At 39.0% G+C, this 72,089-nt stretch overlaps 2 protein-coding genes and 2 long non-coding RNA genes across 10 annotated transcripts; 2 read left to right on the forward strand and 2 right to left on the reverse strand.

The window, feature by feature from the left end:
• Nucleotides 1-5,096: 5,096 nt before the first annotated feature.
• On the reverse strand, nt 5,097-9,770 carry LOC110910078. Of its 4 annotated transcripts, none has more exons than XR_002575834.2 (5): nt 9,508-9,770; nt 7,744-7,826; nt 6,070-6,175; nt 5,408-5,637; nt 5,097-5,308 (listed from the first exon to the last, which is right to left on the reverse strand). It is a non-coding gene; the product is annotated as an uncharacterized LOC110910078 (long non-coding RNA). The 4 variants fall into 4 exon arrangements; XR_002575833.2 differs by having other exon boundaries at nt 5,408-5,640; XR_002575831.2 differs by having other exon boundaries at nt 5,408-6,175.
• Nucleotides 9,771-13,072: 3,302 nt separating this feature from the next.
• LOC110913128 (serine/threonine/tyrosine-protein kinase HT1-like) lies at nt 13,073-14,242 on the forward strand. Its single transcript, XM_022157979.2, has 2 exons — nt 13,073-13,354; nt 14,000-14,242. Exons 1-2 carry the CDS (start codon nt 13,280-13,282, stop codon nt 14,213-14,215), a joined length of 291 nt encoding a protein of 96 aa, XP_022013671.1. The 5' UTR covers nt 13,073-13,279; the 3' UTR covers nt 14,216-14,242.
• A 27,354-nt stretch (nt 14,243-41,596) lies between these two features.
• Nucleotides 41,597-46,769, forward strand: LOC110910080 (L-aspartate oxidase, chloroplastic). Of its 3 annotated transcripts, none has more exons than XM_022154795.2 (9): nt 41,597-41,811; nt 42,468-42,596; nt 42,852-43,197; nt 43,852-44,094; nt 44,188-44,244; nt 44,332-44,412; nt 44,780-44,841; nt 44,909-45,339; nt 46,036-46,769. In XM_022154795.2, the coding sequence occupies exons 2-9, from the start codon at nt 42,481-42,483 to the stop codon at nt 46,614-46,616; spliced, it is 1,917 nt and encodes a 638-aa protein (XP_022010487.1). In that variant the 5' UTR covers nt 41,597-41,811; nt 42,468-42,480; the 3' UTR covers nt 46,617-46,769. The 3 variants fall into 3 exon arrangements, with proteins under 3 accessions (XP_022010487.1, XP_022010489.1, XP_035839854.1); XM_022154797.2 differs by having other exon boundaries at nt 41,603-41,811; nt 42,474-42,596; XM_035983961.1 differs by lacking the exon at nt 41,597-41,811 and adding an exon at nt 41,889-41,907 and having other exon boundaries at nt 42,474-42,596.
• Nucleotides 46,770-48,153: 1,384 nt separating this feature from the next.
• Nucleotides 48,154-51,257, reverse strand: LOC110910081. Of its 2 annotated transcripts, none has more exons than XR_002575838.2 (3): nt 50,700-51,257; nt 49,116-50,275; nt 48,154-48,529 (listed from the first exon to the last, which is right to left on the reverse strand). It is a non-coding gene; the product is annotated as an uncharacterized LOC110910081 (long non-coding RNA). The 2 variants fall into 2 exon arrangements; XR_004881155.1 differs by having other exon boundaries at nt 49,116-49,459; nt 50,700-51,228.
• Between the last annotated feature and the right edge of the window lie 20,832 nt (nt 51,258-72,089).

Here is a 72,089-nt window from a genome sequence, read left to right on the forward strand (position 1 = left end):
TCAGCTTCAGGAACTACATGACAAAGGATTCATTAGACCGAGTTTCTCACCTTGGGGAGCTCCGACGCTATTTGTCAAGAAAAAGGACGGAACCTTTCGGATGTGCATCGACTATAGAGGACTAAACCAACTAACTATCAAAGAAACGGAATTCTTTACCGAGGATCGACGACTTGTTCGATCAATTACAAGGTTCCAACTTTTATTCCAAGATTGATTTAAGATCTGGATATCATCGGCTGAGAGTTTAAGAGGAAAGCATTCCTAAAACTGCATTTAGGACTCGCTATGGGCATTACGAGTTACTTGTTATGCCATTCGGCTTAACAAACGCTCCCGCCGTGTTCATGGGTTTAATGAACCGAGTATGCAAACCATACCTCGATAAGTTCGTGAACGTATTTATTGTTGACATATTAATATATTCACGGACTAAGGAAGAACATGAACAACACCTGAGAACTATTCTGGAGCCACTTAAGAAAGAACAATTGTATGCCACGTTCTCGAAATGTGAATTTTGGATTTTCGAAGTACAATTTCTCGGTCACGTGGTGAACGAGAACGGAATACATGTTGACCCAGCTAAGATAGAAGCCATAAAGAACTGGAATGCCCTAAAGACTCCAATGGAAGTAAGACAATTTCTGGGTTTAGTGGGATACTATCGAAGATTCATCGAGAAATTTTTTTAACCTCACTCACTCAAAAGGATAAAAAGGTTCGATTGGGGTGAAAAACAAGAAATGGCTTTTCAAACACTCAAATATTGTAACAACTGTCACGAAAATCAATAATTAGGATGAAAATTAGGTAATAAGAAAACCCTAATTGAAACACCCAAGTGATTCCGCATAAACCCTAAAATTTTCATAACAATCGGAATCAGGATCAGGGCCCCTAAAACTCAGGGGGGGTAAACCCTAGTTGGTAATATCTTAACAGTTTTACGTGGGAGCTAAGTTTTCAGTCGAAACCAACTCACCCAAGCTACCTGTACACGAACACACCCTATGCTAGACTAGGGTCTCTCGCGCCACGCGACACGCGCAAGGAAATCCTTCGCGTGGCGCGAGGGAGCGCATTTTTCAGATATAAATAGGGGATGTTGGCACTTGAAGTTTGCTGTTAATTCGACGTTCAAACTCAATTTCTACGTTGAGTTATGACCGAAACAATACACAACACACACTAATCACGAAGTGCTGCCGCAATCAGGGTAATAACTCGATCGCTGTTACGATTCAACGTCCGATCGATTATAACTATCCAACGATTGTCCGAGTGCTGCTCAAATTGAGCTTGTACTTTGATTATTCGTCGTGATTTCGACTTGAATATTAGAGTGCTGTTCGAATTCGGACTATGCTCTGTTATTCGTTGTGAATCCGATTGAATTATCGAGTATTGCACTGATTAATCGTTGTGAGGGTTTAATCTCGTGAATTGACGTAACTGCTGTATTAGTTACTAACCTGCCTGTGTGTGCATTGTGTTAATTTAGGTTAATCGAGGCTAATCAGTAGGCTTATATCTTGCTCGTTAATCTGCAATGTGAGTCATTCTTCTTTTAAACTGTTTTCTCACAGTTTGTGAGTAAGTTTACAAAACTCCAAAGTTATTTTCAAAGGTTATAATTACAGGGATTAAGTCTATGTGATCACCAAATTACAGCCGGTATGTGGGGTTTTGTATACATTACTTATTTCCCGTCACACTTGGACAAACGGGTGGCCAAGGGGTGATCTGACCACAGTCACAGACACCATTGGACAAATGGGCTAGCCAATGGTTGGTCGAGTGACAAAACTGTGGGTAGTTGGTTTGATATCAGAAACATTGTAATTCCCCTTAATACTGTAATTTATAACTAACGGGTCGTTTTAGAAAACAGAATGATTCACTCAGTATTTCCCCGCTGACAAAACCTTTTCAAACATGTTTCAGGTGATCTGTGTGATCCAGGAAAAGTGCAGTAAAGCACTACAAGCTCAGAGAAGTGGCTCATTGTGAATAAATAAATAAAACATGTTTTGGCAAATAATGATTTCTGTGTGAAATCAACTGATTGTAAATTATGGGAATTTATCCCTAAAACTTTGTATAATATATTAAACGAGTAATATTTTACGGTGAAAAGATCCTGTAATAAAAGACTTCCGCTGCCGCATAAATCAGATACCACAGGTACCACTGGACTGCTCGCGGCTCCGGATTCCATCCAGGGTGGGTCGGGGGTCGCGACAGAAGGTGGTATCAGAGCTAATAATTAATAATTAATAATTAAATTGAGCCACTGATCGAGCCACTGATTTAAGCCTATTATGGAATTAAGTATTTGACAAAATACTTAATCCTACTAGTTATCATTCTGTGATTATTTGTTGTATTAACTGATTATTTGTTAGTTACAGTATGGGTAAACAAAAGCTGTCTGCTATCTATCACAAATTAGATATTGCATCTTCTTCTAAAAACCCAGTAAACCTAGAAGAAGGAATCTTTGTCCGCAAGGAAAACTATGAGAATCCTCTCTCCCCAGAGAAAAGGGATTCGATACTTAAAAAGAGTCAGGAGAAAAAGAAACCCCGAACCAAGAGAGTTAGGTTTAACCCAGATGTCCAAGAGTTGGGTAATAGCACACCTTGGGAAGATAAAATAGACAAAGAATGGGCAAATCTCTATATGCTAGCTACTGTAGCAGAAAATGCCAATCTCTAAATATCCGATAAGTTGGGTCTAGTAAGAGAAATCACAATCCAGTAAATAAATAAAATCCTAGTGTGTTTATTTCTGTTATCCTTTGTATAAATTGGTATGCAATAAAACTTCAGTGTTTGTTTGTTAAACTTTGTTCCAAAGTTTTAACATTACATTCTTGTATTTTGCATATATCTATACTATCTATAATATACATATCCAAAGGACTTCTTAAGGTCATTGAAATTTCCTTAAAACACCCCTAAAGCATGATGTACAAGTCTTTTAAGTACCACAAAACATCACTTTCCACTTATACCCTTTCACTAAAAAAACACACTAAAAACACGGGATACGTTTCACCATTTCAAAACATTTCAAAATCGCCTGCTTCCCTGCTCCTCTCTCTCTCTCTCTCTCTCTGGCGATTCCAGATCTGGATCTGGATCTAGGGTTTTCCTCTAAGGCGATTCAAGCTGCTAATCTTACATCTGGTACGCAATATCTTCTTCCTATCAACCCTAAACTTAATGGAGACGGTGGAAAGGGTGGTCGGATATGTTCGAGTTGGGCTTCCATGCCGTTCGGAACCAAAACACTCCGATTAGGTAACGGCTTCTCTACTACAAATTCCAACCTAGATCTGGCTTCTAACGTTTAACTTTTGGTGGTGATAGTATGAATATCACTTTTTTTGTATATTATGATCTTTAACTTTGATTATGCTTCTGATGATGATTCCTGATGATTGATGATATGGGATTTGTTGGTTTGTGATAATGATTGTCAGATGCGGTTTTGGTTTCCGTTTAACATTAGGAACGGTAAATTTTTGTGCTGAGGTTGATTTGTGTAGTTGACTAGGACTCGCCTCTTTTTGTATTTATTGGTTTAGACTACAAGAAGCATCATTTGGTTCGGTTACTGTTAATGTTCCTTGTTTTCTTGAAATGGGAATGTTTTGATTTAAATAAGTTTCTTTCTTTGCAGCTAGAAGTTTATTATCCAGACTCTTGACAATAATTGTGAACTTTAGAACAAGAAGATCAACAAAGGGGGATTTGTGTCTGTTTATGTTTTGTTTACCTGCTAATTGATTTCAAGTAAGTTAATTATCCTATATTAAACTTTGTGTTGGTGTAACTTTGTGTTTTACGATCACATAATGAACACTGTATTTGCTTTTGTGAACTTCAGAAACCTTGAGGTGGCATTACGGTTTCAAGATGCGTCTAATGGCAAATATTGGAACCTGTTTGAAAACTTTTGTGTCTTGTGTGTTTAGTTTTGTTTCTTGCTGATTAAGTTTCTGTATTTTTCTGTTCAATCAAGTTAAAATGGTTCTTCATTTTTTGTATCTATGAAAATGATTGTTGAAAGGTGTAATGTTGGAGTGACCTGGCCTATATTTATCAGACTCGTTCCACCTAATGAAAATCCCTAGATATAGGGATGTCCTCTAACTGTTTGATGACTTGTCTGAGTGGAATTGTGTTGTATTATATTAAGTTTTGTTTATTTTATTTTGATTAAATTCAAAGGTTGCAGCATGCTTAATAATCTTCATGAAAAAATTGCATATTATCTTAGCACTACATCATCTTTGACTTGTTAGCGGTTGTGGTTCTTTTGTTCCTTCAATATATTAATTTTTTTTGCTTTTATGTTTCAGGGTTACTTTACTGGTTTACCAGATTTCAGTTTTTTACAGTGCCCAGGTGACTATTTATGACGGTATTCCAGCTGAGAAGGTTTATAGCATCCTGCACATTTTTATATATATTTTTTGAAAAATTGCTGGCTGAGTGTATTTAGTTTTGGCTGTTATTGCAGCTTGCTAGCTGGTGTAAGCCCGATTCATTTTTCTCATGAAAATCGAGTTGATGGTAACATGCCTACAAGGTCTCCTAAATGTCTTTTGCAATTTCCAAATACTAAATGAAAACGTGCTCTGTCACTACAAGAAAATGATGCTAATGCAACCCTTATAAAATGTTGCATTAGGGGTTAAAAAGGTTGCATTAGGCCTAATGCAACCTTTTATCAAGGGCTGCATTAGATGAAGTTGCATTAGACCTAATGCAACCTTTTTGTTAGAAAATGCAACCTTTTTGTTAGAAAATGCAACCTTTTTTTAAAGAGTTGCATTTACTATTCAAATGCAACCTTTTCATAATGCAACCTTTTTTATATCCTAACGCAACTTTTTTTACTTTCAGTGCAACTTTTCTAGCACTCAAATGTAACCTTTGTTATCTCAAATGCAACTTTTGCCACCTCAAACGCAACCTTTTCTACACCAAAATGCAACCTTTGTTACACTCAAATGCAACCATTATTATATAAAGAGTAAAACAAATGCAACCTTGATTATAGTCAAAGGCAACTCTACAACATCATTGTTTGATGTACTAAAATTTTTATTAATATGGAATAGTATCTCAATTACACCAGCACAATAACATAAATGTAATCAATATCTTATGTTGTACTTTAACATATATTTCCAATTTCAAAATAACAAAGTAATCCAAGTAAAGTTGTTAATTCAATCTGATCATCTTCTCAAAACTCCACTTGTCATTCACATACCCCAAAGTAAAATGGCCTGCAACAGATATATGAATATAATTAATGGAATGAATAAGAAGCTAAATAGTGATGAAACCAATCAATTACAAAGATAATAAGTAATAAGTTAATTTACCATAAATTTATGGAGTATTGTCCCCCTTTCTTGTGCTTTTTAAAAGATGTGAAGCCTTGCTATGCTGATGTTCCCACATCGCCCATGCAGACCTCTAGTTTTATGGCTTATTTAATTCTTGTTCTAAATTTTTAGTAATTCTTTATGGTGATTTCTCTTAGATTTTGAATGATTTAGCACTTAGATTTTTGGGCGAGTTCTGACGCTGACGTTTTATCAAAAACCTGGCGCTGCTAAGATTTCACATTCACGTTACACTCTGATTCCCTAAATATGCTACTACGAAAAAAACTTAACTAAAAAAAGTTCAGAATATAAGGAATATAGTTAGCTGGGACGATAGGGATCTAAAGTATAAAATATGTTGTAGATTAGAGTTGACCCATTCCGACTTGTATCAATTGGTATCAAAACTGATTCTGACCCGAACCAAACTGAGCTTTTTATAAAAAAATGACATGTTCTGACACGAACCTATTATGACCCATCACTGCGCCCAACCTGACCCACCCATTCTGCCAGGTATATCTCACATATTTTTATGCTCAATAGAATTTGTATGCTTAATAACTTGAAGAATCAAACTTAAAAGGCTAAAACTAAAAAAACTAGTAGTTGGATGACCTGGTTACATATAAAAATATTAACAGCTAGCAACTTACAGATGTATACTAGATGTATATTAAGCAAAATTGATGAGTCCTTGCATAGCGATTTCTGCATCCTCTCTAAGATGTTTATTTGTACCAGATCCATGTCCAATCTGATCTATAATTAATCAAAAAATAGTTCCAATATTATAAATGTAAGATGATATATTCACAATCAGACACACCTAGAAAAGAAACAACCCATATTATCCCAATGTGAATCTTTGCACATTTGATGAACCGAACCACCACTCGGAAGAAAGCCTAAAGTAAATCCCAAAAGATAACAAACTGTATAATAAAATGAGTATAAAAATTCTTTAACGTGAATGATAAACAAGTGAAAAACTCTTACCAGAAGCTGCAATACGTAACAACTCTTTGTATCTGTAGAAACTAAAAGTTGGACGCCTTCTGAATTTCACTTTTTATTTTTTTTAAGTTCTGGATTTTTTTTCAGAAAGAGATTGCATCAATTTAGAACCTTTAAAATGGTACTAGCTAATTAAAATGCCAAAATAAATACTTTATTTCATCTTGAAGCCACATTTATTTATTGACGATGAAAAATAATTCAATTGGAAACTACGAACCAGCAGGAAGCAGGCCTGGAAACAATCCACCACAAATACAAATACAAAACACCAAACCATATACATACTTCGACACCACATACTATATTTTTTAAATAGAGAAGCTATCAAAAGGGTCAAGACCTACGGTACCACAAATACAAATACAAAACACCAAACCATATACCATATACATACTTCGACGCGAACCGTTTCGACCGTACCGTTTCAACACGTACCGTTTCGACCTATACCGTTTCGACCAGTACCGTTTTGAATCGAACCGTTTCGACGCGAACCGTTTAGACGCTTACCGTTTCGACGCGAACTGTTTCGAGGCGAACCGTTTCAACCCATACCAAAACCCGTATCATGTTCCAAGAAAATAAGTTCCTCTCGTCCATTTCAATTCATCAAACAACATTCGACGTCAATCATAATCCCACACTTGACATGCATCGACAACTAACATTCTATTCGTCAAATACACTTTCAGTTGACATTATAACCACATGACATTATAACCACATGTTTAAAAGTTGGCATTTTGTCAAACAAAGAAGGTATAAATTCTCTTAATCTATTAATTAGTTTTAACCCGATAAATTGCCCCTTGATGTACAATCACTTATTTTTTTTAAAAAAACATTTTTTAACCAACCCGACCCGACCCGACCCAAAACCCATACTGACCCGAACCCGTTTTGACCCGAACCTGTTTCGACCCGAACCAAAACAACCGTTTTTTTAATTGACTCGTTCCGACTGTGGCCACTAACCGCCATAAAACAACTATAGCACGTGAAGCTGTTTTGACCCAACCCGTTTTGACCCGAACCTAACTCATTTCACATTGTTTTTATAAAAGCTGCCCGTTTTGACCCGAACCTAATTTGACCCTTTACACAACCAAACAAAACCAAACCCAACCCAACCAGCCCGATACCATCAGTCATGATAATGACATTCTAAGACATTAAAAAAATGAATTTAAACCATCACATACACAACACACCACAGCCCAACCCAACCCGCCCACTTTGACTGTCTAGGATAGTTGTAGATTTAAGAATCACCTTTTAAGAAGGGGAATATGTAATTCTCATAAACATACCTGAGTAACTTTGAAGACCTCATCCAGTCATTCTATATTCACATGTCCCATGTACAAATAATCATACATATACATGTTGAAGGCTGCAAAAAAAAAAAAAAAAAAAAAAAGAACAGTCACACAAAGAAGTTTTATCCAACATAAAAAAAGTGAATGTGTATTGTATGCATGAAAACATGGAACCTTACTCCTTACCTTCATTATTTAAGTTGTGCAAAAAACAAAGTCAATAATAAGATAATTGCCACTGCTACGTGCGGCGTGCGTGAAGTGAAGCCGCGCAGCTGCGAGCGTGCAGCCGTTGTTGCGTGCGGTGAAGTCGCGCAGCCGCGGGCATGCAGTCGCTACGGCTGCTGCTCAAGGGATTAGTTCGGTTTGTTGGGATAATGATCTTTGATTATTATTTATCTGGTTCATAATAAGTACTTCATTTTCTCATCTAATTTTAATATACATGAAAGTAATAAATGTAATTTGATTAAAATATAATGATGAGCGGCTCGAAATGAGTTGAGCTTAAACAAGTCTGAGCCCACGCCTAAATAAAAGCTTATTTTGTAAAAAAGCCCGAGCTTCACTTATCGACCTTGAGCCTACTCATGAGCCTAAACGAGCTTAAAATTTATATATTTTGTTTTTAATATATAAAATATATATTCATATAATAGTAATTTTATGTATAGAATTATAACAAAATAACTAAATTATATGTATACACAAACACACACACACATTATAAAAATTAATGATAATCAATATAAATTAACTAATAAATATTAAACGAGTCGAGCTCGAGCTTTAGAACAATGCTCAAACTGAGCCGAGTTCGAGCTCTCATAAGTAAAGCGAGCTCGAGCTCATCTCGTTTGCACACATAGTCAAATACCTAGGGATAAGCAAACTAGAAAAAGATGTACAACACATTTAAAGTAATCGATAAAGGCATGAAACATATGCAAGTAATCCAAAATGGACCAGCTAGTTAAAAATATTACACCTGTAATTACTAAGGAAATGAAACTGCACAACTCTTTACATAAGGAGTGCAAGTCTTCAACCAAGTAAACAAACAATATGACATAAGAATCTAGAAACTATGTAGGAAGCCTAATAGTTGTAATGTACCATGTTTTTATTTTTGATTTTGTGTGTTTTTTTTATAAAAGTAGGCATAATGTATCACATATTTTTAGATAAGTTGCTATTACAATTTGCAGACAAAAAGAACGTAAATATTGTATAAATTGTAATGAAAGATAATAGTAAACAAGCAGCCAAAGCACAGAAGTTTCAAGATTCCAATCAATGAAAATTATTTGATCAACAAATATAAGTCAAAACAAATGAAATATTACAAGAACTTACCCCGTTCTTACTACAAATGATACACTACCAAATCATCAAATTCAATGTACCATCACAGAGATTCTCTGGCTTTGCTATAGAACCCTAGTTAACAAAATTTAAATCAAACCCAAGTCCCCAAACTGATCATTAATCACACACATGACTCACTTACAAAATTTAATCAACAAATCTATAATAGAATGCACCCATAATACAAAATTAGAATGTACTCAATGATGAGTGATATACCTTAAGTTGTATTACAAGGGTTTCTTCTGTAAAAGATATTAGAAATCCTCCTAACATAAGATATCCCCTCCAACACACATATGCCCCAAAAAAAATTCAAAATTCAATGTTTTAATTAAAACCCTAATTGTGATTGAAGCAAAACTGGTCGAAGAGAAACAAATATACCTTCCGGGGCTGAAGTGAAGCGAAGAAGAGTTGAGTGACAAGGTATGAGCGGCGATGAGAGATCATCTGGTGGTGCAGTTGTGGTTCATCGGTTACTCAGTTGCGATTCATTAGGGGCGTAGTAGTGGGAATCGATAAGAGGAGACGATCTAGCAGTTTCAGCGAAAGAATAGCGATTGGGGTGGGTAATGGGAGAGATGAATGTTCATTGTGAAATCTCATAGGGAAATCTAAACTTTTGGGGGAACTATTTAGATTTTGGGAGGGAGATTAAAATAATTATAAAATGTGATTGTATAATGATGATATATATTTAGGTTATAACTATCGAAAAAAATTAATAAATAATTTTTATATTCTTTATTTATATTCAATTGTATACTTTATTTATATTCAATTGTTCGATCACGATTAACATTTTTAACCAACTTAGACCATGGTCATGATAACTTGTAGGTCGCTCAGTGTGGGATAAAGCTCCTCGCCACATCACCCCAATGGCATCTCAAACCATCTCCTAGGTGTCATTGAAGGGCATCATTGTATGCTTCGCTAGCCCTTTAGCAGACGTGAGAAGAGACCCACTTGCATAACCAACAAAATTTCTTTTTTATTATTTTATTTTTTACATAGTTTAAGGTGGTTTTATCTCATACGCAACCTTTAGCACTAGAGTTGCATCTAAGCTTGGACAATGTAACTTTTCTAACAAAAGTTACAAACTCCAATAAAATATGCAACTTTTCAAGAAAAAGTTGTAATTTTAAGTAAAATTTGCAACTTTTGAGTCAAAAGGTTGCAATTTTGATCAAATTTTGCAACTTTTTATTAAAAAGGTTACATTAGATCTTTTAATGCAACCTTTACGTTGAATTATGTTGCATTAGAGTCTAATGCAACATTATTGAAAAGAGTTGCATCTAAAAAGTTGCATTAGGCTCATTTTCTAGTAGTGTGTGTTTCTTATAATGGTAACTTTTTTATTTATATATATGAACTATGTTTGATTATGATTACTCTTTTTATTCAGTTCATCAACATTAACTTTTATAGGCAAAAGATCAAATACAAATAATCTTAACATACTAAACATACAAATTGAAGGTTTTTTAGGTATATTTGTAGAGTAACTTTGATAGTTATTGATAATTACAAAAATGTCACCTTGTCTTTTTGAGTTTTCCTTCAATTTGTATGTTTAGTATGTTAAGATTATTTGTACAAGAACTTTACCCAACTTTTATATTATAATAAGCATGTAGTCTTCGAGTTTGGTGGTAAATAAATAAGTTTCTTTGACAATCAATTTGAGTTTAGAATCAAAAGATAAAAACGTGTCTACCCATTTACGCCACTCTTAATTTGTTAACCAGTTAATGGCTCTTCAAGCTTCAATGCTTTTAACAGCCTTTTGGAGATTAGCTTTACTTCCAGGAGGTAATAAATAGTAAAAATACGGTGAAGCAATCAAAATTATCCTTTTAGAACATGCATTTCTTTTTCTTTTTTTGCTTGAGAACATCCAATGGCAGCCATAGGTGGCCTGTTTCCGTTCTTAATTTTTGACTTCTTGTGGTGTGATTTGTTTTATAGTCGTCTTTACCTAGCGAAGCTGTGTATGATGTTGTTGCCCTGGGTCCTATGAGGGGGGTTTATAATTTCAATTTAAGTACATTGATTAGGTTATAGTTCTTTGAGGATTTTAGTTTCATACTAAGTCGTTGAAAGATCTTTTAGAAATCTAAGGAATTCTCTTTTAAAAGAATCTTCATGCTGTCAAATTTTTGCATTGGTGCTTTTATAAATCTAGAAGTATTAGAGCTTAATTATATAATCTTTATAAGCTGCGATATCATGTTTATTGCTACTTCATTTATGCTCTTTGGATTAGTTTTTTTTTTGGCTAATTTTGATTACCAAATTCTGTGGACTTCCTCAGGCTAAAGCAACTATTTTACATCTAACAGAAGAAAAAAGATCGGCTACTCGAGAGAAGCACTTCTTACAGGGATAACTGGTTTGTTTTCTAATGCATCTATTTATTTCATACGAAGTAAATTACTTATATTCCTCAAGAGTTTAAAAGTGTTATGTCTACCTCTACTTCAATTAAGTTGGTGTCCAAATAGGTTTAAGGCACAATGTTACCAACTGCACTCCTGGTTTGTCACAGTGATGTCATTGTCACATAATTGGTTTTACCTTTTTTACGTTGCATCTTTTGTTGGTTTACTTGCTTTCTGGATTAGTTAGAGGAAGATGAATGGCTGTGCTCAACTCGATGGAGTAGGTTTTAAGGATAATTTTTCTGACATATTAGAGTTCTTTAATCAAACTAACGCCTTATATGTTAAGAAATCGGAGATGAATAATCATCCCAAAGTTGTGTTTAAGTCTCGCTATCACAATAATGCTGGTACTGCTCATCTTATGCAGTTGACGGCATCCACTGATTTGGACGGTGCTCTGACAGGCTTATATGCACCTGGATGCACCACAATGGCGTTTGCCGTTTTTTAGCATGCTTCTTTCTTTATGGGTTGGTTACTCTGAAGTTAGACCTGATGTGGAGCGTCGATACCTGTATCAGAGTTGATGCTTGCAACAAGTGTTCACTTACGAGTAACTTCCGCGGCTACATCTTAAAGCCCTATTATAGCCTAGCTGTCTCTATAATGTTGTTCCTAAGCCTTTTATGTGGGTGATAGTTGCACTTGATTATGGCAGGCAACTTACCGGCTTATATTCGCTTATCCAACTCCCAACTTGATGCACAAGAACAACATTATAACGTGTTCTAATGCCGAGTATTTACAGCAAAACTCCACTATCAGATGTTTTGGCTAGATTCATTTGGGTTCTTTGATGCTTTCGTGGGTCATTGTAGAGTTTATTCATATTTACACATTATTCTATTGTAGTTTTGCACCTCCAAGCTGGATCCTGATTCAAAAACTGATACAAACCATTCCAAGAGCTGCTTGGGTGAAACTGGTTGCTATGTGAGAGGGCCGGCTCAACCAATTTGGTGGTCTAAAGTGAACTAACAACTTGAGGACTTTTTTTTCAAAAAACACACTATTTGAGAAAAACCCGCATTTACAGGTTTTAAAACGAACCACATTATTTTCTCTCTAATTTTCTGGTGTTTCGGAAGACGAAGACGAGCATCTGGCTCAATTCCTAGAATCCGAGGTTCTCTCAGAGGTCTCCGATGAGGTAAAACGTTTGTTTATCTAGATCCGATGTTATTGTTTCTGACTATGAATTTGTGTAATTCAGGAAGATGCGAAATCCGACGTGAGGCCCTAATTTTGAGATTTTTTTCCATTCGTTATCAGCAGCGGCAAACCACTTCGGTGCTGGGCCTTCCTTTTGCCAACACATAAGTTGTAGGTATATTTTATGTTGCTTTTTCCTTAACTGATATATCTATATCAATCCTCTGCACACTTTCAATCTTATATAATATAATAGATGTCTCCATTTTCACCTTCTATTTTCGTGCTGCTGTAAATCACATATGTTACTGCTATAGCTTCCTTTAATGTGATATTTCGCAAGGCGTTATTCACAGGGAACTGAAGCCTGAAAATATGCTAATAAGCGAGGATTTCCAGCTTAAAATTGCCGATTTTGGCATTGGTTGTGAGGAGGCGTATTGCGATTTTTTTGCAGATGATCCTGGAACTTACCGTTGGATGGCTCCCGAGATGATTAAACGGAAATCCTACGGTTGGAAAGTTGATGTGTACGGATTTGGGCTCATTTTATGGGAGATGGTGGCGGGACTATCCCATATAAAGATACGACTCCAATACAAGCTGCATTTGCCGTAGTCCATAAGGTATATCGTCTTCATTTGTCACCTATATACATTGGTGTGCTAAACGGGTCGTGGGTTGAACATGGCACGAACCCGAAACACTGCATGAACCTGAAAATTGTGTCTGGCAGGTGAACCTGAACACGGCACGAGTATTCTCAGGTTGACACAACCACGACCCGTTTAACCCGATTTTTTTATGTTTTGCATAATTGCTCTAAAATTACAATCTCTTATAATATTTAAATGTTGCCGCAAAATTGCCAACCTTCAGTTATGACATAAGAAACACTATTCAGAAAATATAAACGGGTTACAAGAGTCAACCCGTGAACCCGCAGGTCAACCAAACCCAGCCTGTTTATCTAAACGTGCTCGTGGCTTCGGCCGAAGCTGGCCCTAAAACATTTAGACTAAACCCAAACCTATGAATATCATATTAGGTTCGTGTGGTATTATAAATTTACCCCCCCCCCCCACACACACACACACCCCACCATCACCACCACCACCCAATGCACACGACACAACCTATTGTCCAGATTATTACAACTTCGAATTACAGAAGATCTAATAAGCATGATCTCCAGCGGTCTATTATAACTTAATTTTGACTTTTCATCATCATATATCAGCTCTTAAAATTTTTTACATTCGCGTTTTCAGAATCTACGACCGACTATTCCGAATAACTGTCCTCCAGCAATGAGAGCATTAATCGACCAATGTTGGTCATCACACCCCGAGAAAAGGCCCGAATTCTGGCAGGTGGCGAAGGTGTTAGAGGAGTTTGATACATTAGTCGCTCGCGAAGGAAATTTGGATCTTTTACAATACCCGACATGTTTAGATCATAGAAAGGGACTTCGTCATTGGATTTAAAAACTCGGCCCTCATCATCAACAACAATCCAACTCAGCCCATGCCTAAACTGAGGTTTTTGTGAAACTTTTTGCAATGTAACTAAACTGCGGATTTAGATTGGTGGTAAAATGTTTTATATATAACTTGCTGCTTGTTTGTTTGATTTGTTTCTTGAATTGCATGTGGCAAGTAAATTAAATAAATGATTGGATAAATTGAAAGTCAGTTGTCTAATTGTGATTCTATCAAAACGCGATAGCACAAACACATCTATAACGTCCAGTTCTTTTTTTTTTGGGGTGGGGGTGGGGTGGTGAATATCTGTTTCAGATGTGTAATATAAAGTTTATAATTTAAAAATATTGAGTTTATTAGCTTATTAGCATTTCAACTTCATGTCGGTTTTCATCAACTAACAGAAAAAACGAGTGCCAACATATCACAAATAAGAAAACCAACTTAAGTACTATACAATATATTATGGGATGACTGATAAACTAATGGTAAACTAACGGATTGGTTTGATTAGTTTCGAGCTTATGGTTGTGCTTTTGTTGGCTTGGCGCAGTTCGGTTTGTTTACATCCTTTTAAAACTCTTTAAATCGTTATGACCGGTTTTGAAGTAACTTAACCGAAAATTTAGATTTTAGTTATGACCCAACTAAACTAGACCTTCTCATGCACACCCTTAGAATTACTAACAAGTGTTGTGTTTCCCGTTGCATCGCGAATTTGGTTTTGGTTATGGCTCAAAACCGAACCGTCCCGTACATAGCCCTAAACACATCAATCTAAGTAATATGTTTCCCGCCGCATCGCGCGGGTAAACGACTAGTACTATGCAGCATGAATGAGATGTCGGAAGCATTCCAGAATCTCAACTTATATCCAGTGCCTATCGAAGTCTCTCACGACTTTACTGGTTACATTGCTGACATAGAAGAACCTGTGGAATTCAAAGCTCCACCGCTGGAAAAAGCCAAACCTAAAAAGAAAAGAAGATACGTAGGGTGGAGGAAAGTACGCCGTAGGAAACCAACCACTAGGAGACTTCCTAAAATAGAAAATCCTGTGAGCATGAACAAGGGAAAGGAAATAGAAACTGGAGAAAGTTCAAAGCCACCAGAAAAGGAAATAGGAATAGATCTTAAGCAAAAGGGAATAGATATAGGAGAAAGCTCTAAACAGTCTGAGGAAATCACATTCCAGGACGAAATAGACCGCCTACTGGATAATTGTGATGTTCTAGAGCCTATCAACGATAATCTCTTCTCTTATCCTGCTACAGCCCAATTCCCAATAAACCTAGGACCAGCTATTCCAGACCCACTAGTTCACACCAGACCATTAGGCCAAATGGAGGAATGGTGGACTAATGACTGGCAATTCCAACATATAGTTAATAGTCCCTATAGTTTTCTCCCACAGTTTGATCCAGAACCTATCCCTAATCCGCCAATGAGCTATGAAAATTTAGCTGAGTTACGTCAGTTTGGTGAAGAACTGATAGGCACCGGGAATAGGATCCGGGAAATGGGGGAGCAGATCTCTTGGAAGTACGACGAGAGGGAGCGTCGTTACTAAAACTGCCAGTGGACCAAAAGATAGGAAGGGCTGGAAAAAGTTTGTCTATATTATAACTAATATAGTAAAACTGATTCTGTAAAATGGGCAATAAAACCTTGTAAGATATGGTGTGTACGGAGGCATATACAATATACAATAACAAAATGAAAGTCGAGAAATCGACAATTTTGGTTATGTTTGTATGTTGTAGTAATTTATGTCTTCATCTGTGCTAAATTTGTTATTAATAAGTTAGACACTAATAAATTCCTACTAATTAACAGATGGAAAACGTTAACAATGAACCAATTAATGAAGCAAATCAATCTGAGCAAGAACAGGAAGATCAATATATAACCCGACAAGATATCGAGCACTTTATCGCCCAAGGGATAGCTCATGCTATTCCAGAAATTGTGGCTGCTGTTCAAAAACCTGCCAAACCACAATTAATTCCTAGTAAACGTATTCCAGAAGATAACGGCGGTAACAGCATAAATGGAGGCGGCAATCATGACGATCATGATCCGCAACAGGCCCCACTCCCTAAGAGAATAAAAGCTGCAACGCCTGGTTGCACTTACAAAGAGTTTCTTGCTTGCAAACCCACTGAATTTGCAGGTAATGAAGGGGCAACTGCAACACTGCGTTGGTTAGAGAAAACCAAAGCAGTAATTGCAATAAGCAAATGTGCCGAAGAGGATCAAGTGATGTATGCATCAAATCTGTTCAAAGAAGGAGCACTAGAATGGTGGAACACGGTCCTCCAGGCAAAAGGAAGAAGGATAGCCTATGCCATGAGTTGGGAAGAATTTAAGAGTCTTGTCGAAAGAAAATTCTGTCCCGAATACGAGAAGGAACAAATGGCAAACAAGTTCCTGAGTCATCGTATGTTAGGTGTAGACTGTCGAGGATATACTTCGACATTCTTTGAATACGCAAGGGTGGTGCCAACACTGGCTTCGCCAGAACCGGTACTCATTTCCCGTTACATCTGGGGGTTAATTAGTGAAATCCGAAACATCGTTAAAGCTGCGAGACCTCGTACCATTGACGATGGGATGAATTGGTACGCACAAGAGAGGAAGATCGTAAGAAGGAAATAGCTCAGAAGATTACCCAAGGATTTCGTATGGGTAATATCAAGAAAAGAGGAACAGGGCAATCCTCATCACCTCCTTTCTGCAGAAATTGCAAAAAGAAGCATTATGGACAATGCAATATAGTTTGCAATTTTTGCAAGGCAAAAGGACATCGTGAAGAAGACTGCAGGAAGAAAACAAGAATTTGTTATAACTGCAGAGAAAGGGGACATTTTCAATCCGAATGTCCTAAGCTAGCTAAACCAGTAGATAACAAAGCTAAACCCGCTGAAGGAGCAACCAAGAAAAATGCACGTGCATTCCAGCTGACCACTCAAGAGGCCGAACTCATTCCAGATGTGATAGCCGGTACGTTCCTAGTACATGACGTATTTGCAAAAGTATTATTTGACTCTGGTGCGAACCAAAGTTTTATTAATACTTCATTTTGTCAAGCTCTTAAGTTACCGTTAACCACTCTTAGGAAAATTTTCACAGTTGAAACCGCAGAATGAAATTTTGTGAACATAGATAAAATCTGGCAAGAAGGAAAAATAGAACTATTAGGCCATAAGTTTTCTGCAAATCTGTTACCAATGAATTTAGCCAGATTCGATGTAGTATTAGGAATGAATTGGTTAATAGCCAACCATGCACGAATCCTATGTGACAAAAATGCAGTAGAAATTCAAACCCCTTCAGGAGAGGTAATTGTAATTACTGGAGATAAACCTCGAAAGCCATTGAAATTCATATCAGTAATGAAATTGGCTAGTTATTCGAGAAAACAGGAAATGGTGTATATGATTTCCGTAATCATTAACACTAAAGATAAGGAACTTCAGGACATCCTCGTAGTCTCAGAATACCCAGACGTTTTTCCAGAAGAATTACCTGGATTACCACCTGATAGAGAAGTAGAGTTTAGAATTCATTTAATTCCAGGTACTGCACCAATAGCCAAAGCACCATATAGATTAGCACCTACCGAAATGCTAGAATTGAAAAAGCAATTAGATGAATTATTAAGCAAAGGATTCATACAACCGAGTTCATCCCCTTGGGGTGCACCAGTACTCTTTGTGAAAAAGAAAGATGGATCAATGAGAATGTGTATCGATTATAGGGAATTGAATAAGGTTACGATTAAGAATCGATACCCACTACCTAGGATTGATGATCTCTTTGATCAATTGCAAGGAGCTAGGTATTTCTCTAAGATAGATTTAAGATCTGGATATCATCAGTTGAAGGTACAAGAAGAAGACATACCTAAAACTGCCTTCAGAACTAGGTATGGTCATTATGAGTTTACAGTCATGCCCTTTGGATTAACGAATGCCCCAGCAGCATTCATGGACATGATGAATCGAATCTGTAAACCATACTTGGATAAATTTGTGATCGTTTTCATCGACGATATACTTATTTATTCCAAAAGCCAAAAAGAACATTGTGAACACTTACACGTTCTCTTAACTTTGTTAAGAAAAGAAAGGCTTTATGCCAAATTCTCGAAGTGTGAATTTTGGCTGCAAGAAGTACAATTCTTAGGTCATGTGGTAAATCATGAAGGTATCCATGTAGATCCTGCTAAGATAGAAGCAATTACAAAGTGGAAAGTCCCACAAACAGCTATGGAGATAAGAAGTTTTCTAGGCTTAGCTGGATACTATAGACGATTTATCAAAGCTTTTTCTAAAATAGCCGTACCATTAACTAAGTTAACTTGAAAAGCTGCTAAGTTTGAATGGGGACCTAGACAAGAAGAAGCCTTTAAGATTTTAAAGCATAGATTGACGAATGCACCAATTTTAGCTTTACCCGAAGGAACAGAAGACTTTGAAGTATATTGTGATGCTTCAAAATTAGGATACGGATGTGTGTTAATGCAACGCAAGAAGGTAATTGCGTATGCTTCTAGACAATTGAAAAAGCACGAAGAAAATTATACGACTCATGATCTAGAACTAGGAGCCATAATTTTTACCCTTAAGATATGGAGACATTATCTGTATGGAAGTAAGTTTACTATTTATACAGATCATAAGAGTTTAAGATATATATTTGGGCAAAAAGAGTTAAACATGAGGCAAAGAAGATGGATGGAGATGCTAAGCGATTACGACTGTGATATCCAATATCACGAAGGAAAGGCAAATGTAGTTGCAGATGCCTTAAGTCGTAAGTACCATGAGAAACAGAAACGATTCCGTGCTCTGAGGTTAAATCTACAAATAGATTTAATGGCACAAATCAAAGAAGTTCAGAAAACAGCAATCAAAGATGATGCTGAAGGAATGAAAGGTTACCTAAAAGAACTAGAACAAGGAAATGATGGAATTTGGAAATTCCATAAGAAACGAATTTGGGTACCTAAGCAAGGAGAATTAAGAAATAAAATTTTAGAAGAAGCTTATAAATCTAGGTATACCATGCACCCAGGAAACAATAAAATGTACCAAGATTTAAGGAATAATTTCTGGTGGATAGGAATGAAAAAGGATATAGCCGAATACGTATCCAAGTGTTTAACTTGTTCACAAGTTAAAGCTGAACACCAGAAACCTTCAGGACTACTACAACAGCTAGAAATGCCTGTATGGAAATGGGAACTTATAACAATGGACTTTGTTACAAAGTTACCCAAAACTAAAAGAGGTAATGATGCGATTTGGGTAATCGTAGACCGATTAACCAAGTCAGCTCATTTCCTACCAATGAAAGAAACCTTTAGCATGGAAAGGTTAGCACAACTGTACGTGGACGAAGTAGTATCCCTACATGGAGTCCCGCTCTCCATTGTATCGGATAGAGATAGTCGTTTTACTTCTCATTTCTGGACAAGTTTTCAGAAAGCAATGGGAACTCGACTAAATCTAAGTACTGCTTATCATCCACAAACAGACGGACAGAGTGAAAGAACGATACAAACTTTGGAAGGCATGCTCCGAGCATGTGTAATAGATTTTGGTGGAAACTGGGATAGCCACATACCTTTAATTGAATTCTCCTATAACAATAGTTATCATTCAAGCATCGAAGCTGCACCATTCGAAGCATTGTACGGACGTAAGTGCAGAACTCCAGTATGTTGGGCAGAAATCGGAGAAAGTCAATTATCAGGTCCTGAGATTGTACAAGAAACTACTGACAAGATAACTCAGATCAAGGAAAGACTGAAAACAGCTCGAGATCGTCAGAAAAGCTATGCAGACAATCGTCGCAAGCCTTTAGAATTTCAAGTCGGAGATAAAGTACTTTTAAAAGTTTCTCCTTGGAAAGGAGTAGTACGATTTGGTAAGAAAGGAAAGTTGAGTCCCAGATACGTAGGACCATTTCCAATAAGTCAACGAATAGGACCAGTTGCTTATCGTTTACAACTTACAGAAGAATTAGCTGGAGTACATGATGTATTTCATGTATCTAATCTCAAGAAATGTCAATCAGATGAGTCCCTGGTAGTACCTCTTCAAGATGTAGAGGTGAACGAAAAGTTGAAATTTATAGAGAAACCACTACAGATCGAAGATAGAAAAATCAAGTTTCTCAAACACAAACGACTGGTATTGGTCAAAGTCAAATGGAATTCAAGGAGAGGACCAGAATACACTTGGGAGCTGGAATCAGAAATGAAGCGCAAATATCCTCATTTATTCCAATAAATCTCGAGGACGAGATTTTTCTTAAGGTGGGGAGGATGTAACAACTGTCACGAAAATCAATAATTAGGATGAAAATTAGGTAATAAGAAAACCCTAATTGAAACACCCAAGTGATTCCGCATAAACCCTAAAATTTTCATAACAATCGGAATCAGGATCACGGCCCCTAAAACTCAGGGGGGGTAAACCCTAGTTGGTAATATCTTAACAGTTTTATATGGGAGCTAAGTTTTCAGTCGAAACCAACTCACCCAAGCTACCTGTACACGAACACACCCTATGCTAGACTAGGGTCTCTCGCGCCACGCGACACGCGCAAGGAAATCCTTCACGTGGCGCGAGGGAGCGCATTTTTCAGATATAAATAGGGGATGTTGGCACTTGAAGTTTGTTGTTAATTCGACGTTCAAACTCAATTTCTACGTTGAGTTATGACCGAAACAATACACAACACACACTAATCACGAAGTGCTGCCGCAATCAGGGTAATAACTCGATCGCTATTACGATTCAACGTCCGATCGATTATAACTATCCAACGATTGTCCGAGTGCTGCTCAAATTGAGCTTGTACTTTGATTATTCGTCGTGATTTCGACTTGAATATTAGAGTGCTGTTCGAATTCGGACTATGCTCTGTTATTCGTTGTGAATCCGATTGAATTATCGAGTATTGCACTGATTAATCGTTGTGATGGTTTAATCTCGTGAATTGACGTAACTGCTGTATTAGTTACTAACCTGCCTGTGTGTGCATTGTGTTAATTTAGGTTAATCGAGGCTAATCAGTAGGCTTATATCTTGCTCGTTAATCTGCAATGTGAGTCATTCTTCTTTTAAACTGTTTTCTCACAGTTTGTGAGTAAGTTTACAAAACTCCAAAGTTATTTTCAAAGGTTATAATTACAGGGATTAAGTCTATGTGATCACCAAATTACAGCCGGTATGTGGGGTTTTGTATACATTACTTATTTCCCGTTACACTTGGACAAACGGGTGGCCAAGGGGTGATCTGACCACAGTCACAGACACCATTGGACAAATGGGCTAGCCAATGGTTGGTCGAGTGACAAATACTGTGGGTAGTTGGTTTGATATCAGAAACATTGTAATTCCCCTTAATACTGTAATTTATAACTAACGGGTCGTTTTAGAAAACTGAATGATTCACTCAGTATTTCCCCGCTGACAAAACCTTTTCAAACATGTTTCAGGTGATCTGTGTGATCCAGGAAAAGTGCAGTAAAGCACTACAAGCTCAGAGAAGTGGCTCATTGTGAATAAATAAATAAAACATGTTTTGGCAAATAATGATTTCTGTGTGAAATCAACTGATTGTAAATTATGGGAATTTATCCCTAAAACTTTGTATAATATATTAAACGAGTAATATTTTACGGTGAAAAGATCCTGTAATAAAAGACTTCCGCTGCCGCATAAATCAGATACCACGGGTACCACTGGACTGCTCGCGGCTCCCGATTCCATCCAGGGTGGGTCGGGGGTCGCGACAAATATAAACTATGCCACGCGCCAATCTTATCGCTCCCTGACGGTACCGATGACTTTGTGGTGTATTGTCATGCATCGCATCAAGAAAAACTATACCACCCACGACTTAGCATTAGGCGCGGTGGTGTTTGCTTTAAAAATTTGGCGTCGTTACCTGTATGGTACTAAGTGTACCATATTTCTCGATCATAAAAGTCTTCAACATATATTGGATCAAAAGGAACTAAACATGCGTCAACGGCAATGGGTATAATTGTTGAACGACTATGATCGTGAAATCAAGTACCATCCGGGCAAAGCAAACATTGTAGCGGATGCTTTGAGCCGGAAGGAACGAGTCAAAACATTTCGGGTACGTGCTTTAGAGTTGACAATTCAAACGAGCTTTACCACTCGAGTGCACAATGCATAACAAGAAACTCTAGAGTCGGAAAACATTCAAGCAGAATCCTTGCGATGATTAGGGAAACAAATGGAAACAAATCAGGAAGACACCTATTATTTCATGGGAAGGATCTGGATTCCTGACTTTGGCGGTCTACGAGACTTAGTGTTGGATGAAACACACAAGTCAAGATATTCAATACATCCCGGATCCGATAAAATGTATCAAGACCTAAAAGAATATTACTGGTGGCCTAAACTCAAGGGAGATATTGCGACCTATGTTGGGAAATGCCTAACTTGTGCAAAGGTCAAGGCCGAATAACAGAAGCCATCTAGATTATTACAGCAACCCGAGATTCCCGTTTGGAAATGGGAACAGATAGCAATGGACTTCATTACAGGACTCCCACGGACCTCTCAAGGTCATGACATGATATGGGTTATTATTGATCGATTAACTGTCACGGACCTAGCCCCGGTTTGACCCGGTCAGGAGCCGCGGGACAGGAACCCGTGGTATTTAATTTAGGCGACAGCGGATTTACAGCGGAAGTCTAGCAGGATCGTTTAAAACATGAAAATGCCTAATTATTTTATTTCATAAGTTGGGACAAACCCCGTAATTTACAATAAGGATAATTTCACTGTGAAACCCCTGGTTTTTACAAAACATGTTTTATTTCTTTTACTGAGCCACTACTTCAAGCTTGATAGTGCTACGCGGCACTTTTCCTTGACTCACAGTAAGTCACCTGAAACATGTTTTGAAAAAATATTTTTGTCAGCGGGGAAATACTGAGTGAGTCACTCAAGTTGCACAAAACGACACATTAGTTATAATCCACAGTATTAAGAGCGATTACAATTGCCCCTATCTTATAATTATCTGGTCCAGTTGTCATTCGACCGGATCTATGACTGTGGTCATATCACTATTGGGTCCGTTCACCCAAAGGTGACGTATATCACTGAGTCACTCAAGTTGCACAAAACGACACATTAGTTATAATCCACAGTATTAAGAGCGATTACAATTGCCCCTATCTTATAATTATCTGGTCCAGTTGTCATTCGACCGGATCTATGACTGTGGTCATATCACTATTGGGTCCGTTCACCCAAAGGTGACGTATATCACTAATTAGGTCCGTTCACCTAAAAGTGACGTGTATCATGATTTAGGTACGCCCACCTAAATTGATAAAAACAACAGTAATGTGCACAATACCCCACTTACTGCCAGTAATTTAAGATTTTGCAAAGACTTAATCCCTGTAATTATAACTGGAAAGCAAATAGGATTTTGAAAGCAGTTTGGGAAAAAGAGAATGACTCACATTGCAGATTTATGCGGGCAGAGTTTTTAGCCTACTGATTAGCCTGATAACCTAATTTAAATAACAATGCACATGAACTAGGTCAGTAACTAATACAGCATTTACGATAACTCACGAGATTAAACCCTCACAGCGAATGACAAAGCGCGATACTTAAACATCCAGCGGATTCACAACGAATGACAGAGTATAGCCCGAGTTCAGGCTATACTCAAACATTCTGTCGGAATCATGATGAATGAGAAAGTATAAACTCAATTTGAGCGGCACTTAAACATCCGTTGGATAGTTTCAATCGACCGGACATTGAGGGGAAATACATGTTAAGCAAACGGTATGTTAGCTATGGGTTTAGATGATAACATGATCGGTGTACATTAGTAGGATGATGACATTAGTAACCATTAATCACTTAGTGACCAAGGTGCAAAAGGTGTAGATCTATTAAGCTTGAGACACGCTCCACTCCTAGTTGTTAACCGTGAAGTGCTTTTGTGATCCCCATGATGTCAAAGTTGTCTCGGTTTGGTTATTTACTTATGGTACCTAATGTCAGGGGGCTCGCTACCCGCTGATAGATCCTTAAACTCCATAAATGCTATTAACATACCGGGATTTCATTACAAGAATACAAAGATTTCATATGATAACAATAACTGCATGAACTCGCTCAACTTTTGTTGACTTTTTAAAACTACATGTATTTCAGGAAACAAGTTTTGAGCCGGTGATACACTACGGGAAACGGGAAAGTCAATGACAACGATAGCCGCTTTTGGAGGGTTTGTCTTTTATATCCCAACTTCGTATGGGTATATAGGGGACAAAACCTCACTATCTTTTATGTCAAAAACTCTCTTTTGTGTTGTGTAATATAACTATGTTTTGGTTAACGTTTGTGAACGTTGTGGAAACTAGAAAACTATGTTGGAAACTTGTAAACTTGGTTTTGAAAACAATATATCTATGGCATCGTTGTGGCTTATTTTGTTTACACAGTTGGATGCAATGATTACCTTTCTTACGTCACACACAATACGCTTCCGCTACTAGCAGGGTGTGACAAACGGTTAGCTGATCTGCACTCTTTAGTCGAGACGCAGGTTCGATTTTCGCTTGAGCCATTTTCGATGGATGTCTGGGTGAAGAGACGAATCGACGTTTTAATCCCGAGTTCGAATCTGACGGGGGCGTGGGTTTACAGATTTCATCCGGTTCTCGCGCATCAGGGGGGCAAGGTCTCATACCGGTCAAGGAGTTGACATTGGATATAACCCCAAGCAGGGTAAGTTTACACGTTAGATTCCTTGTCCTTCAAAAAAAATATTATGCCCTACGTAAAGTTACAAAGTAACCCTTTATTTTTAGGTAGACTTCTCATTTAAACCGTAAACTTCTTAAAAGAGTTTAAGCTTTTTTTTTCTCTAATTAGAATTTGACATGTGAGTTACTCGTACTTTTTTCGTTTTCTTTTTTTGTTTTTCTCTTATAGTTTTTAAAATTTGATGTTTTATAAAATAAAATTCTGAAGATACAGTTGCAAAATGCTCATATCTATCTACGATTAAGTGTAAATTTTATTAAACTGGGTTGTTCTTCATAATATACAAATACCGAAGCACAAACATACAAGTTATTAAAGTTGTTTTATAGTTTTGTTTTTTTACCATTTCTTTACCGCTTCAAGCTGCTTTAAGATTAATTATTTTTATCAAAATCTCCAAAAAAAATATATATATATATATATATATTTTCTTGTGTGGTAAATACTAGTATAGAATTTGTCAAGACTGAGGGTGTGTTTGGGATTGTTTTTTCAACCTGATTTTTTTATTACTGTGTTTTGAAATCGCACAAAATCTATTTTGAGTGTTTGGTAAAAAAATAATAAACACTGATTTTTTACGTTTTGTATAGATCAAAACGTGATAATCCAAAAGTAGGTCACACCTTACTGCAGAAAAACGTGATAATCCAAAAACTGATTTTTTTTGTCATTTCACTTATTTATTTTTTAAAATATATATATTTTCCAAACACTCAAATTATCTGATTATTGTGATATCAAACAAAATAATCAAATACACACTCTTCTAATGCAGCTCGCCAAGTTATTTATGTTTATGTGATGTAAAATTAAAGTGTATCAATGTATCAACTTGGCCTATATACTTCATTCCGTGAAGGGGCGGTTTGTAATGGATTTATCATGACCACACCTTTCCAAAAGTGCATTAGAATACTTTTTGAATAAATTTCCACCAATCATAGAACAACACTAGACTTCCTTGTTTTATAGTAAATTACACTTTATATCCTCTAAATTTATATTAGATTTCAGTTTTGGTCATTAAACCTTAACAATAACATAGAACATAATTTATATTAATATGTTTTACACATTTTGTCTTTTGGTTAGATTTGGAGGTTAAGTCTAATCACATGTCTTACAAATGAGGGCAATTCGATCCTTTTGTAATTTTAATAAAGAGCTAAAAAATTAAGTACTAATTAGTGTATGAACATACAACATATATGAGTTTTGGCTTGTAATATATTGTTTTTTTTTTCAATTTAACTTATATTTTAACAATCATAAAACTTGGTTATTATTTAGTGAAGTGAATTATTTTCCTTCATTATTACCTCCAACTTCAAGTTAAATGGGAAAAAATTAAGTACTAATTAGTGACTAAGATTCATATATATTTCATTTACCTCACTTGTTCTATACAAGTTAAACATTTATAAAACAAAGTTATGTATGATTGAACGAGCCCAATGTTCATGTGATTTGAACATAATTCGCTCCTAATTCGGTTTTCTTCTCTAGTTGTATTTTTGTGTGATACATGATATACATGTGAAAAATTATAAGAAATAACCGTATTATGTGTTACTTATGGCTCCATTGCATTTAGGCAGTGTTTGGTATGCAGGAATGAGAGTTGTAATGGAATGGATGATTACGAGGGAATAAAGAAAAGGGTGTTTGGTTGGTCAATGGAATGGAATCACCCATTCCAAAAGGCATTCCATTCCCTTAAAATCATTCCTTCCACCACCCGTGTTTTTTTTTTCCATTCCATCCCCTCTTGCACCATTCATCAACAAAACCACAACCCACCACCTTCGCCAAAACCCACCACCACCACCCACCACCATCGTCGACACCACCACCACCGTCACCACCAACCGCAGTCGCCGCCGCCACCTCTGCAGCCACCCACCACCAACAACCACCTTTCCGCCACCACCAGTCGTCGTGACCGCCGCACCGCCACTCTCCGCCACCACCACCACCCATCGCCGCCGCCGACACCCACCACCGCCACCTATAACCACCCACAATTACTACCACCGACCACCACCACCACTCACCACTTATTTTATTACTCTGTTTTTCTTGTCTACCGAACAATAAACAATAATAATTCATTCCATTCACACATGGTAACCAAACAAGACATGGAATAGTAATGATCCAGTGCATTCCCTCGTCCATTCCATTACCTCGTCCATTCTATTCTTTCGTCCATTCCATTACCCTATACCAAACAGACCCTAAGACCTAAAATGGAAAACAATGAAATAATGATATTTAAACTATACACGTATATAAAAGTAGTTGTTCATATTCATTGGATACCAGTTATATAATAGTGTTCAAAATAGCCCTTTAATTAAAATCCAGAGTAAACTTTCGTTTTGCTTTCTGTGGTTTGGTTACTTTAATGGTTTTGCCCTAAACCTTTGAAAATAGTCATTTTCCTCCAATAGTTTGCTATGGTTTTTTCATTTTGCTCCCCGCCTCTAACTCCATCCAAATTGTCTGTTTTTCCATTTTGCTCCCCGCAGGGAGCAAAATGGAAAAATCATAGCAAACTGTTGGGGCAAAATGGCTATTTTTAAAGGTTTTGGGCAAAACTGTTAAAATGACCAAACCACAGGGAGGAAAACGGAAGTTTACTCTAAAATCCAAGTTTTAAATTCATAGATTGTTCCTCTACCTTACAAGGACAGAATCAGTAAGAACGTGAGGGACCAAAAGTGATAGAAAATTTAATTCAGGGACCAGACTTTCTATCCTTTAGTTGCCATCTTGGAATGCTTGAATTTCCAACCACACCTTTTAGTGCATTTGTCACACAATTTGTATGTTTGACTTGATAAAGTTTTTGACAACGTTACGGATGCTTTCCAAAAAAGTGCAATACTTTTTGTGATGGTTTTTGACGTTATCAACCAAGTTGAAGATGAAAATCTATCCTCCTTTTATAAAAAATTTTTTAATCACGGTAACTATTTAACTATTGTTACTAACGTATAGGTTTACCATAAAAATGATAACAATATATTAAACCTACCAGCTCTACTACTTGCCTCATAAGCTCGAATGGTTAAAGCCTTAAAAGCATCTTATCTGCGAAGAAGATATGAGAGTTTTCCCTTACCCTTTTTAGCCTCTAACCAGCTGGCTTGAGCATGCGCCTATATATAGATGTCTTGGGCATCTCAAGTAACATTCCACACTCTTCCCATTTTCACTCATACTCACCAAACTCTCTATTCTTTATCCTCTCCGTGAACATCTAACTTATTCAAACCGCATAGTCCAAACGCAGGAGACTCCCTTTTGAGTTTAGACTAGTGGTTTGTTGTTTTGCAGAACCCTTGAAGCCTAGGAGACAGAACCTAAGAGACGTTTATACCATCCCTTATTGGTTATTTGTTTTTTCAACATTTGCCATTGCAATGACAAGTTTTATCAATTTGTACACTTAGATGGTGCTCTCCAACTAGAGATCAAGGTATATCAAGCTTAACCTTTTTGGTACCTTTGAAAGTGATGAGGAGGTTCTAACATAACGGGGTGGATATAGCATCTGATGTTTTGTAGCATCAATATTGTCTGCATTGTCTATAAAGAACTTAAGAATTTGTTTTTGGTTGTTCGGGTGGAGACTTTCCACGATATCACCCATCCTAGTACAACTTTCACTCGGGCACACTTAACTGTGAAGTTTCCTCTTATCCATAGCCAATGCGCCCAAAACGTGCTAGTGATATATGAGGTGGGACTTTATTAATGATACAGTGACTTTCATGTGGATAAAACAAAACCTAACGAATTGGATTTGCCAAAGGTGTCACAAACACCTATCTGGATACTACTCTCACCTAAGGACACTTAACTATAGAGTGCTTATTAGATCCGTAAACAATGCACCCAAACCCTGTTGGTGATATTCGGGGAGGGTCCTTATGCCTAGTATCTCTCCTATTAACAGAACAATTTGAATTTGACATATATGTTACAGTCGTGCCGACCGATTAGCATGAATAAACTTTTATATACTTTACGGAAAAGTCATTAAAAGTTGCTTAATATTTTCATAGTTGATGAAAGATTACATAAAATTGATCTTAAATACCCACAAAACAATCTTCAACTACATGAATTATATATACACACACATATAAATGGGCAACTTCCATGAGTAGTGTTACGGTGGCGCACACTTGACCAAATCTATTTCCTTTATCATTTAGTTTGATATATATTCGTTAACTTTTTCTAAAAACCTAAGTACTTAGTTATGATTAATTTTTTCCTCGGCATTCCAGTATGAATTTTGTAAAAAGTGAAGATGTATTCAACAAAAACTATTTATTTCGTATCGTAAAAAGGTTCCATTTCATCACAACGCAAAACATTAAAAAACCTAGTGTATGTTATAGAAACAAACAAAAAGCCAGTTAACCATTTATATCCATTCTTTATATCCACTTTTTGTCATGAGCATATGTCACACTAAGAGCATCTAGAATAAGGAAACACAAAAAGGTATAAAACATGCGTAGTCAACCAACACATCATAAAAGCACTCATTCTTCAAAAACACTAAAAACACATCTAGTAAAAAAAAAAGAAAACATTGCCACATCATTATCTTTTTTTAGCCATTTATTTATTACCCTCATCGCATGTTTTATAGTTAATTACACAAATGGACCCTGTTGTTTATAGCTAGTTTCACCTTTGAATACTAACTTTTTAACACGTTTGAGGCTTGTGATTATCAGTTTGTAACGAGTTTAGGTATTAACACTAATTTCTATTAACTATTCTGTTAAATTTGAGTAGAATGACTAAAATACCCTTGTTTAACTACAAGGACCATTTGTGTAATTAATTAACTTTATTTTAAACTAGGGACCATTTGTGTGATTACTCTAAAATGAAAAGTGTAAATTCCACCTAGCCCTGCCCACCCCCGTCCCCTCACACTTGCACTACCGCACCACCAACGGAACTTCGAACACCAACATCCTCACCCGTCATCGAACAACCTAAGCGCCTCACACCTGCAATCACCACCGCACAAAATCCATGGTTCTGCAACCACCACCCACTTTCGAACCATACTCCATCTTAACGACACTATTACCACCAACTCGAACCTCTAATCACCCTCGTTGCACAGTTTTAACCACCACCACCTCTGAGCCGACCGCCACTCGTTCACCACTAGCCCACCACATGTCACTACCATCCAACCTACAGCCACCACAACCACCACTACACCACCGCTTCAACCACACCCCTTCACCACAACTACCAAACAACCACCTTTGATGGTGTTGAAAGGTGGCTGTTTTTTCAATTAAACTCATCACGACGTGAATTCCTATAAACACCCATTTTTAGAACCTTTAATGTTGTTTAAAAGCGACAAGCAGGTTTAAGAGTCCAGGCTTAAACAAACACTTCTTAATTAATCCCATTACAAATCACATACACACGATCAATCATATTTACACAAACACTCTATCCATAAAAAACATGATACTTGTCATACTCTTTGTTTATACGTGCTATACTCATTATTGTATACTATTTGCTCATTAACTTTGCAAGCATACCTTAACAATTATAGCGCTATAGGATTAACACAACGCCCATACTTGTGGTATTGTTAAGTAATCTATTTTACGACCTTGTAGTTTCGGCTACGAGGATACGCACGATTGCGGTATACTTTGGTTTGAAATATAGTTTACACATGCTAGCATATTAGGAAAGAATGCATGCAAATTACCATGTTGGATATGATATAACTTTCATTCACATTTATGCTATGTAACCAAACTTGTATACTCGCCAAGTTTTGTTGATTGTATTTTAATTCATGTTGCAGGAAATTAATGACGGCGCATGAAGAAAGTTACTTAGGTTGGACTAGAAACGCACCCAAATTTAAATTCATGTATTTGCTTTATGTTGTTGTGTTTTACTTACAAGATGTTGTATTTCTATTTCAAAACAATGTACCTCGTTTAGTATGAAATGAAATTCGAATTATTTAACTATTGTCATTGTGACACTCGAGGTTTTTCCGAACGATCACCTTGTAACATTTTGTGTATATATATATATTAGTAAATGAAAACGTGATTTTTACTTGATATGTGACGTATGTATGTATTATATATGTAAATATGAGAGCCGAAACCACGACCCGAGACCATGACTCGCAACCGGGCGGTTGCGAGTGGGTCACTCGGTTGCGAGTGGGCCTTTGGGCCGTAACCGGTTTGGGTCGAAACCCCCAAGCCCAACCCGAAACACCCTATGAATATATATCCCACCTCCTCCTCATTTCCTTCATTTGTTACACCAAACAAACACACACCTCTTCTATTTTCTCTCAACTAAAAACCCCAAGCCAACAACATCCAAACTCTTCCAAACTTTCGGTTCAAGCTCAAGGATCTCGGACAAGGAAACTCGGTCAAGACCAATTCGGACACTCCATCTTCTCGGTTCTCTTTTCTTTGTTTTCGGCTCCTCCTTTCATAACCGGTTAGTGTTATCTTTGTGTATCTTTTGTGTATAAGATTTATGTGGGTTAAATGAACTAGAAATATTATGCTTGGTTAGAAATACTATGCATGATTTTTAGGAAGATTGTGAAGTTTTGACTATGTGTGTTAAACCCTATGTATGATACTTGCTAACATGCTTAAATGGTTATGGAATAATGGTTTAAGGATGTTTAGGGCCAACCGAGTTATGTTAATGCCACTAAGTGTATGTTTTACTTGTTCTTGCATATTAATCTTGTTAGAAATAGGTGATTTTCGGTCCAAAATGTGTGATTATGTTGGCATGAAAACCCTAGAAAAACTATGAACTTGATGAACTTGTTGAAGATAGTTTGAAGATTTTAAAATGGTAATGTTTGATCTATTGTTGTATATGGTCAAAATTAGGAAAAGTGTTTGTAGAAACCCTATTGGCTGTTTCCAAATATGGGTCTGATTTCATATGTACAATTTGGACTGTCTTTTCTGCATCATCACGTGTATATGAAAGTGACAGATTACGACTCGCAACGACAGCATTCCGACTCGCAACGACAGCATTCCGACTCGCAACGACGGCATTACGACTCGAAACCACACGGTTGCGACTCGCAACCAAAGCATGACAAGTCGAAACCACGAGATTTCGACTCGAGACTACGACGGTTGCGACTCGCAACCAACACGTGACAACTCGAGACCACGATTGCGACTCGCAACCATAACGAGACAAGCCGAGACCACCTGGTTGCGACTCGAGACAAGCTGGTTGCGAGTGGGCTGTCCATTTTGGTTATTGGGCCATTCTGTGTTAACTTGGACTATCTGTTAAATGGACTATGTGATGCGGTTGACTGTTTAATTGTTTAGGCCGGCCCAATAACCCAATGACTGTTTACTTATATGCTTGATACGTGCCTATATGTGTTTTACGTGAATGATTGTGCACCGAACCTGACCTATACCGGTAACCATGTTAGGACGTGGTGACCAACGTGATTGACAAGTAACCTAAACCTACCGAGCAACCCAAGGTGAGTTCACAACTTAAAAGCATGCGTCCCGGTGGTTTGGGACACGAGACTAACAACCCTATCCCCTGGTAAAAGGGGATACCATTTACATACCTTCCCTAGTTATTGGGAACAAAACCTACTTTTTCTTCCCGGGTATTGGGAAACCTTTTGGTTAATTACTGTTTATACGGATTGCAACTAACGGCACTAAACGAAACTCTATCACTCAAGTCCCTACTACAAATACCGATTAGTCGCCGGGTTAGGCGAACGGGTTATTAGTTGATAGCGCTATTTAGGTGTTTACCAGCCTCACACCGTGCCCTGGTCTGGGACGGGCGTGAACTAATGTACTCAGATATTCGTCAATGATGATAGAACATTGACATCGGGGCATCCTGCGGATACGCAACGGTTACCTAGTGTTCGGTATTGGAAAAACAGTTTAGTCGCTAACTTTTGGGGTAGCTCCCCAGGGCATGTATAAACGGATAAATTAACCGGCGAAACAAAGTTTTTGGTAATTAAAACTGGACAACTAGTGAACTCATTCAGCATTATTGTTGACCCCTTACTGCATGCTTTGCAGGTAACCAGTGACGAAGGAGCTTGCAGCTTGGGAACGTGTAGTGTCTGTTCACCCTTGTGTTGGGTGTTACCTTATTTTGAAACATGAACTTTGTTTTAAACTACCTTACTTATGCTTCCGCTATTTATTACTGTTTTGAACTTAACACTTTAAACTCTGAACTTAATATTTGCTAAGCTTATGATTAGTAAGTATTACTTTTGTTATCAACTTAAGTATTCAGTATAATTGGTGGCTGGATCCTGGTCGGTCACGCCCCCGAAGCGGGTGTTATCCGCAGGTGGATTTTGGGGGTGTGACAGATTGGTATCAGAGCCATTGGTTATAGTGAACTTGGTTTTAAAAAGGGGAAAATCTTTTTGGAGAAAACCAGACTATAACCCGTGACTCGCGACGACACTACACTCCAAGTGCAAGGCTCGACACATTTGACCTCATAGCTCGGACCAGTGTTTACTTGTTTGCTTTATGTTTCCTGTTATGATATACGTACTAGTGTGCCTAAACTAGATAGATACACCTCTCTCTTCTATCTCATTCTCGCTACACTACGACATCACACTCATACTGTGTTTTCTGGTTATGAAGACAATGAGTGGACGCGGAAGAGGAAACATTAACATGACGCAGGCTCAGTTCACTAACCTGCTCAACACAGTGGCTGCGGCTTTTGCAGCCCACCCCATAGGTAAGCTCGTTGCTTTAGGATGTATAGATCCTACCGCCACATCGACTTTTCGCCTCTAAACCTATACGCTTCGCTTCTCACGAACAGGTCAGCATGCACCGGCGCAACCACCAGTGTGTACTTTCAAAACTTTCATGGATTGCAAGCCTCTCCCTTTCAACGGCACTGAGGGTGCCATAGGTCTTCTGCATTGGATTGAGAAAATTGAAGCTGTTTTTGCCGTTTGCGAGTGTCCTCCTGCAAATTGGGTGAAATTTGCTACTGCTACGCTTGAAGGAAGCGCGCTTTCTTGGTGGAAGGCGCAGATTCAGATGTTTGGGTTGGAAACTGCTAATGCTACGGCATGGGAGGATTTCAAGGATATGATTAAGGATGAATACTGTCACCGGGATGACATCCACAAGCTTGAGAACGAGTACTATGAGCTCAAGATGGTTGGGTCAGAGATTGAAACCTACACCAAGTTGTCCAATGACTATGCTGCTCTCTGCCCGAACATGTCCCGACCAATGTACCGAAGGATCGAACTGTATATCAAAGGTTTGGCTCCAGAGATTCGAAGCCATGTCACTTCAGCCAACCACACTACCATTCAGCCGATTGTTCGACTTGCTCACAAACTTACTGATCAGGCCGTAGAAGAGGGCCGGTTGCCCAAAAGGATCAATGCTACCGTCGGAACTTCTAGTGACAACAAACGTAAGTGGGAAGGAAATCCAAGCAAGGATGCTAACCCCACTCAGGCCCCAGCACAGCAAAGGAAAACCGAAAACAACAAGGGCGCTCAACAACAGGGTGGCTATCGTGGAAACCACCCCAAGTGCAACAAGTGCAATCGACATCACAGCGGGCAGTGTGTGAAGGGTCAGTGTCAGCGATGTAACAAAATGGGGCATGAGGCCAAGGATTGCAGAAGTCAGTTCCCAGCTAGACAGAACCAGCAGCAACCCCAACAGCAACAGCAGCAGGGAAACAACCGGGCATGTTTTAAGTGTGGAGCTGAGGGGCACTTTAAGAAGGATTGCCCTGAACTGAATCAGAATCGCAACAATAATCAGGGAGCTGGGAACAACAACCAGAACAACAATGCTGGGAATGGTGCTAGAGGAAGGGCTTTCGTGATTGGAGCTGGTGAAGCAAGGAATGACCCCAATGTCGTGACGGGTAAGTTCCTACTCGATGATCGTTATGTTTCTGTGTTATTTGATTCCGGTGCCGATGCTAGTTATGTATCCCTACGTATTAGTAAGAAGCTTAAGCGTCCGCTTTCGTTACTAAGTTCTCCTCATATCGTCGAGTTAGCTAATGGAAGAAACATCGAAGCCTCACATGTTGTCAAAGGCTGCAAACTAGAGTTGTCTGGTCAGACATTTAGTATCGATCTTTTCCCTGTTACTCTTGGAAGCTTCGACGTCGTTATTGGTATGGATTGGTTATCCAAGCATCGCGCTGAGATCCTCTGTCAAGAGAAAGCAGTTCGTATTCCTCGCCGTTCTGGCAAACCCCTCATTGTACAAGGTGGCAAGGGTGGAGAAATCTCCGGCATTATCTCGTTCTTGAAGGCCCAGAAGTGTTTACGGAAAGGGCACACCGCTATCTTGGCACTTGTTACCAACACGCAGGAAAAGGAAAAGAGGATTGAAGACTTTCCAGTAGTACGCGACTATCCCGAGGTATTTCCTGAGGAATTACCTGGACTCCCTCCCCATCGTCAGGTCGAATTCCAAATCGAGCTAGCTCCCGGAGCAGCGCCTATAGCTCGTGCACCTTATCGACTAGCCCCCGCAGAATTGAAGGAACTCTCTATTCAACTACAGGAACTTTTGGATAAAGGATTTATCCGTCCTAGCTCATCACCCTGGGGAGCACCGGTACTCTTTGTTAAGAAGAAGGATGGCACGTTCCGAATGTGCATAGACTATCGTGAGTTGAACAAGGTTACCATCAAGAATCGTTACCCTCTCCCGCGAATCGACGATTTGTTTGATCAACTGCAAGGATCGAGCTACTATTCTAAGATTGACCTGCGATCAGGCTACCATCAGTTAAGGGTCCGTAACGAAGACATCTCCAAAACTGCATTCAGAACTCGTTATGGTCATTATGAATTCCTCGTTATGCCCTTTGGAATGACCAACGCCCCTGCAGTGTTCATGGATCTCATGAACCGGGTATGCAAACCCTACCTCGACAAATTTGTGATCGTGTTTATAGACGACATCTTGATCTACTCGAAAAGTCAGGAAGAGCATGAACAGCACCTACGCCTTATCCTCGAACTCCTTCGCAACGAGCAACTGTATGCCAAGTTCTCGAAATGCGACTTCTGGCTTCGAGAAGTCCATTTCCTTGGGCACGTGGTTAACAAGGACGGAATCCACGTCGACCCAGCTAAGATCGACTCTATAAAGAATTGGCCTACCCCTAAAACTCCCACTGAAGTTCGCCAATTCTTGGGATTGGCAGGTTACTACCGCAGATTTATTCAGGGATTCTCTAAGATTGCACAACCTCTCACGACACTCACTCAGAAAGGCGTCACCTACAAGTGGAATGAAGCACAGGAATCTGCTTTTCAGAGGCTTAAGGATAACCTCTGCAGTGCTCCAATTCTCTCGTTACCTGAAGGAACGGACGACCTTGTGGTTTACTGTGATGCGTCTATTCATGGGCTCGGTTGCGTGTTGATGCAACGCGAGAAAGTCATTGCTTACGCATCCCGACAACTTAAGACACATGAAAGGAACTACACAACACACGACTTGGAGCTAGGAGCAGTGATATTTGCGCTTAAGATATGGAGACATTACCTGTACGGTACCAAGTGCACCATTTACACCGATCATAGGAGTCTCGAGCATATCTTCAAGCAGAAGGAGTTAAACATGCGACAACGCCGATGGGTCGAACTTCTGAATGATTATGAATGCGCCATCAAGTATCATCCGGGCAAGGCCAATGTTGTGGCAGACGCCCTCAGCCGGAAAGACACTATACCAAAGCGCGTGCGAGCATTACAACTTACCATCCAGTCTAGTCTTCCTACCCAGATTCGAAATGCTCAGATTGAAGCTCTGAAACCGGAAAACATCAGGGCTGAGTCCCTGCGAGGATCGAGGCAGCAACTAGAACAGAAAGAGGACGGCGCCTACTATGTGGCAGGGCGCATTTGGGTCCCACTTTACGGAGATCTACGAGAGCTTGTGATGGACGAAGCCCATAAGTCCCGTTACTCAGTACATCCTGGTTCAGATAAGATGTACCACGACTTAAGAACCACCTACTGGTGGCCTGGCATGAAAGCCCACATAGCAGCCTATGTTGGCAAATGTTTGACCTGTGCAAGAGTCAAGATCGAGTATCAGAAACCAGCAGGCCTACTACAGCAACCCGAAATCCCGAAATGGAAATGGGAACAGATTTCCATGGATTTTGTTACAGGGCTACCTAGATCTCAACGCGGGAATGACACTATTTGGGTGATAGTAGATCGATTGACTAAGTCTGCACACTTTCTGGCCATTAAGGAAACAGACAAGTTTTCTACCTTGGCAGAAATCTATTTGAAGGAAGTAGTCTCCAGGCACGGGGTGCCAACTTCTATTATTTCTGACCGAGACGCTCGTTTTACTTCCGAATTGTGGCAAGCTATGCACAAATCCTTTGGCTCACGTTTGGACATGAGCACCGCTTATCACCCGCAAACGGATGGGCAGTCTGAACGCACCATCCAAACCCTGGAAGACATGCTTAGAGCATGTGTGATCGATTTTGGCAAGAACTGGGAGAAGCATCTGCCGTTGGTGGAATTCTCCTACAATAACAGCTACCACACCAGTATTCAGGCGGCACCTTTTGAGGCATTGTACGGTCGTAAATGCCGATCACCACTCTGCTGGGCGGAAATAGGTGACAGTCAACTCACAGGCCCAGAACTAGTGGTAGATACAACGGAAAAGATTTCCCAGATCAGGCAACGCATGGCGGCAGCTCGTGACCGTCAGAAAAGCTACGCTGACAAGCGTAAGAGACCGTTAGAATTCCAGGTCGGGGACCGGGTTCTACTTAAAGTCTCACCCTGGAAGGGTGTGGTTCGTTTCGGTAAACGAGGCAAACTGAATCCACGGTATGTTGGACCATTCGAAATTACCGAGAAAATCGGTAAGGTTGCTTATAGATTGAACCTGCCTGCAGAGCTGAGTGCAGTGCACAACGTCTTTCATGTATCTAACCTGAAGAAGTGTTTGTCGGATGAAACACTTGTGATTCCTTTTAAGGAACTGACGATTGATGAACAGCTACATTTTACTGAGGAACCGATTGAGATCACGGATCGAGAGATCAAAACCCTCAAACGTAGCCAGATACCCCTTGTACGAGTTCGTTGGAACTCACGGCGCGGCCCAGAGTTTACCTGGGAGCGGGAGGACCAGATGAAGTCCAAGTATCCCCAGTTATTCCCAAACGAAAACCCCAGCACTGAAGCTACAACCGAATTTCGGGACGAAATTCCAAACTAACGGGGGGATGATGTGACACCCCGTTGAAACACGCCAGCTTGGCAGTGGCTGCTTCAACTTTCGGGACGAAAGTTCTTAAAACTTGGGGATAATGTGACACTCGAGGTTTTTCCGAACGATCACCTTGTAACATTTTGTGTATATATATATATTAGTAAATGAAAACGTGATTTTTACTTGATATGTGACGTATGTATGTATTATATATGTAAATATGAGAGCCGAAACCACGACCCGAGACCATGACTCGCAACCGGGCGGTTGCGAGTGGGTCACTCGGTTGCGAGTGGGCCTTTGGGCCGTAACCGGTTTGGGTCGAAACCCCCAAGCCCAACCCGAAACACCCTATGAATATATATCCCACCTCCTCCTCATTTCCTTCATTTGTTACACCAAACAAACACACACCTCTTCTATTTTCTCTCAACTAAAAACCCCAAGCCAACAACATCCAAACTCTTCCAAACTTTCGGTTCAAGCTCAAGGATCTCGGACAAGGAAACTCGGTCAAGACCAATTCGGACACTCCATCTTCTCGGTTCTCTTTTCTTTGTTTTCGGCTCCTCCTTTCATAACCGGTTAGTGTTATCTTTGTGTATCTTTTGTGTATAAGATTTATGTGGGTTAAATGAACTAGAAATATTATGCTTGGTTAGAAATACTATGCATGATTTTTAGGAAGATTGTGAAGTTTTGACTATGTGTGTTAAACCCTATGTATGATACTTGCTAACATGCTTAAATGGTTATGGAATAATGGTTTAAGGATGTTTAGGGCCAACCGAGTTATGTTAATGCCACTAAGTGTATGTTTTACTTGTTCTTGCATATTAATCTTGTTAGAAATAGGTGATTTTCGGTCCAAAATGTGTGATTATGTTGGCATGAAAACCCTAGAAAAACTATGAACTTGATGAACTTGTTGAAGATAGTTTGAAGATTTTAAAATGGTAATGTTTGATCTATTGTTGTATATGGTCAAAATTAGGAAAAGTGTTTGTAGAAACCCTATTGGCTGTTTCCAAATATGGGTCTGATTTCATATGTACAATTTGGACTGTCTTTTCTGCATCATCACGTGTATATGAAAGTGACAGATTACGACTCGCAACGACAGCATTCCGACTCGCAACGACAGCATTCCGACTCGCAACGACGGCATTACGACTCGAAACCACACGGTTGCGACTCGCAACCAAAGCATGACAAGTCGAAACCACGAGATTTCGACTCGAGACTACGACGGTTGCGACTCGCAACCAACACGTGACAACTCGAGACCACGATTGCGACTCGCAACCATAACGAGACAAGCCGAGACCACCTGGTTGCGACTCGAGACAAGCTGGTTGCGAGTGGGCTGTCCATTTTGGTTATTGGGCCATTCTGTGTTAACTTGGACTATCTGTTAAATGGACTATGTGATGCGGTTGACTGTTTAATTGTTTAGGCCGGCCCAATAACCCAATGACTGTTTACTTATATGCTTGATACGTGCCTATATGTGTTTTACGTGAATGATTGTGCACCGAACCTGACCTATACCGGTAACCATGTTAGGACGTGGTGACCAACGTGATTGACAAGTAACCTAAACCTACCGAGCAACCCAAGGTGAGTTCACAACTTAAAAGCATGCGTCCCGGTGGTTTGGGACACGAGACTAACAACCCTATCCCCTGGTAAAAGGGGATACCATTTACATACCTTCCCTAGTTATTGGGAACAAAACCTACTTTTTCTTCCCGGGTATTGGGAAACCTTTTGGTTAATTACTGTTTATACGGATTGCAACTAACGGCACTAAACGAAACTCTATCACTCAAGTCCCTACTACAAATACCGATTAGTCGCCGGGTTAGGCGAACGGGTTATTAGTTGATAGCGCTATTTAGGTGTTTACCAGCCTCACACCGTGCCCTGGTCTGGGACGGGCGTGAACTAATGTACTCAGATATTCGTCAATGATGATAGAACATTGACATCGGGGCATCCTGCGGATACGCAACGGTTACCTAGTGTTCGGTATTGGAAAAACAGTTTAGTCGCTAACTTTTGGGGTAGCTCCCCAGGGCATGTATAAACGGATAAATTAACCGGCGAAACAAAGTTTTTGGTAATTAAAACTGGACAACTAGTGAACTCACTCAGCATTATTGTTGACCCCTTACTGCATGCTTTGCAGGTAACCAGTGACGAAGGAGCTTGCAGCTTGGGAACGTGTAGTGTCTGTTCACCCTTGTGTTGGGTGTTACCTTATTTTGAAACATGAACTTTGTTTTAAACTACCTTACTTATGCTTCCGCTATTTATTACTGTTTTGAACTTAACACTTTAAACTCTGAACTTAATATTTGCTAAGCTTATGATTAGTAAGTATTACTTTTGTTATCAACTTAAGTATTCAGTATAATTGGTGGCTGGATCCTGGTCGGTCACGCCCCCGAAGCGGGTGTTATCCGCAGGTGGATTTTGGGGGTGTGACAGTCATAATTAGTAAGTTATGAAGTCTCGAGCAATCTTGTTTTTTCTAACCCCAATGTTTCCGCCATATCAATTGGGGTGTAACAACACATCCACCTCATCCCTTCTTAACTAATACCAACAACCCCAAGATTAATTTTAGAGTAATCACACAAATGGTGGGAGGACAATCGTGGGAATGGTGGTGCGGTGGTGCAAATGTGAGGAAGACAGGGGTGGGCAGGGTTGGGTGGATTTTACACTTTTAATTTTAGAGTAATCAGAGAGATGGTCCCTAGTTTAATATAAAGTTAATTAATTACACAAATGATTCTTATAGTTAAACAAGGGTATTTTAGTCATTCTATTTAAATTTAAGAGAAAAATTAATAAAAGCTAGTGTTAGTAACCAAAGAATAAACTAGTTATAAAGCAGAACGTCTATCTATATAAGTAACTCTATATTTTATAAAAGAAAGTTGACATAGCACACCACTAACTCTCTCTCCATTTTGTATTTATATGCATATAGTATAAAAGGGTTCATAGAAAATTGTTTTTCATCGTTTATTGGAAGAACTAATGCCCAAATACACAACCAAAAAAACATGTGCCACAAGAATAAAATGGCAAAAGTTGCCACATGGGCAAGGAAAAAAATGGACCAAAATAAAACCCCTTATTGGGGTCTAATTATCAAAATCAAGTAAAGATAGCTAGTGGCTGGTGTCGTCATCAGATTCTTAGAACAAATCTTTGTGGATACAAAAATACGATTTGCCTTTGAAACCGAATGCTTACGAAAACCTTTATTCTTCATTATTTATATATTTATATTATAATTACTACATTTGCCTCCATATTCACCCACCCATACACCATTTCATCACCTTCTCTCATTGGGCCTCGATTCCTGCTGGTGGGTTTTACATTTCTTTGAATCTTTAAGCTTCAAGTTGTGTTCTTGCTGTCTTTTGACATCTAAATTTCAAAACCCTAATCTTCAAATCACCCGGTACGAAAAGGGGTGGTTCAATTCTGCTTAAAGTTGTGAAATTTGTATGAAATTGTTAGTTTCAAGATTCTTTATGTTGTGTTTTGGTTTGATGCTAGTTTGTGAAATTGTTGTTTTGAAGATTCATGTTGTTTGTTTGTTTGAGATTATTTTCTGTTTTTTTTTTCTATTTTATTTAAGTTGGTTTATGATATTGTTAATTTTAAAAATTCTTGTTGTTTGTATGTTTGGGATTATTTTGTGTTTTTGATGTAATTGAAGTTAATTTATGATATTGTTATCTTTTAAGATTCACTTTGTGTGTGTGTTTGAGATTATTTTCTGTTTTTTAGTTTATGATATTGTTATTTTCAAGATTCATGTTGTTTGTATGTTTGAAATCATTATCTGTTTTTTTTAATTAAATTAGTTTTTTGATATTGTTATTTTCAAAATTCTTGTTGTGTTGCATGTTTGATTTTGTATTTTTTTTGTTTTTGATGTGATTTAGTTTAGTTTATTTATAAAGAGTTTACATGCATTATGGATCATGATAATGTCCTGTTTGGTTGATTTTTTAGTTGCAGAAGCTAAATGACAACTGGTATAGCTTCTGGAAGTGTCAATCTACGGCTCAGGGAGACGGGTTGCTGGCAACCGAGTTTATTCTCTCGGGCGGGCTTGCAGAACTGCTGCAAGAAGTTTCCATGGTATAGTTTGATCTATGCAGAAATCTTGAAATTCATTTGTTTGAAATTTACACTGTTTGGTACGAAAGTATTAGGTAGAGGGTGTTGTATCGCGTGTTCTTTACTTTAATTGTGCTTTGATTAATTGCAGTGGAAGTATTAATCACAGTTAACTAGATTCATACCTACCCTTCTTTGAAGCTTAACATGGTTTCCCGAATCGTTTTCCATCTTTTTCGAAGTTTAACTTTGTTGCAACTTTAACGTATGTTATAGGTCACGCAGGGCATGCGACAATTTGCAAATCAAGAGATACGTTCATCCAAACAGTGGAACTCGGAGACCCTTCCACACACTCATAACATCAAGCATAAGAGATCATTCCACAAAGTATTTTGACTTTGCCGTTATCGGTAGTGGGGTTGCCGGTCTTCGATACGCACTTGAGGTTGCCAAACATGGCATGGTTGCCGTAATAACAAAAGCCGAGCCTCATGAAAGCAACACCAATTATGCACAAGGTGGCGTTAGCGCTGTCCTGTGCCCGTCTGATTCGGTCGAGAGTCATGTGCAAGATACAATGGTTGCAGGCGCTTATTTATGCGATGAGGAGACCGTCAGAGTAAGCTTTTGCTACATGCTCTATTCTGTTCTTTCCTGTATGTATGTATTGATAAATGTTTATACACAAGTGTGTTTTAATAAAGTACAAAACCAAAAACCATGATAATGAATACCATTACAGATGTTGTTTGGTCGGCAACAATTCGGTTTAGTATTAAATGTTGACAGATTTTTTTAAACATAAATGCATAATGAGTATCGTTTTTAAAAGAGCTAACGAACGCAAGTTATTGGAGAAAAATCAAATTAATATTAATTAAAATATTATTAAAAAATCTCATTGGTCTGACTACTGTTAAAAACCATGAAAACGAATACCACTACCGATATTGTTTGGTTGGCATCAGTTTATGATATATGAAAATGCTTTATTTATAATAAAACTCTATTTTCAATAAAAAAATTTATATCGAGTGTTGAAAGATTTTTTAAACATAAATGCTTAATTTGTTTCTATTTTAAAAAGCTAACGAACGCAAGTTATTGGAGGAAAATCAAATTAAGTAATAATTAAAATATTATTAAAAAAATCTCATTGGGCTGACTACTGTTCATAAAGTTGCTAAATGTAGATATAGTAAAAGTAAATATATATTTTTATTTTATTTTTTTAAATTTTTTAAATTATGTTTTAAGTTATGAATATTTGCAGGTGGTGTGTACAGAAGGACCCGAGAGAATTAGGGAACTAATAGCCATGGGTGCATCGTTTGATCACGGAGAAGACGGAAACTTACATTTAGCAAGAGAAGGCGGTCACTCTCATCGCAGGATAGTACACGCTGCTGATATGACGGGTCGAGAAATCGAACGAGCTCTTCTCAAGGCAATTGAAAGTGATCCCAATATTTCGGTTTTCAAGCATCATTTCGCCATTGACTTGTTGACTTCTCAGGTTCGTTTAATACTTTAATGAAACATATTATCAAATTTACAAGGTTTTTGTGACGGAAATTTTCATATGATTTGTATCTTCCGTAAATTATAGGATGGGTCTGAGACGGTCTGTCATGGTGTTGATACCATGAATACAAAAACGCACAAGGTGATGATCAGTGATGTTCATATGGATTGTTGATTTCTTGATTTCTAAGCATTTTGTTAATCTGTGTCGGCTTGTTCGAAATTGTAGGTGCTACGGTTTATTTCAAAGGTGACTTTGCTTGCTTCTGGAGGTGCAGGGCATATCTATCCATCCACTACAAATCCACCGGTACGTTCATTTCTAGATATGCGTAGATAGGCGGGTCTGCTGGGTTGGGTGATGGGTCAAATGGGTTCTGTCAAAATTAGACCTTGGTTGACCGGTCTGACCCATTTGAGATATAAATCATTATTGATGTTACTAACCATCTTCTGACACTCCTTGAAACAGAAGATGTGCCTAGATAGTCAGGTCGGGTAATGGGTCAAATGGGTTTCGGTCAAAGTCAACCTTTGTTGACCTTTTGACCCATTTCCCCTCCATTGACCCGTTTAAGATATAAAGCATAGCCCAAATCGACCAATTCCTTAGTAAGCGGGCCGAAACTGTTATATCTATTTCTTTGAGTTAATAGTCATTTCGGTCATATTCATAGGTAGCTACCGGAGATGGAATAGCCATGGCACATCGCGCTCAAGCCATAATTTCAAACATGGAGTAAGAAATTTTATTTATCTAACAAGACTGCATTGTACTCAATTCTAAAGCTTACGTTCAATTACAGATTCGTACAATTTCATCCAACTGCACTTGCGGACGAAGGTCTCCCGATCACACCACTCAAAACGAGAGAAAACGCGTTTTTGATCACCGAAGCAGTGAGGGGTGATGGGGGCCTTTTGTATAATCTTGATATGGAACGGTTTATGCCGATGTATGATGAACGGGCTGAGCTGGCACCAAGAGACGTTGTGGCTAGAAGTATAGATGATCAACTTAAAAAACGTGACGAGAAGTATGTTCTTCTAGATATTAGTCATAAATCACGAGACAAAATTCTTTTACATTTTCCTAACATAGCTGCTGAGTGTTTAAAGTATGGGTTGGATATAACGCGGGACCCAATTCCTGTGGTTCCTGCTGCTCATTACATGTGTGGTGGGGTTCGGGCTGGGCTTCAAGGGGAGACGAATGTTCGTGGTCTTTATGTTGCAGGTGAGACTTTATTTTCCTCTGTTTTTGACTTTTTGGGTCAAATGGGACTAATTTCTTACTCCAATTTTTTTACGGATTTTTTTATATTTAGCACTGAATCTTTCTTATACTTGATGTTCACGGTAATTGTCACAAGGGTTAATAGTGAAAATGTATGTAACATAAAAACCCATTTCAGTTTTGATGGTCTAATTTGGTTAGTTTGACCTCAGAAGTCAAAGTAAGAAATAGGGTTGCTATCTAGTTCGGTCAATTTGGGTATCTATTGATTTTAATGGGTTAAACAGGTGTAATGAAACATGAAACGGGCCGAAGCCCAAAGGGTTTAAAGGTTGCTAAATTATGCTCTTGTGTTTAGTTCCTTGAAAATTGCTAACTGGGAAACGGGTCAAACGGATAAAAAGTCAACCATAAGTATACTCGGTCTTTACAACCTCCTAAAGTGCTTTATTAATAAAATTTTGTCCTTATTTAGGTAAACATTTTTGCAGTTATATTTACCTTTCTAAGTACATATGAAACATGTTTCAGCCCCTCGGGTTGGCAGGGGTTTCACTGCCAGGCAGCGTTGTCGGGTCGCTAGCTTGGGAAGGGGGATCCCTTCCGCGGTCAGGGGTACCGTGCATCTACCCTTTTAAACCCTAAACACCGAAAAAGATCATGAACATCTAATCTTTGTTTTGCTTGACTGTATAGGTGAGGTTGCATGCACTGGATTACACGGAGCAAACAGACTCGCTAGCAACTCATTACTAGAAGCATTGGTATTCGCACAAAGGGCAGTGAAACCGTCAATAGACCATATGAAAGGGTCCCACGTTGATCAAACTATTTCACGATGGTGGGACCCACCCGTCATCCCCATGCAGCTAGGATGCACCATTCTAGACAAAATCATCAACCGAACAAAGGAAGTGCGAAAGGAACTCAAGTCGATCATGTGGGAGCACGTCGGGATCGTGAGGTCCACGACAAGGCTAATGGCGGCGGAGCAGAGGATTGGGGAACTCGAACTTGAATGGGAGGCGTACTTGTTCCAACAAGGGTGGGAACCCACGATGGTTGGGCTAGAAGCGTGTGAAATGAGGAACTTGTTTTGTTGTGCGAAACTAGTGTTGACCAGTGCGTTGACTAGACACGAAAGCCGTGGGCTCCACTACACGACTGATTTCCCGCATGTTGATGAACGATCGAGGCTGCCGACCATCATTGTCCCGTGCTCGAACATGAATAGAACTTGGAGTTCTAGACAACTTCACAAGCAGCAGATATGTTAGCAGATGCTGATGGGAACCATTTTTGCTAACTATTTATTCAGTGTAATAAAATTCTAAAAAAGAAAGGTAATTCCTTTTTCTTACTTTATATGTAACTTTAATTAAATGAAATACATTTTTATAGAGCAAGATTGTGATGTTTAGAGAATGTAATAGAGCCCTCTTTGAGGGTGTACCATTGTTATTTAGCCTGTCTTGGGGTTGATCGGGTTTCAGAAATTTCTAATCAAACCCGATAACTGACCTGTATCTTTATTCGGTTAGTCAAGTTCAGGTTTTGGTTAAACAGGTCGGGGTATTCGGGTTGTAGGAGACATATCTATTAATGGAGCAAATCAATTATGTATATTTAGTATATATATTTTGTATCTTTTGTAATTTATCCTTTCCTAGGAGTTTTATGTAAAGATGTATCTTGTTTTGTAGTTTGAAATCAATAACAATATTCCCTTTAATCAAGAAGTAGATTGCAAAGCCATGTGAGTTTGGCAGCCGTGTTTGCAACCCCCTTATATTCAGCCTCGGCACTCAATCTGGAAATTGTGGGTTGCCGTTTGGAAGACCATGATACTAAGTTATTACCAAGAAAGATACAATAGCCCGAAGTTGATTGTCGAGTGTCTTGACACCCGCCCCAATCGGCATCGGAATACGCCGTGAGTGAAGTGGATCGCGATTGGGTGAGGGGGAGGCCGTGATTGATGGTGCCCTTTAGATAACGTATAATACGTTAAAGCGGGGCCCACGGGGTGCATGCATAAAAAGACATACTTGTTGTACCGTCGGGCCGGGTAATAGTGAGGTATTGAAGTGCACCGGTGAGACTTCTGTAAAGTGTGCCGTCAGGAAGAGGATCGCCGACGTCGGCACTTAATTTATTGCTTGTATCTGTGGGAGTAGCACTCGGCTTGCAATGTTTCATTTTGGCGCGAGATATAATGTCAGCCGCGTATGATTCCTGTGACAAAAACAAACCATTATTGTGATATTTAACTTGAACTAGTGTGAAACCTTGCGCGCGTTGCGGCGCCAAACCGAGTCGTTCTATAAACGTTATTTGGTATAAAATTCACGTTAAGTTGGAATATGACTCGCCACCAACAGAATGTGAACCTGTGACCAACAAAATGGAACCTTGATTATAACCTATTAAAAATCCAATAACATATTAGAAGATACAAGCTGCAAGGCGGGCTAATGGGTCAGAGTGAGGTAAGGTTAGAAGAGGTCAGTTTCGTTCGAGTTAAAATGGGTATTGAAAAAAAGGGGTACGGGTCAAAACGGCAGGTTGGGTCGGGTGGGCTAATGGGTCAGGGTGCGTTCGGGTTAGAACGGCTTCGGGTTAAGACAGTTCGTTTGAAAGGGGGTCAGTTTGGTTCAAGTCGAAATAGGTATTGACAAAATTGAGTACGGGTCAAAACAGGTTGTTTTAAAACAAATGTAGTTGGATTTAAAAGTTGACAGCAGTTACACAAATCTATATAATTGCAATTTAGGCAAAAAAAAATAAAAAATAAAAAATAAAGAAGCATCAATAAAGATGCGATTATTTTGCTTGAAATTTGAGTTGAAAAACAAAAATTAAAGAACCATTAAAAACAAAGTTTACTTGAGACAGCAAAGGCTTCAACAATGGCTTGGAGAAGATGATTACAGCAACATTACAACATTCCCAGAAGTTTTAACTTACAAAGCTTACTCCGACTTTTTTTTTTCACTTTTGAGACCATAAATATGTTTATCTACTAAAGACCATCGCTTTTCTATGTCTTATGTTTCTACTCCCATTTGTAATGTGGAAGCAATTCCGAGTTGAGTTAGTGAATCAGACATGAAAATGCCTGGCGAGTCAGAAGTCGAGTCACCAGTTTCATAATACAGCCTCCTAATCTCTCAGATTTGACAATCTTTACCTGAATTTAAGACAATTAAACGATTTCGATTAGAATATACAACTAATCAAATCTTTCTAGTTTTGTTGATTAACCAATATGCTTCAGCAAGACTTAGAATAAATACATAATGTTTATGGTTTGTACTAAAAATAATGAGTAACCATTTTGTAAAATCTTACAAAAAATAATTTTGACCTTGTGGAAGGGGTCAAGAATATTGAGAGGCAGGGCAACCCATGTTCTCATTTGTCACAATTCATTGTTAAACCCAAAAGGATGCCAAATATTCTTTTTTTCATCAATAATAATAACCTGTATATATGAAATCAAAACAAACGAACAAAAATAAAAGCAATATTTATAAAGAAAAACCCAAATTAAGCATCCAACACTAATGAAAGCATAAATAATTATTTCAATCTTTTCTAGTCACGCTTTGCAAAAGGGGAATGAAAACATCAATGAAGCTTCTGCTCATCATACGAAAAAACACAAGTGTGGAAGGACTGATAATTTTATAACGATTGTGTAACATTCTTCAAATTACACGTAACTTAAAGTTGTAAAGAGGTGGTGCGAGATAGGTAATTGGATTTACATGTACCTCGTAGTTCCTAGCTTCGAAATGAGACACGCAGCTCGAAGGGGTCACTGGATTTTTGATAAAAACCCTAGCCGGCTAAGTTCACGGCTATGGTTTCTAAACTGTCACCATGTCGTCATTGTCCCCTTTCGTTTTGTTTCGACCTTGTTTCAACACCACAATTCATCAGAGCTGCGTCTGCATCACCACCACTTCCTGTACACTCCAACCGATAGCACCATGGAAAGCTTCGTCATTGACATTTTTTTATGGCTAGATAGTCTGCACGCGCCTGAGTCTCTCATTAAGGACTGCCTTTCTCTTTGTTGTCTCTCTTATTCATCAAGTAAAAGGATAGAAGCTTCCTGAGGTGGCCAAAGTGAAAAAACAAAGTAAAACTGTCGTGGCTAATACAAAAAGGTAACAAACAAAACTATGGCTTTCGAGTTGTGATTTAATATAAGGTATAATATAAGGTATTCATTATAAGAAAAAGTAGTCAAAATAAGCATCAAGAAACCTTAAAACTGCACCTGAGATCCGATCCCCTAATTTTGCATGCTGATAAAATGCACATTAGTACATAAGTGATTGATTAGTTTACCTACAAGCTATACAAACCATGTTATACAATCCCACTCCAAAGTACCCATTCGACGCCAAATTTCTACATATATGAACATTTTAACAAACCAAGTTATACAATCCCATCCCAAAGTACTCAATTCGCACCTACTTTCCACATAAACATTTCAACTATAGAAAATCGTTTCCGAATGGGGGTGTCCCAGTGGCCACCAGCCTCCTTTCTAACCCGGAGGTGGCGGGTTCGAGTCAGGTCCTCAGTCCAAAAAGCCCCTACAGTAGGAGATTTACCGCCAGATGGCCTTGCTGGGTGGCTAGCTTGCGGAGTGATAACACTGCGGCGGTTGGGAGGACCGTGCACTATCCCCCCCTTAGTTAATGGCTGTGAGAAAGGCTCACCAACGGATCTTAGCTGAAGAATGAACGTTGTCGCCGATTACGGGTCAGAAACCACTTGTCGGTTCTTATAAGTTGTTCAATAAGTTTGCTTCTAGTTAAAGATGGGATTACCAATGTTACGGAATATGAAACAATTTCAAACGGAAAGTTGCCCAAAATGATCTATGATTATTACGTATAGGTGCATAAGAGCATCACTGCATAAAAATAAAAAAATATAGTTTTAAACATAATAGATTCCACATCTGAATCACTATATAATAGCAACATAACATTGACAATAAGTTACTGTCTATCCTAATCAAGGCCAAAACTAACCCAGAATCATCTTTGAAGAGCTTAACAGGATCAACAAAACAATAATAAGCAAATGAGTACTTAAATTGCGCATTGAAGTCTTATCAAGGAACATGATGCATCAACGCACAACATTTTCTATAATTAAATTGAGATCTTAATGAGAAATGAAATAAGCAACAGAAACAAACAGTTTACAAATCTTGGTGAACCATTTACACAACCAATTGATTCTACATTCTAACTGCTAAAAACACAAAGTAAGGTGAAAATTTATAGGTTACACATGGAAAAATAACTACAGTGCAACGATAAAAGGACTACCTGGAAGCCATAAAAACATGTCTCGGAATGATTTCAGACGAATCGGTCACCAATCTACATGAAAATGGAACATGCAAGCTTTAATCCTTCTGCGGGGAATTCGCCGGAATATGACCGGAACCCTAGGTATCTCGCCGGAGCTTCTTGAAGCCATCTTCATCACTGTGGTGATACCCTAACCGCCTTCACCATTGGTTTCTGCTGCTGATAATGCCTGAAACGGAAACTGAAACCCTAGCCACCACCTGGTGCGACTGTTGACCACCGCTGCGATGACCGAAAACCTCGGTACCACCGTCATTTCCGTTTCCGTAGATGGCTCGCCGCTGCTTCACTCACCCTCTTATCTTTCTCACATTTTCAGTTCATTCTAATTCTCTGGTTTTTTTCTCTGTGATGAGGTTTGAGAGGATGAATCTATGTATGGTGGCAGGGAAAAAAGACCACACGTGTTCTGGTGTTGTGAAATTCCTCTCATGCCCTTTGATCACTGTTCATTCAGTTCTATTATTAATATATAGAGATTCCAAGGAATTGGTGTAATTGTCCCAGGTCCTTCATGGCGAATTCAGTAGACAAAAGGTTGATAACGTGTTTGAGGACATTGGCGAAGCATAGTGGGGGCGGTAGGGAGCGGCCGACCCCCGAACTTTTCGCTCAGTAGTGCAGAGTATGTAGTTTTCGTATAGAAATTTTTGGGTATATACGTTTTCGACCCCCCGTTTTATAGAAAATTTTGGGTATTTACGTTTTTGACTCCCCGGTCGGAAATCTCAAGCTTTGCCACTGTTTGAGGAGGTTTGTAGTTGAAGCTGTAAGCATAATATCATCTACATATAGTAACAAATATGCCATATGATTCCAGCACCACCATGCCCCTACCTTACCAATCCGGGTGGGCTTCTCCTTGGCGTGCTACACCAACAAATCAACCTGATCCTTCCCACTCCAGGCCCAATAATAACACATCTCCCCAAGCCCACCTCATTGAAATAAATCCAATGAACCCATCTCAACTTGAAGCTGCCTTCTCTGCTATGACAGTGGAACAACCTCAGGAGAATGTATGGACCATGGATACCGGTGCCACTTTCCATCTTGCAACCGATGAAGGTATGATTACTAATCCGTGTGCATCTTCTATTACGTCTGTTTTAGTTGGCAATGGTCATCGAATCCCAGTTCATGGATCGGGTCATACAACCTTAAATCAAACCGACACACCCATTCACCTTAAACACATACTGCACACACCCAACATCATTCGAACCCTTATATCCGTGCGTAAACTTATTGTTGATAATTATGTGTCTGTTGAATTTGATCAATATGGCTTTTCTATGAAGGACTTCAAGACTGGGAAGCTCCTGACTCGTCACAATAGTTCGGGTCCACTATACAAATTAACTGTTCCAGCTTCAACTTTTAATGCATCCACTGAGTCGTTGTTTTGGCATAATCGACTAGGTCATCCGGGCTCACATGTGTCACACCCCCAAAATCCACACGCGGAGTAACACCGCTTGGAGGCGTGACATGACCAGGATCAAGCCACCAATCATAATGAACACAGCGTATAATAGTAAAAGTAGTTAATATAATCCATAATATAATTGGTGTTCAACAAACATAGTTTAAGTAGCGGAAGCATAATATGAAAACCCAATGTAATTAACAAGTTCAAATGTTTAAATGTTTAACATGGCATCCACGATCCATGTCCCACAACGACCTGCTCCTTCCTGTGCAAGTTCCATAAGTACCTAAGGTCCTGCAAGGCATGCAGCAGAGAGTCAACAACTAGTTGAGTGAGTTCACAGTTAATGGTTCAGTCATAGTAATGGTATAGTAAGCATTGCGTTGGTTCATTAAGTCATGTATCGTAATAGTTCGTATCGCGGCCCACTAGGCATGTATGCGAAGATTAGGGAAAGTTTCCCAAGTATTCTAGACTAGGTATATTTGTATCGCAGCCACCCGGCATGTGTGCGAAGTTTAATGTATGGTTCGCAACCTTCCTAGGCATGTGTGCGAAGATAAGTCATATTATCGCAACCAACCCCTGGCGTGTGTGCGAAGATCAGTTCTATTAGTATCACTAGTCTAGTCGTATCTTATCAATAATCTTCCTCACCCGAGGACCATACCACTAAGTTCCATTAGCTAGATAAGTACAAGTAAATAATCCAATCCCATTCCCACCCTGGGAACCCCATGCCTTGGCTGTGTGAACTCACCTTGGTTTGCTCGGTATGCTAAGTATGTGCTCACAGTTAATCAATCACGTCCTAAGGTACGCACGTACACATAATCAGTTCATGTTCATGTAGTTCACGTATCAGCACAATCAATGTTCACCAAGTAGTACACATCACTAAGCAACACCATACAAGTCATGCATAGTATTTAACAGCAGTTAGTTAACTCAGTTAAATTTAACAGAATAGTTAAGTTACTGTGCAAGTTATCCAGGTCAGCGAAACACCCCTTTGTTTCGCCGTGAGCCCCTTTGACGAAACACTTTGCTTTCGTCGTTCACATCCTTGGCGAAACACATCTTGTTAACGACTTTACAAACTTTGTTTGGGTATACCCTTTAAGATTTAAGTCCAAAACATTTACCAAATTTTCCTAATTTTATAAATATGTCACCACTCAATTCAATAAACCAATTAAATCATTCCAATGTGACATGGATGGAGAATTTGATAATGACAACTTCAAATTGTTTGCATTACAATAAGTTATCCAATTCCGCTTTTCATGCCTCACACCTCCCAACTAGGGGGGGGGGGCAATTTTGACCCAAATGCATAAACATGGGTCATTTTGGACCCTAATTTAATTATTATGGGTTAAATTGGGTCTCCTTGCAATAATTCGCGGGTCCAATTGGGTCAGAAGTAAACTGGAGAAATAAGCTGAAGGGTCAATTTGGGTTTAGAAAGATAAAGGGACGGGTTGAACAGGTTATTAGAAGAAAAAAGGAACGGGTTAGTCTAGGGTTTCTACTTTCTTCTCAGTTCTACTCACAGCGACGACCTTCGTCATCTCCTCCACCACAGATCTCCGCCGTCTCCTCCGCCACAAACCCACATCGTCTTCGACGTCTCCTCCGGCACAAACCCCCACCGTCTCCGCCATCATCTCCTCCGAGCGTCGCCACCATCAGGTATTTGTCTCGTCATTCTTTCATCATTGTTAAAATCGACTTGAATTCTGTCTTGTTTCATTCTTGAAATGTTGTCAACATGCAAGGTTGATATGTGCCATCAACCGTGGGCCATTGTTGTTGACTTGTTGTATCCTGTTTTCGGATGATGATTGGCAATCAATCCAAGATGGATCTGTGTGACATCTATGTTGATTGGTCTTGAATAAATTATAATTTCATAACTTTTGTTAATTGTTATCATTGGTCTTGAATAAATTATAATTTCATCATGGAAAGGAACTTGGTTTGATATCACTGAACATGCAAATTGCATTAACTGGAATGAGTTAAAATAACATCTGATGTGGTCATAAATTGCTTCTGGGATTGATGATGAATTTTTATGTGCAGGAAATGTGGTAAGGCATTTGCAGTTAGAGGTGATTGCCAGACTCACGAGAAGAATTGTGGGAGACTTTGGCAGTGCATCTGTGGGTCGGAACTTAAGCATAAAAGGTCTTTGAAAGATCATATTAAGACATTTGGAAATGGGCATGCAGCTTCTGGGATTGATGATGAATCTTTCTTTGAATGAGAAGAACAACAACAAGAAACCAACAATTCTGTGACTGGGGTCATTAGGATATGAATCGTGTTAGCAGTGGCGAAAACAAAACTTATTATTCGGAGGTCATCAAATAATTTGGGAGGTGTTTTAGACAGCATATCAAGACTGCTTATTGAGTTGTGATGCAACAATAAGCTTCAGGGAAGAAAAAAAAATTAACCCGATCCGACCAGAAACCCGTTCTGACCCGGACCCGACCCGAAACCCATTCTGACCCGGACCCGTTCTGACCCGGACTCGTTTCGACCCGAACCAAATCAACCCTTTTTTATAATTGACCCGTTTTGACCCATGACCCGACCTGACCCGATCTGACCCGTTTGCCAGGTCTACTCCCAACAACACGGGGAAAGCCCAACGCATGATTCGGTGAATCAATGATTTGCTCCGTTAATAATATCATTACAATAATAGTCTTGACTTTTCAAGAAAAAGTCATTTGTGAGGTTTTATGCATATGAATACACTTCTAATTACCTATTTGACCCAATATACATCTAATTACCTAGTTGACCCTTTATAAAAAGTGTTTGATGACACTTTCATCCCAGTGTCTTCGGTTGTTGATCAAATCAAGGAGGAGAGCTTCGTCTGGGTGTGTTGTCGGTCGTCCATCAAGAAGCCGAGCTGGGGAAATTGGTTGTCTTTTGATTTAATAGATTCGATGTAATTGTGGTCGGATTTGTGTGTTTGTTTCTGTTTGCTTTCTGTTTTGTTGTTCTCAGCTTCTTGCTAGCCCTTTATATATATATATATATATAAAGTGTGTTTGCCGTTCAAAAAAAAATTACCTAGTTGACCCGTTTTATCTTTAGTTAATAATGCTATGTTAACCAAGTTTGACCCATTAGAGATTTAAAAAAAAGAGAAAAATAAAAACTCAAATGGACCTATTTGTCCAACGCAAAAATGGCACTAAGATAGGGTTGCAACAATGCAAATAATCTGAATTAAATTAAATTAAATTACATTAGATTTGCAGATTTTATAATTAAATTACAATACATTTTCACATATTCTCAATAAACTAAATTACATTGTTACAAACTAACTACAAAATGAAATAAACTACACACAAATAAAGCGAGACACACTAGAAGGGTGTCACGTGATGCGACAGTGAGCACAACACACTAAGACAAACACTAGTTAAGTGTTTGAAGTATCATATAGATATAGATTTCAAGTTTAATATTAATTCATAAAATAAACTAAATATGAAATCATATAAAAACAATTTTGAGAATGTAGTTGACGAGGTATAACCCGGACCTGCTAACCTGACCCGGTTATCACCTATTATTTTATTATTAATATTCAATTATAATCACGTTTATTCTAGAATGTTCCATTCTACATGGATAAACCAAGTAACCGAATCCCAAATGTTTTAGGAAGATCATGCAAATCCCCAACTTATCGGATTATCTCCTAACTTATGGGAAACCCTAATCGTAAACTATAAATAGGGGTAAACATCAAAGGTATGGACATTCTACTCTTACCAACTCTCTCTCTACATACTTTCTTACTCCTAAATACCGAGACTTATTCTCACGCCGGAGGGTGGTTACAGGAATAACTCCATTCCTGTAACGAGTCCTAACGGTGTTCTGTTTTGCAGCCAGCTGTTCAGATCGCCAAGTGATGGAGAGGGTGAAACCCGAGCTTTAGAGTGTTTAAATATGATGATTTATGTGTATTTGATGTGTCTATTTGCTTGGAATGAAGTAACTATGAGATTTTGGTGATTTGTAGGTAAAACACGTAAATCGGTGCATTTACGATGGTTAAAGATGAAGTTGTGAGCTTTGGATGGGATATTGCAGCTCGAGGATGAATATTGAAATTTGTTCGGGTGATATGAAGGCTCACGAGTGAAAGGAGTACGAAAGAACAAAGTTCAGGGACCATTCGGTACTTAATTTGAAGTTGCTTTGTGCCTAAATGTGCAAGAAACAAGATTCTACAAAGTGTAGGGGCCGTTTGGTAATTAATTGGAAGTCAATTATAGTTGAAATATTGAAGAAATAAGGGATATTGAAGTTTGAGGGGTCTTCGGGTCATTAAATGAAAGATATGTGACATTTATATGTGAAGAGAAGTGGAAGTATAAAGTAGAGGGGTCAATGTTGACATTTGCTAAAAGTCATATATAGGTGTCTATGGTGAGACATGGATTCACGTTATCACCCATGGTTCATACACCATGGGTCATGCTTTAAGATGGTAGAGATATGTTTCAACAGCAATCCTAGGCCATCACCCACAGTCTACACCTTCACCCAAGGTTTAGGTATGCAAGGATAAAGAAAACAAACAGGGACCTTACACCTTGACCCACACTTCAGACCTTTACCCACGGTGGAGGCAATATTGCCAGCTCTGTGTGAACCGTGACCCACGGTTCTGAACTGTGGGTGAAGCTGGGCAATAGGGGGCGCGAATTGGGCTTATTTTAGAGGGTTTTATAAGATAAAAACCCTAGTTTCTCATTATCTATCATTCACAATCGATCCTAGGCTTCAAGATACTCAAGATTCAAGGTTTCTTCCATCCAATTCCATCAAGATTCTCAATTCCATCACCGAATCAACCATGATTTCTTCATCAATTCACGCTTTTGAAGATTCTTCGTGCGAGATGAGCGGCTAAACTTTTTGTGGTTTCCTCCGGATGGAGGGTTTATGTAATTAGGTACTTTTATGTGTTTTTAATCATTGTAACTTGGTGATCTAAGCATCCGATGCTTTTCACCATGGATTTAATTGACTGATTGTAACTGGTTGCATTTATTTAAACCTTGATTTCTAAGCATTCAGTTCCCGAGAGTTCTAGTAATTGGGATATATTTGACATGGGATTAGGGTTTGTAATTGTAATTGATAATCATTCGATAACCTCCCGTTATGTATTGATCGGAGTACTTAGTCGTTGGTTGTCACAATTGGTTCATTAGGTTAAACATTTATGTCTGTGTGAATGTTTTGATTAAACGTATAACTGAACTTGTTTGCAAACCTGAAATCTGGAGGAACCATCTTTTCTCCCATTGATTTAAACCACAATTTTTATTAGTTAATTTAGTTATTTCTCATAATCAAACAAACCGATTTCTCAATTCAGTAACAGTTAATCAATATTTAGCATAATAACGCTTTCCACAGTCCTCCCTTGGTTCGATACCCTGCTTATTCTATACTAATAGTTTAAATAGGTTTTTGCATGTCCATAACGACAGACATCAAAATGGCGCCGTTGCCGGGGAGGCGTGCGCAAAGTGCTTAGTGTTAAGTTCTAGTTTAGTTAAATATCCAAAAATCCAAAAATAGTGTCTTTTTGGTTTGTTCGGTTTTGTTCGGATTTACGCGAGGTTTTCTTGTTTTTGTTTGTGCAGGTGATCTAGTAAGTGTATGCATCATACTCGAAATTCCGGGAAGTCATCACCATTAGTGTTCGACCCAGAGATCGAGAGAACAGTAAAGCATACAAAACGAGTACTACATCGTGAGAACAGATTCTACAATCACCTATACCAACATCTAAAGCAATGGAGAACTTAGCAACACCAGAGAAACAATCCGCAACTTCACAACCACAACAATTCTCGACAACACCTACCCAACCTTCACCAAACACTACCATACCAGTTCCACCACAACAACCGCAATCTACACAACCTACCTCTACATCTCCAGTACCATCATTCTCAACCTTTTTCCCAAACTTTGATAACAATCAACCAACTTCCACCCAAACAACATCTCTTCAACACCCAACTACAACCCAAACTGTCAATTTACAGCAGTCGTCTCCTTACGTTAGAATCATTCCCGATGACACTCCATCACCAATTCAAACTCAAGCACCTAATGCAACATCAATTCCGCCAGCCACTCGACCAGTTATTTCACAGCAAAGTCAGCCAATGCCAAATCTTTATAGATCAACCATCTATGATCAAGGAAATAACTCAGGTGATTTTGATGATGGCCATGAGGAATATGATAACTACATGGGTCAAAACGAGAGACAAGTGGTTAACACGGGTAGCTATGAGAGGCAAACAGTCGGATTGGGTGCGGCCGAGAGAGTCAATCAAGGGAACGTAGGGTATCAACAGTATGTGCAAGCAACGCCAATACAACAACAGATACCACAACAATATCATCAACCTGACCCACTCAATCAGCAGCCTGTTCCGAGAAGGCCGGTAGTGGACATTCCATTACCACCGCCGGCACCTCAGATGCAGGGTCAGGCAAGACCGCTGCCACGAAACTTACACCGACCGGTGATTTTACGAGAAGGAATTCCACGTCGAAATAATCAAGGTCCAGTTCGAGGTATAGAGAGCCATTTCAGGTCTGCTATAGTTAACAACCCATCACTGGTTGTGATCCCGCAATTACAAGGAGGGCGGTCATTCGAAGTACGAACGCAATCAATATCCAGTCTGCCTAAGTTTCATGGTCACGCACATGAAGAACCATATCTACACATTGCTGCATATGATGCACGTTGCAACACAATCAACAGCCAAGGTTTCTCAGTTGATGATGTGAAATTGGTACTTTTCCAATTCACACTTGAAGACAAAGCACAGCAATGGTTTCATTCGCTACCGTCAGCTTCGATATTCACCTGGGGTGAAATGCAGCAGCAATTTTTAGATGAGTTCTATACTCATTTGCGTACTAACAATGCAAGGAAGGATATTCGAGCATTTCGACAACAGCCCGGTGAGTTATTTCACGAAGCGTTCAATCGTTTCAAAATGATGCTCAAGAACTGTCCACATCATGAGATATATTTGTGGGAGCTTATTAATACATTCCACGAAGGCCTAACAGATGAAGATGCCAGGGATGTAAATTCAATATCCAGTGGTACTTTTGGAATGAATTACGAAGAAGATGATTGGGAATATTTGGAAAGAACCGCAAGGGCGTCAAAGCGCAAGGCTCAATCTTCTAGAAGTACACGACAATCGGTAGTGAGAGCGGTGGACAATCCACCAGATTTTAGTAGACAATACCCGTTGTGCGGTCATTGTGGGGATATAGGGCACATCGCTGATCAGTGCCCTAATATAATTGGTAAGTAGGATGATGTGAATATGCTGCAAAGTAGTGGGAACAGGTATTCGGGTTCCCAAGGCAACAATCAGTATTACCAGCCCTGAAATCAAAATAACTATCAGAGGGAAAATAACGTCGGTTATCAAAGGAACTACCAGCAAGGTAATGGTCAGGTGAATAATGATATGATGGAGATGTTGAAAGCAATTCAACTTGATTGACAAAATCAAAGGCTTGAATTGAAAAATCTTGCTCAAAAGGAGGAGATGCGAGATAAAGCCGTTCAATCATTAACCACACAAATGGCCCAACTTGCAACTGATGTGAAGGAACTGAAGCAGCAACAAGGGAAGCTGCCAAGTGATACTCAACCAAACCCCAAGAATCCACGGAGAACATTGATCAATGGGGTAAATCCAGTTCCTAATAATACTTGTTATGATAATGGTTTTTCTGCTTCGAATGTGATTGCAGGTCTACATGAAGTGGTTGTGGAAGAAAGTGGAATCGATTTGGGGGAGCCGGTTGTCTCCATCAGAGTTGGGAAGTTCAAAATCCACAAGGCATTGCTGGACTATGGAGTAGGAGTGAGCGTGTTACCTGGTATCTTGTATGACCAATATGACTTCGGTCCGCTACAAGCGTGTGATAGCATGGCCATGTTCGCAGATGCGAGTTTGAAACGACCACGGGGGGTTGTGAAGAATGTGGTCATCCAACTTGGCGATTTTTACTACCCGGTTGATTTTATGGTGGTCGATTATGCACCATCGCTTACACATGAGCAGCCGCAGGTAGTTTTGGGTCGCCTATTCCTATATACCGCGAACGCCCAGATTGATTGTCGAAGCGGAATGGTCACCATGAGCTATAAGAATCGTAAGTTGTACTTTAATGTGTTTTTAAAAACTATTTCTTACAATCCTGTTAATGATGCTTGTCACACAGTTGCTACTAATGAACATGATTCAAGTGTGACAAGGGACAGGTTAGAGGCGAGTGGATATCGGGTGAAGAAGTCAAGTGTGAGAAGGCCATTTGGCGGAGGAAAACCACCTGATGGTGGGTTTGGATGGGGTAATGAAACTGTAGTTAATCCCAACCGAAGTGAAACGGTGACCTTCCCTAAAAACTGGATGGATATGTATGGAGAGACATGGGAGGGAAAACGTGCAGCTGAACCACCTTGAACATCAGGTACGGTCTGGCTGAAGACCTAAAACTTAGCGCTCTCGGGAGGCTGCCCGAGGATGTAGAGTAGTGTACTTGTTTTGTGTTGTTTTGTTTTGGTGTTGTGTTTGTGTTTTGGCAGGTTCTTGATTCTATCTTCACGGATGCAATAATTCAAGTGTGGAGATGTTTCGCAACATCCCCGGTAAGATATCGAAGAATTGATGGAATGCGTCTATTCTGGTTAAAGCACAACAACAACATCACTACAGACACATGATCAGGTGCATGTGTTTATCTATCTTACCTTATTTTTGGTGTGTTTTGTTGTTTTTGGTGGTGTGAAACTTTGTTGCACGTTTAGGGGATGTGTTTTGTTTGTTTTGTTATAAGTTAGCCGCTCATTTAGGATAGTTGGTTTGTTTTCCCGGGCTTATATTTTAAAAGCACCATACATTGGCGACAATGTATCCCAAGTGTGGGGATGGGGGAGCCCGGGGAGGGAGTTGTGGATAAAGTTTTGAAGCGATTGAAAGTGGTTGAAATCGATGAAAATGAAAAAATTGAAAATTTTGAAAATTTTAAAAATTTTCATCGCCTTAAACAAGCTAATTGGATACGAAAACCTAAAGCTTCAATCACTAATAGGCTTCTTACCTGTAGTAAGCTAGATTAGTCCCTTGTCATGGTTATCCCTTTAAGTTTCATGAGAGTAGGTTTGACAAGCGTTTTATAGGAAATGAGTTGAAAAGAGATGTCTATCTAGGGGTAACATGTTTTAATTGCATATACTACATGTCGTCAGCCTTTTTACCTTTTCTTGGTGAGATCTTGAGCCTGTAGACGGATAGAATACATTATATGATAAATTCATTTGTTGAGTGCAGGCTATGTGTTATTCTGTGTTAGAACTTGTGTGAATCGATGCATGCTGAGACTGTGGGTTTGACATGTGCACATAGATGATAAAGGCATTAGGATTTTCCTATTACACATTTTGTGTAATGTTTCTTTCGTGTTATTCACCAATTTCCCTTAGTAGCCCTGTTGAGCCTAACTACCTTCGTTTGTTCGCCCATTATCTACTGTGAAAAACCGACCGTGATGATATTGTTATGAAAGAAAAAAGAAGAAAAAAATGAAGAAAAAGAAAAAAATAGAAAAATATGTGAAAAAAATGAAAAAGAAAAGAAAGAAAAAAAATATAAGTATTGTGAATATCGTTTATGTTCTTGGGTAGAAACCAACCCAATAGTATAAGATGTGTTTGAATAAAGTATCACAGTTTGGTTATTGTTTGTAAGCCAATTAGAAAAGAAAAAGAACCTAAAAATATATTCCTACCTTTATCCTAAGCCAAAACCGAAAGTTCTTTTGATATGTGCCAAGTTAGATGATACAGTGGAGGTATGATTGTCATACAAGCCTATGATTACATGATTTCATGTTTGCTTATTGAGTGTTTATATACTAGCACATTACACGCTAGTCCAGATATTAACCCGAGAGGAGAGTACATTGTGAGGGGTGTGTAGCATGTGTCTAATTGTAAACATGTTAGTTTTAGATAGACAAGTATTAAGTTTTTTTTTAAAAGTGCATCAATTACTTGTCAGACTGTCAATCTCGAGTGTGTCAGTCTATGGGATGGGTATGACTTGGGACTGAACAGGTTGAATCGGTTAAGAGGTTTAGAGGTGGTGTTGCTATGGTGATTAGTTCTAATTGGTTTGCTTGGGGACAAGCAAAGGCAAGTGTGGGAATGTGATGGAGAGGGTGAAACCCGAGCTTTAGAGTGTTTAAATACGATGATTTATGTGTATTTGATGTGTCTATTTGTTTGGAATGAAGTAACTATGAGATTTTGGTGATTTGTAGGTAAAACACATAAATCGGTGCATTTACGATGGTTAAAGATGAAGTTGTGAGCTTTGGATGGAATATTGCAGCTCGAGGATGAATATTGAAGATTGTTCGGGGTGATATGAAGGCTCACGAGTGAAAGGAGTATGAAAGAACAAAGTTTAGGGACCATTCGGTACTTAATTGGAAGTTGCTTTGTGCCTAAATGTGCAAGAAACAAGATTCTACAAAGTGTAGGGGCCGTTTGGTAAGTTAATTATAGTTGAAATATTGAAGAAATAAGGGATATTGAAGTTTGACGGGTCTTCGGGTCATTAAATGAAAGATATGTGACATTTATATGTAAAGAGAAGTGGAGGTATAAAGTAGAGGGGACAATGTTGACATTTGCTGAAAGTCATATATGGGTGTCTATGGTGAGACATGGATTCACGTTATCACCCATGGTTCATACACCATGGGTCATGCTTTAAGATGGTAGAGATATGTTTCAACAGCAATCCTAGACCATCACCCACAGTCTACACCTTCACCCAAGGTTTAGGTATGCAAGGATAAAGAAACCAAACAGGGAACTTACACCTTGACCCACACTTCAGACCTTCACCCATGGTGGAGGCAATATTGCCAGCTCTGTGTGAACTGTGACCCACGGTTCTGAACTGTGGGTGAAGCTGGGCAATAGGGGGCGCGAATTGGGCTTATTTAAGAGGGTTTTATAAGATAAAAACCCTAGTTTCTCATTATCTATCATTCACAATCGATCCTAGGCTTCAAGATACTCAAGATTCAAGGTTTCTTCCATCCAATTCCATCAAGATTCTCAATTCCATCACCGAATCAACCATGATTTCTTCATCAATTCAAGATTTTGAAGATTCTTCGTGCGAGATGAGCGGCTAAACTTTTTGTGGTTTCCTACAGATGGAGGGTTTATGTAATTAGGTACTTTTATGTGTTTTTAATCATCGTAACTTGGTGATCTAAGCATCCGATGCTTTTCACCATGGATTTAATTGACTGATTGTAACTGGTTGCATTTATTTAAACCTTGATTTCTAAGCATTCAGTTCCCGAGAGTTCTAGTAATTGGGATATATTTGACATGGGATTAGGGTTTGTAATGGTAATTTATAATCATTCGATAACCTCCCGTTATGTATTGACCGGAGTACTTAGTCGTTGGTTGTCACAATTGGTTAATTAGGTTAAACATTTATGTCTATGTGAATGTTTTGATTAAACACATAACTGAACTTGGTTGCAAACCTGAAATCTGGAGGAACCATCTTTTCTCCCATTGATTTAAACCACAAATTTTATTAGTTAATTTAGTTATTTCTCATAATCAAACAAACCGATTTCTCAATTCAGTAACAATTAATCAATATTTAGCATAATAACGCTTTCCATAGTCCTCCCTTGGTTCAATACCCTGCTTATTCTATACTAATAGTTTAAATAGGTTTTTGCATGTCCATAACGACAGACATCACCAAGAGTTGAAGTATTCGTCGGAGCCTTACCGTTCAGGTCAGTGTTTCTTCATTGGCGCCATCCGTGGGACCAACAGTAGCACCAGTTAACTTAAACCCAATGGCAAGCGGTCAGAACACGGCAACAACACCAAGTCAGGCGGTGACGACCAGTCACCCGCCCTCAATGACAATCCCCGCAGTTACTGCTACTCCGGTATCACCTGGTTGAAGCAGAAGCCCCACCTGGTTTTCAGGAAACTCCGGCCATCTCCTATGGGTCGGTGTTTGAACATCCTCTATCATACACCTCATGGCAACTAAGACAGGTGGCTTCAACTGCGGCAACCTCTACCACTTCTACTCCCATATCAATTACAACTGCACAGACCATACGTCACAGCACCAGGCCAATGATTACGTCTGCGGCTCTAGGAAACGTCACCCAACAGATGATTATGGTCCAGTACTATCAGCCACCTCTCACTTACTCTATGCCGCCATTATATTCTGCAGCTCTTGTAAAAAGAAGTCGGCGATCACTTGCCCTTTGATTGCTGTTCACTTCCGATATTCGATGTCTAGGGCCCCTAAGTTGTTTGCCCATTTAGCTATTCTTCTTGAAATTTCTGGTTTATGGAGGATTTGCTGTTGGGGATAGTTCGTTAGGATTTGTACCCGGTGACCCTGGAAGTATCTCCTGAGGCGCTTGGTGGCGTGAACCAGAGCCAATACTAGTTTTTCCAGCATGGGATAGCGTGTTCAGGACCCGCCAGTACTCGGCCGATGTAGTATATGGGCGTTTGTCTACCGTTTCTTTCGACTATCAGTACTACGCTCACGGCGTTATGAGCCGCTGCTATGTATATTTTCAAGAGTTCCTTTGGGTATGGTGCTGTTAATGTGGGTAGCTTCTCGATGAACCGCTTCATGTCTTGCAAGGCTTCTTCTGCTTCACTGGTCCATTTGAAGTTGTTTTCATTGAGACAGTCTTTCAATGTCTTTATGAATGGTAAAGATCTTTCGGCGTGTCTCGCTAGGAACCTGTTAATAGCAACCAACTGCCCGTTGAGCGCTTGTGCTTCTTTTAAGGTCCTAGGTGATGGCATTCGCGTTATTGCTGTTACTTTCTCCGGGTTGGCTTTGAAACCATCCCGGGTGACCACCACCCCCAGGAACTTACCCTCTTCCACCCTGAATGAACACCTCTTGGGGTTCAACTTTATGTTGTATTCTCTTAATTTACGGAAGGTTTCTTCGATGTCTTCGAGCATCTGTTTCTCTTCCATGCTCTTGATGACCAAGTCATCGACGTATACTTCCAAGTTTCGGCCAATCTGCTTCTCGAAGGCCTTGTCCATGAGTCGCTGATAGGTGGCCCCGACATTGCGCAGACCGAAAGGCATCTTGGTGTAACAGAAAATGCCTATATCGGTGTGAAACGCTGTTTCTCTTCGTGGTCTCTTGACATCTTGATCTGATAGTAACCTTTGTAGGCATCTAGGAAGCACTTGTATCGGAATCAATGAATCAACTTTAAAATCCATTTCAGGCAATGGGTAGGTATCTTTTGGACAAGCCTTGTTTAAATCTTTGAAGTCAATGCACATCCGCCATAAGCCATCAGGTTTTTTGACCATTACAGGGTTAGATACCCAAGTATGATATTTTGTTTCTTGTAGAATTCCTACCTCAACCAATTTTCATACTTCTTTGATTACAGCTTCTCTTCGGTCAGGGGCCATGCTTCATTTCCCCTGGGCCACCGGTTTGATTCCTGTAAGGGTAGCTAACTTGTGTTCCGCCTTATCTCGAGGTATCCCGGTCATATCAGAATGCTCAAAATCAAAAATGTCAGCGTTTCTTTTGAGTAATTGTTTCAAAGTGTTTTTGGTTTCACGAGATAGACTGTCTCCGATTGTGACCGTCTGCTCAAGATGGCGAGTGCTTAGGACCCATCTTTCTGGACCGATAGCTCCGGTGGGTCCCTGAAGACATCTTTTGGTGTCTAAAACCTCGCCTACTTTATCCCGGTGGACCGTGGCTATCCCTCTTGGCGTGGGGAATTTCATAAACCCTCGTGCCGTGGACACTATGGCGTCTAACTTTCCCAAGGTATATCTTCCAATAATGACATTGTGGCATGATTCGAAACGAACAACAAAGAAGGTAAGAATTATGGTCCATTCACAGGGAGCTGGACCAAACGTTACTGGGAAAGTGATTTGGCCGATTGGGTTGACTTTCTCTTCGGTGAATCACTTTATAGGGGCGTGTACCGGTTCAAGCAGCTTTTTAACTTCGGGTTGCATCTTGTTGTAGCAATGTTCATATTTTATATCTTCTGAGCTTTCGGTGTCAACCAGTATTCTTCTCATGTTATAATCGCCCACCGCGGCTGATATGATGAGGGGGTCAGTGGTGAGGGTTAAGTCCTCAACACGCGGTTCGACCATCATAGTTGCCAACATCCAAGGCTCGAGTGTGGAGAAACTCCGCTTTACTCCTTTCCCTTTATCGGCGTATACCATGTTTAGTTCCCGCTGCCTTTTGCCCGCCCCTTTCTCAGCGTCATCCTTGCCAGGGGGCGGGCCCTGATTTATATCTCGAACAAGGTGAGCCAGCTTCCCGGTTTTCACATAATATTCGATTTGCTTCTTTAGTTGGTAGCAGTCATTGGTGTCATGGCCATTGCCCTTGTGATACTCACAATACTTTCTTGTGTCTCTGTTGGGTGAATCCTTCAGCGGCTTTGGAGGGTTTAGTTTTAAATTTTTAGAAGCAAGGATCTCTACCGGCGTTTTACTCAAGTTGGGGTAGTCAGACCTTGGTTTTGAAGGCGGTTCGTTTCTTGAAAAAGAGCTTTTGGACCTGTCGTACCGTGAGTCCGACCGGTCGTTCTTCTGGAACCTAACCCCTCTGTTTTTACCTTTAGAGTTCCGCTGTTCCCTATCCTCCTGGTTCTTATGTGCCTCCTTTTTCTTGTTTGCGGCATGACTTGCGGCTACCGTTTTTTCTTGTGTTACATACACTTTGGCGATTCTTAAGATCTAATCTATTGTTGAGGGTACATTGTCCCTTCCATACAGCGTTCTCAACAATTCGTCATCATTTACCCCCTGTAAGAAAGCGCCACAAGCCAGGTCGTTGGTTATTCCTGGGATCGCCAGGCTTTCTTTATTAAATCTGACTATGAAGCTCTCCACCGTCTCGTTATCTCGTCGGCGGATGTGGAGGAGTTTGTTTCTGTCTTTTGTATGGCGTCTCTGTTGACTGAACTGTAACTTGGACACGAGATCCTCCAAGCTGTCAATTTCCCCCACAGGTAGGCCATCCCACCAAACGCGCGCTGCCCCTACCAATGTTTGAACGAACATCTTACACCAGAGGGGCATTGACCAGCATGCTACCTCCCCGACACTTTTGAACAAATTCAGATAGTCGTCCGGGTCACTCAACCCATCGTACTTACCCATCGTTTGAGGCATCTTTGGTTTCTCCTTAATTGGAGCTTCAACGATTCTTCTTGTAAATTTAGACTTGAATGTAGCACCTGTCGGTTTGTAAGGCCTGGTGAGATCATCATCTTCTATGTTTATGGGTTGCACATGGTGATACGCCCCATCCAGATTTCTCCCTTGAGTGGCTGGAGCCTGGGACGTTGTAGGGTTTGGTTGAGTGCTTGGACCTTCATTAGGAGTAAGGCGAGGCCTTGAAATGCTTCCTCTGTTGTAAACAGGCTCCGCTATAGGCAGGGTCTGACCATAGGTCTGTTGTGGGGTAGGGAATGACCACCAGGGTGGCATGAAGGCCGCATATGGCGACTGTTGGGTATAACTCTTTCTTTTATCAGCCATTAATAAAGTTTTTTTTACATTCTTTTTGTCCTTAAAAATCGGTAAGTTTTTGTAGGAAGATAATTCTAGGTATTAGACTTGGTAAATGTTTTTTTTAAAAAACGACTTACTAAACTTTAATTATATTTTAAAGCCTCTACAAGCATCATTTAGAGGTCACAAATTCAACTCCTACAAGAGAGGGACATAATTAAAAGATTTGGGCCGTTCTAAAAAAAGCTTTAGTTATATTTTGATTCACAAGTTTATTTATTTCTTGTGACATCAATTTTATTTTATTGTTTAATATACACTTAAACATTTATTTTTATACATTTATTTAGTAGTGATTCAAAATTTCCAAATTTAATAAGTTTTGCCACTTGTAGTTTTTTTTCATTGAATTGTATAATACTTTAGAATTTGATTTGTAACTCTATATATTATTCATTTCAATTATTAGTTAACAAATCTTGAATACATTTGACAATTTAGGTTACTTTTGTCACTTCAGTTCAAAATTAAAATTGTTTGTATCTGGGTCCATAAGGTTTCATTTTTTGTTGCCAATTCTATCCAAATCATTAACTCAGTTAAACGGTAGCGTTAACTCCCGTGGACGATTTTGGCAACTATCAAACCTAAGGGACGATTTTTGCACTTTCCAATTTATTCTTTTGTTTTTTAATTTTATAAATTTTATTTTTATCTTTAGATAAAAAATAAAAATAATTATAAATGAAATATATATATATATATATATATATATATATATATATATATATATATATATATATATATATATATATATAGGGTAAGGTTATTGTAAAAAAAAGTTAAAAGTGTGAGAAAGGTGAGAAATATTGTGGAATGACATGTGTCCTAAATCTAAATTAATTCAAAAGGGTAAACAAGTAATTTTATCTTTAATTCAATTAATTAAAAACTTCACATAACCGTCACCTTAATTATAGGAACTGGATTTTTTTAAAAGATCTCTATAAACACCATTCAGCAAGTATATAACACCATTCAGCAAGTATATAACACCATTCAGTAAGTATATAACACCATTCAGTAAGTATATAACACCATTCAGCAAATATATAACACCATTCAGTAAGAATATAACATCATTCAGTAAGTATATAACACCATTCAGTAAGTATATAACACCATTCATGGACTAAACATATTTTTTTCTCTATATAAGTATAGCAATATAGTACTCATATTAAAGATAAAAAAACGCTCATTATTATGGTGTATTTTTTTTAAAAAAAAGTTACGTATAAAATGTTATTGACGTTTAAAAAAGACGGGGGGAAGTTACATGTGCATTAATGTTAGTTTCTTAATTTAAAAATGTTAAATTTACCTATATACCCCTAATCTAGAAAATTAATATGTTTAATAGTAAACATTATTTACAATTTTGCCATTATGATCTCAACCATTACATCAAAGATCTAATGGTGTAGATTCTTTCTTACCTTTCTCACAAAAAACCCCTTTTTTTACAGGAACCTCTACCTATACATATATATACACATACATACATAAACACACACAGTTATATATTTACACACTTTTTTTAATTTTCTTTTTACCATTAAATAAAGAATAATAATACATTAATGATGTTTGGTATGATGGGAGACCTGGGTAGTAATTATGTTTAGAGCGGCAGGTCGACGAGGGGAGATGAGATACGAGTGCCAAGATAGAGCGGGTGGTTATGCCGACGACATTGGAGATAGTGATGGTCATGGAAGTGGAGGTGGAGAAAAGAGAAGGATATGAGAGAAAGAGTGTTATGGTGTATGTGTTGTTGTGTGCAAAATGCAACATGTAACTTACATCAAATGAGGCATAAAACTAACCCTTTTTTAGTACTAATGTTGGGAAAAACGCGCTTCTTTCTTCCTTTTGAATTTATAGGACCAAATGAGCTTAATAGGACAAAAGGAACAAATAAGCATCCAAATATCAACATAAATACAAGAAGAAGGAATAACGTGACATGCCTGACCCCTCGGCAGCATCCCCAAAGCAAAAACAAGAAGACAGAAGCTGACCACGAGGTTGTGCCCAGCTCACCACGGGGCGTGCCCAGCTCACCACGGGGCGTGGTCAGCTCACCACGGGGCGTGGTCAGCTCACCACGGGGCGTGGTCAGCCCTGACACAAGAAGACAAAACCTGCCGAAGCTTCTACGCCCACCACGGGGCCGTGCCCAGCTAGGCACGAGGCGTGGTCAACGCAAAGATACGCAGAATCTTGCTAAATATTGATAGTACAGATACGAAGCTGACCACGGGGCCGTGTCCAGGGGCCACGAGGGCGTGTGGGGCCCTCTGCTGACAGCTGCAATTAATGAAGGAAAAGAAAGGAGTGACCACGGGGCCGTGGCCAGAGTTCTGTACTGGCTATAAATAGGGGTGCTTGGTTCACTTGAAAGGCATCCCTTGGCAAACCACTACTCTCCCACTTTGCCACTCCACTATAACACCAACACCCACCACCATCATCCATCATCCATCTTTAGAGTGTGTAGTAGTCTCGGGATCCAAGATTGATTGTAAGGGTTCTTGGCAATCAAAGGCCATGTTTGGTTAAGCCTCTTACATCATTTGGTGAAGACAAGTCTTTTATGTATTACTTTTGATTTTTAATCTTTCGACACTTTTTATTTGGTATTGTATTAATGACTTTAATAACTAGTTTCTTATGTTGAAGGTGAATTCTTCTATCATTTTTCCGTGGTGTCTTGAAGTTACTTTACTGTCTATATAAAGTAAAAGATTGCATCATTCATGTTTTTACGATCTATACAAAAGCATGTTGACTATCTGGTCGGGGGTTAGGGGAATGGTTTGGTAAGGTTCTTGCCTTTTTCAGTGTATAGATCCTGCAAGGATTCAAGCTTACTAGGGCCTCCTTCAATACCCATTGGTATTGGATAGCGGGGGTGCGAATAGCTTGAACCCCTCATATGTAAACTACTATTAATACATTAAACCGGCTTCTTGGGATTGTATCCTTGCTGACTCAAACCACTTAGCCGAGGGTAACTTCACCTTCAAAAGAGTGGCCTACCACTTTTCGCATTAATAACTTACTTAATTATCTTTCAATATTCCGACCCTTTGGGATTGTATCTCTGCTGACTCAAACCACTGGATTGAGGGTAACGTCACCTTCAAAAGGGGGGCTACTACTATAATTAAGATAATCTCTTAAAAAGTTCCAATGTGCGAAAGTCATCAAAGGATACATTAAAGACGAGTCAGATCCAAGTGATTCATCTTGTCTATCTGTTTTTATTTATTTATCTTTGCAATTTTTAGTTTTTATTTTCATGTTTCAAAACTTTTCTCAAAAAAAATTTTAGATTGATTAGACGTTGAAGACAAACCGGTACTAAAAGCTCTTGTGTCCTTGGACGACCTCGGTATCTTACCAACGGTATACTATGCTCACGATGGGTGCACTTGCCCAAGTATGTGTTTAGTGTTAGTAGAATATCGTGTTCTATAAATTTAAAACTTGATTAATGTGTAAAATGAGCTTAAAATATCAATAAAAACATATGACCCGAACGTACACCAAGTTCTTGGTGCCGTTGCCGGGGACACAAGGATTTTAAGAAAGTTTAAAACCGACGACCTAACCATTTTTCAAAACCTTTTCAAAACTGCGCGCACATTTTTTTATTTTTAGGAATTTTTGCATTATAGTAGTCTGAACACGGGGCCGTGCTGACTGAACACGCCCCCGTGCTGCACAAAACGAGTAAAGTTTTTTCAAAATGACCAGATACAGACTCTGACCACGGGCCGTGCTCGCTGACTACGGGGCCGTGGTGAGCCTCTGTTTCTGTTTTTAATCTTGTTTTCTAGTCCTGAGACTTTTTTGTGATCTGCTGAGTGATTCTTATGGATCAATACTCAGTAGGTTACAATTACTACTATGAAGAGGATGATTACGAAGAAGAATATTGTACAATTTGTGGTAATCCTCACTCAGTACAATATTTTGACCTTTTTGAGTCATCCACCTCATACACATACCATGAGGAACCAAGGTATGAACCTTCTACCTCATACACATACCATGAGGAACCAAGGTATAACCCTTCTACATCATACTCATACTTTGAGTAGCCAAGGTATGAAACATC

Source organism: Helianthus annuus, chromosome 15, assembly GCF_002127325.2.
Source record: "Helianthus annuus cultivar XRQ/B chromosome 15, HanXRQr2.0-SUNRISE, whole genome shotgun sequence".
Classification (NCBI taxonomy): domain Eukaryota; kingdom Viridiplantae; phylum Streptophyta; class Magnoliopsida; order Asterales; family Asteraceae; genus Helianthus; species Helianthus annuus.

Bases quoted from the DNA above. Each gene is read 5' to 3' on its own strand.
- LOC110913128 (XM_022157979.2), top strand. From the start codon at position 13,280: ATGGGAGATGGTGGCGGGACTATCCCATATAAAGATACGACTCCAATA. The intron at 13,355-13,999 runs GTATATCGTCTT...TCGCGTTTTCAG, and splicing joins CATTTGCCGTAGTCCATAAG to AATCTACGACCGACTATTCC.
- LOC110910080 (XM_022154795.2), top strand. From the start codon at position 42,481: ATGACAACTGGTATAGCTTCTGGAAGTGTCAATCTACGGCTCAGGGAG. The intron at 43,198-43,851 runs GTAAGCTTTTGC...GAATATTTGCAG, and splicing joins GCGATGAGGAGACCGTCAGA to GTGGTGTGTACAGAAGGACC. The intron at 45,340-46,035 runs GTGAGACTTTAT...TTGACTGTATAG, and splicing joins TCGTGGTCTTTATGTTGCAG to GTGAGGTTGCATGCACTGGA.